The sequence below is a fragment of the Rosa rugosa genome, chromosome 4 (genome assembly GCF_958449725.1).
Source record: "Rosa rugosa chromosome 4, drRosRugo1.1, whole genome shotgun sequence".
In the NCBI taxonomy this organism is placed as follows: Eukaryota; Viridiplantae; Streptophyta; class Magnoliopsida; order Rosales; family Rosaceae; genus Rosa; species Rosa rugosa.
The window spans coordinates 16,177,514-16,249,602 of record NC_084823.1 but is presented as its reverse complement, the minus strand read 5'-3'; the positions used below and the strand labels follow the sequence as shown (position 1 = coordinate 16,249,602).

General features: G+C 40.4%; 1 protein-coding gene and 1 long non-coding RNA gene across 2 annotated transcripts; both read right to left on the bottom strand.

Annotated features, from left to right (window-relative positions):
- Nucleotides 1-43,005: 43,005 nt before the first annotated feature.
- LOC133745767 (UDP-glycosyltransferase 88F3-like) lies at nt 43,006-44,641 on the bottom strand. The gene has a single exon (XM_062173886.1). It carries the CDS (start codon nt 44,582-44,584, stop codon nt 43,151-43,153), a length of 1,434 nt encoding a protein of 477 aa, XP_062029870.1. The 5' UTR covers nt 44,585-44,641; the 3' UTR covers nt 43,006-43,150.
- A 10,216-nt stretch (nt 44,642-54,857) lies between these two features.
- LOC133742012 (uncharacterized) lies at nt 54,858-55,724 on the bottom strand. Its single transcript, XR_009862319.1, has 2 exons — nt 55,289-55,724; nt 54,858-55,202 (listed from the first exon to the last, which is right to left on the bottom strand). It is a non-coding gene; the product is annotated as an uncharacterized LOC133742012 (long non-coding RNA).
- Nucleotides 55,725-72,089: the final 16,365 nt, after the last annotated feature.

Below are 72,089 nucleotides of genomic sequence, written 5' to 3'. Positions count from 1 at the left end.
GGTCTGAATACCTTTCTTTTCGCTAGAGAATCAAGTTCTGCCTGGATCGCATCTTTCCACTTTGGCCAATCAGCTCTACGTTGGCATTCATCAATGGAGCGTGGTTCGATGTCATCGGTCTCAATAATCTCACGCGCCACTGAATACGCGAATACATCATCAATGATGATGGAGTTTCTTTCCCACGTCCCATGTACACTAGTGTAATTAACAGAGATCTCTACGTTCTCAGGGATAGGTTCTGACATTGAGGCGTCCCCCAATGATGTCTCTTGGACATAACCATAATCCGGAACATTCTCATGGGACGGATTTTGAGTATCGATGATCAAATGATTTGTTTGTGCCTCATTCGCTCTCTTTCTAGGGCGAGTATCCTTCGAACCAATCGGTCTACCGCGCTTTCTTGCGGGACCTGCGGCCATAGATGCCACATCATTGCCATGTTGGGCAATGGCGCCATCTCCTGGTGTCACAGGAGTGACGTGGTGTCCAGTATTTGGGACATCGATCCTTGCAGGCACGTTTGCAGCAGGTATGTGTGATTTCGTTACTTTGGCAACATCAGAAAACGCATCCGGCAGAGTGTCTGCTACGTTCTGGAGCTCGATTATTCTTCGCACTTCAAGTTCGGACTGTGCGGCACGGGGATCGAGATGAGACATAGTGGGGACAGACCACGACAATTCTTGTCGTTCCTGTTGAACATCTGTGTTCTTATCTCCCCCTAACGATGGGAAGACTGTCTCATCAAAGTGACAATCCGCAAATCTAGCGGTAAAGAGATCGCCTGTCAAGGGTTCAAGGTAGCGGACTATCGTTGGAGATTCATATCCAACATAAATGCCCATTCATCGTTGTGGACCCGTCTTAGTACGCTGTGGCGGCGTAATAGGCACATAAATGGCACACCCAAAAATGCGTAAGTGCGAGATATCAGGCTCGTACCCAGTCACTAGCTGTAACGCAGGGTAAGATTGGGTGGCAGTGGGTCGTAGACGAATTAGCGTCGCTGCATGCAATATTGCATATCCCCAAGCAGAAACAGGGAGATTGGTGCGCATAACCAATGTCCGTGCTATCATCTGTAGTCGTTTGATAGCGGCTTCTGCGAGACCATTTTGGGTATGAACATGGGGAACTGGATGCTCTACATCAATCCCCAGTGACATGCAATAGTCATCGAACGTTTTCGATGTAAAGTCCCCAGCATTATCAAGTCGAATTGACTTAATAGGATGGTCAGGGTAGTGAGCCCGTAGACGGATAATCTGGGCGAGGAGTTTAGCATAAGTAGCATTTCGTGTGGACAATAGCGCGACATGTGACCAGCGTGTCGACGCATCAACCAATACCATAAAGTATTTAAAAGGTCCGCATGATGGTTGAATTGGTCCACAGATATCCCCTTGGATTCTCTGTAAGAACGGAATGAGTATTTTGGGATCCTTTGCGTAGGACGGTCTCGGTCCTAATTTCCCGAATGAACAAGCTTTGCAGAAAGAGCGAGGGGCCTTAGAAGCAACCAAGGAGGATTTTGGTTGGGCCTGAGCGACTGTAGCGCTATTAGAAGCAAAATGTGTGACTACATCTCCCATCATGGCATTCGAGCCATGGGAATTTTTGTTTATGGCGTCATGGTCATTGGGAGGAACAACCATGGCGTCATGCTCATGGTTGGTGCCATTGATGGCGTCATCACATGGGACTTGGGCGGCCCTATGGCGCCCCAAGACGGCTGCAGCGCCAGATGCTGCAATTGTTGCGGTCTTGCTAAGTCCTGGAATCTGTTTGGACCCAAAATAAGCATTTTGGCCTGACAAGGCGTGTCTTGGAGAAATTGAGCCAATGTCAGTGGCTCAAGCTATATATTGTCGACAAGTTCGAAATATATATTTAGAGGCTAAATAAAGCCTACTATGAAAGCATGGAAGCATGGAAACATGAAAAGTCAACTTTAGCACATTTTCCTACTTCGGCTAGGAGAAACCGAGCTAAACAAGGAAGGAGGGGCGGCAGACTGACCAAATGAACTTGAAATGAGCTGAAACTCTGCAGATCCATTCTAGACAGCCCAAGGATCATTTCTTATGAAGAGTGCCAGAGCTTTTTTTGAGTGGAAGGCCTTCAAACAATCAGCCCAATTTTCTACAGAAGCAAAACTGGAAAACTGGACCTGTAAGAGGTCTAGCAGCATTTTCGGCCCAACCACATGGAATAAAAATCTGAAAATTTGTCAGGATGATCTAAACTCATATTGGAACATTTCATATGAAGAAGTCGAAGGCATATAATGAAGTCTTGTTGGAGAAATAATTGAAGGAATAAAGGGGCAGAAACTGACCTAAAACCAGCTCAATATTCACATGTTCATGTTTCCTACCCACATGAAGAAAGCTAGATGCTTTTCTCTTTTTCCTTGGATATATTTTTCTTCTACAATCTCTTTAATAGATCATCACCACTTCCATGTTGCTGCACCTTCATGCTTTGCTTTCATTTCATCTTTTCTCTATCTTTTTCATATTTTACAAGTGAACTTAGATCTACTTTCATTATTTTTCTTCCACTCATCATTTCACTCTTCTTTTTCTTCCCTATATAAACACTTTCTCCTCTCATTCTAACACACCCATTCACATACAACAACAACATCTCTAAGATGATCTAAGTTCTCTCTAGAGCAAACCTCTCTAAGAGCAACTCCTTTCCTTCTCTTTCTCTTAGCGGTGATCACACTCCTAGTCCTAGTATTCTCAGAAGCCGACTTTCAGTGCCACCAAACCCTCTGTCAACGTGCTTCGGTCCTAGTCTCCTCGGGAGCCGACGGTAGTGCCGCGACCAAACCGGTTACAGAACCAGCCAAGCAAGGGTAACGCCCTAGCAACCCAGCCAAGCTAAAGTCACGCTTTAGCAAGATCTCAATACTTCCCGGTGATTTCGCTCTGCTCAATCTGCAATATTGAGTATCGATCGTGTGAACAAGAAGAAACTACAGCAAAGTCCTTACCACAAGGCACAAAGAATCCCGCGACGAGGTTGGTGCTCTCCTCGTCTACAATCGCTTGAAAAGAAGTCAGGTCAAGGGACATCCCCGACGACCGCACCCGAACGGTGCTGGCACGCCCGCGCAGAAAAGAGACTGTTGACCAGCTGGAACAAAATTGGAGCCAAACAGAATCAATTTTCGATTCTTGCTTCTTCTCACTCTGAAGAATGGATGTCCGTGTGAAGTCTTTAGTATACGGAGCATCATATCACGACCAGGATGTCCTAGTCGGTCATGCCAAAGCCAATATGTGTCTGAATCTAAGAGATCTTCTCTTATGACATTATTGGATTCAATAGGTCGAATTGTAGTGACATAAAGTCCACTAGATTGACACATAAGCTTCTCTAAGATGCGCTTTCTTCCGCAATCATTAGAGGTAATGCAAAGGAATTCTATTCCGTTCTCACTATGCGTTTCTGCATGGAATCTGTTGGCTCTAATATCTTTAAAGCTCAATAAGGTTCGATTTGCCTTAGGAGCGTAGAGAGCTTCAGTGACTTTAATCAAGGTGCCATTAGGCAAAAGGAATTGGGCCATTCCATGTCCTTGAACTAAACCTGATGGCCCAGCCATCGTAGTCACAGATGAATATGTAGGCAACATCTCCAAGAATAATTGCCTATGTCGTAGAATGGTGTGCGTAGTCGCACTATCCGCAAGACATTGAAGTTCATCCATTCCTAAAAGAAAAGCTCGTAATTAAAAAGGAGTCATAAAGAAAAGAACTCAACTTTTATTAATAAGCCAAACGGAATTACATCATCGTTTCTTTAACCAATATGGCAATTGCCTACATCTCTTGGAAAATAAAAAGACTTAATCAAAATCGCCAGTTTCTGGGTCTTGATCCTTGTAGTCTTCCACCCTTAGATCGAGATCACCATCTTGATCTTCTTGTTCCAGATGATCTTTATATTGGTGGAAAGCCTCAAATGTCTAGTTTCCAGAGCTTTTTATGGCTTATAAATATCATTTTTCTAGAAGAAGTTATGGCCGATTTAGTACAGGAAGGTCAAGCTGCGCGTGAATCGGACTTTTGAAGGGAATTTCTGTTTTGAGGTCTAAATCACATCGGGAAGCCCCTGGCCGAATTTATGCTTCATATTTCAGATAATATTGCACATGTGACGTCCTAGAGGCTTCTAGAAGGGTTTGGCATCATCCTTGGAGAGTTTTAAGGGATTACAACATGCAAAAAAGATGGAAACAAGTCCAGATATGTTGCTTGTTGCTCACACCTCTATTTGGACGAATTTTAGGAGATAAAATTAGAAAATATTCATTTCGGCAAAGAATATCTTCCTAGAATCAAGGTGCAATTTTGAAGGCTTCTCACTAGTAGGATGACACAAGAATGCTGACGTGGATTTATGTGATTGGTTGGAGCTGTGTGGATCAATTAGATAATTCCTAGAAATTAAAAGAAGGATCCAGAAGGCTTGAACATCCCCTATATATAGATGCATCCTTGGGACGTTTTCATTCACCAATTCTTTCATTCTTTTCACACACCAAAAATCAATTCCAGTATCTAGTCTTCATAGTCTGCGTTATCAACCAAGGAGGAGAAGAAGCCATGCAATACATCAAGCCATCCACCCTTGTGTCATCCCTAGAAGATTGCTTGCTTTCAAGGATCTTCAAGTTCTTCGTCTCAAGGCTTTGTCATTCATCTTTCATGATGTATTTCATCTTTTTCTTTTGTTTTCATTGTTTGATTTCGTAAACTATGAATTCTAGTTAACATGATGTTAAGGGCAAAGTTTAAAGCCCGTCTCTATGTTTTGAAATAAAGTTGCAATTTGTTTGTGTTGATTTCTATGTTGCTTATGTGAGATTGCTTGATTGATTTTGGATTACAGAAATTTTTTGCATGTTTATGTTCTTTGGTGGCCAACTTAGGATATATGCATGTAATTGGAGCTAGATTTAGGTAAACAATTCACCTAATAGTTTTGTAAACCTATTTCATAAGTAGTAAAGGCTTTGGACAAAAGTCGAAATCAGTTAAGGAGGATTGCAAATAGATGAACTTTTTCATACTAGGTTGTGCACTTTGGTTGACATCCTTTCTTTATTCTTCATGCATTGAATGTGTTCTTGATTAGCTAGCTTTCTAGACTATGATTGCTTGTTCAATAGGATTAATTTAGGTACTTTCACTTAGATTAAATATTCAAGGAAAGTAAAATATGGGAAATCGTTTGCTTATTAACGTTTCACATGGTCAACTTCTTTCTCATGACATAGAAGATCAACTATAGGATTTATGATTGGATTTCATTCATATGATTGTGGTTTTGATCTTTTTTCCTTGCATTCCACCCCTTGTATATGTATTTTACATTTTTATTTTTGTTTCTTTTATTTTTTTATTACAAAATCCTAAAATCCCTCCTCTTTATGTTAACTTGTATATATCTTCATTCTTTGTTTTATTTTTGTAAATAATATTTTATACTTATATTAATTCTTTAGTTGTTTATGCAATTATAGGTGCACTCTCAATCCCCGGCTAGAACGATCCCTACTTATTCTATATTGATAACTACATTTTGCAGGGTTAAATTACGCGCTTGCTTTTAGCGTATCAGTTGTGAATTACAATAACTTAGAGATAAGCTTGGTTGGTTTGCATAATTTCTTCATTTCCAAATTTTATGCACTTAGGGTAATGCACTAGATACCTAACCGAATTGAAATGCAAGACTTAAGTCGTTAAGTACTACACCCGAGAGGGGTTGCTTGATATCACAAAAGGAGCATGTCCCTTGTCATACCCGAGAGGGATGTAAGGAGAGAAATTGGTTAATTAATTTAGCATCATTCATATTTAAATACATCAATACTTACAAGGGAGGTTAATTAGTGGTAGACAATCTCAATCCTAACTTTCATCCATTTGATCACTAGTTTAGTTTAGAGTAATTTAGTTTACATTTGAGTATCTAGTTGTTTCCAATTCAAAAATATATTAAAAAAATCAAAATCAAATTACTACTCCATCTTGCACATACTCACCATGAGCTTAGATTTTCTTGTGATTCGAGGTTCGTGATTGTACATTTGCATATTATAGCTCTCCTTAGGTTCACACCCTAGTTAGTGAAAGGAATCCAATCCTCGTGGGTTCGACAACCTTTCTTAAATCCCTATACCATTAATTGTACCCGTTATACTTGAAGGTGGCTATTTGGCTAACAACAGTGGGTCATAGAATCAGAGGCAACCTTATTATCCTAGGAGTCTAAAATTTCTAGGGAATACATAGTAGATTCGAACTAGGTCATGATATTGAGGGTAGAGCCCCGTTGACAAATCCTAGGGTAAAGATTGAGACTGGAAGGGTATGTCTCATGCTCGTCACCGTTGGCAGCTACGCCACCATAGGAAGCATTAATAAGTTTAGGTAGCTAAGTTTGAAGAATAAAGAGGAGGTTTGCTTCAGCCCTAAGCCATCAATAATCCAAGCAAATCTCTTCACCTATTTGATAGGAGCATATTTATGTGACATTATTATTATTTAACCCTATGCTTTTCTTTGTTAGTTTATATTATTTTTAGAAAATTTATTTGTTTTTGTGTTTATTGGGTTTTCGAAGCAAATTAGGGAAAGAAGGCTTAAAGAAGGAAAGTGCTGGAATTCTGATTCAATAAGGATTTTTGATAGATTATGACTTTTCTTTGAAGCAAAGAGTTAGAGGTCTACAAGGGAACAAAGTAGAAGAGTTTTAAGACTGAATAAAAGGCTTTTAGAAGTCACAATCAGGGTCTACAACGCACAAGAGAAGGAAGAAACCATTCAAGCAACTCAAGGAGAAGAAGTAAAGTTTGGAGCCTAGAAACGATCGATCACTGGAATCTGGAGATCAATCGTTTGCTTGTTTTCCATCTTTTTGATTCTTTCTTCTTTCCAAAACTCATGTATTTCTTTCGTGTGTTTTCTAAGATGATGAGTAGCTAATTTTGTTTTAGTTAGGGGCTGCTTTTAGCCCTAGACATGGTGTAACTATGATATTGGTGTTTATTTAATATGTTCTTCGGATTTCGGATATTCATTGGTTTATTGTTTGTTCATTGATCAATTTTGTATGTTTATTGATGGTGTGCAACATTAGTATGCATGCTAGGTTGTAAAGCTATGAGTGTCTTGTATGATCATCATGTCTACTTCCATTCTAGAGTAGCGAGTGAGTGACTTGAGCCCCATTCATATAAACCAACGTCTAGGTAGATTAGGACAACATCAGTACCGAAAGTGTCTAGCGTTATTCAAAATCTTTTAGACCTTAATGACTTCTAGGTGAGAGCTGTGCGAGAACATCACTCTAGGTTTCATTCTAGATGCTAAGTTAAGTTGAAAACACCATTCTCTTAACATACCAAATAAGAAAGGTCGATAGGTTAAGTGCAACACATTATTGACTTAGTTTGAGTAAGGATATCCGAATGAATTGAACATGTTAGTAAATATATCATAGGTGTAATCATTGTCTAGTGGTGAGAAGTAGTTCCTAGCTACTTTTCCCATATTAGATTCGAAAACCAAAATCCCAAAATAAACTTTTATTTTCGTTAGTCTTCTATCTCCTGTTTTTTTAATTTTATTAAGTATAGCAATTCAACTCCGATTACCCCCAAATTTTAATTTGTGTGCTTCTTTTTCTGTGTGTTTGGTTAGTATGCATTTAATTTCATAATTTTTGATTGAGTCTAGATATAGTTGTTAATTTCGTCTTTGTCTAGTGTCTGTTTCGAGTTTTCAGAGTCTGTTTTGCATGAGCCAAAATCCTCTGTGGGAGACACCCCCTTTCCTATACTACCATCAATAACCATTGAGATTGCAGGGATTTATTTATACACCTATTTTAGGTGTATCATTATTCAATACATAACATACCAATGACGTGGAAGAACATTGGTGGAGAGGGAGAAAACAAGGCCCTAGCCGCTGCTAGGGTGTTAACTAGGTCAATTAGTGAGGATCTACCGTGATTCCACCCTTCCCCGTCACGGGCACAACCGAATAGCTTTTAGAAGTATGTTCCTGGTGATGACATTGTGAGTAAACTCCCACGATCTTTTCATAGACAAAAGAAACAGCAACCCCTGTCATCGATGTAAGCTTGAAAGATTTCTTTGACCAAACAATCTCATCAACAGGGAGGACTATATGAACTATAATGATGGGAGAGAGATTTCAAGCTAAATCAATCCATTGTAATAACCGAGCCAAGCATGGCTCTTATGATCCTTGCTACTTTCTCTGACTTCAGAGCAGACAAAAGATTATGTATCTGCACTTAAATAGTTATATTGCTCAAAGAAACAATAGAAGATTTGAAAGACCATGATAAGTTGAAACCTCCACAACTACGGCGTTGTTAAACCACCATAGTTCTCCTCGTAGTACCTCATCTAGATGTACTACACTATCGAACCGAGCAACACACCATCGGGGAGAAACCTCCCTAATCTAAGCGCCACCATGGGATCCCTAGATCTTACGTACTCAACGTACCTTCTGTGATGCCCCGGAAATTCGTATTTATTTTCCGAGGATTTTCCGGAATCTAATTTGTGGTTATTGGATGGTTTCGTGGCTCGTGGACGGAGCGGAAGTGTTTCGGACGAATAAATATTCGAAAAGTGTGGATTTAGGGAGGGGGGGTTTCAAGGTTGACTTTTGATACGTTGAGATTCTCCGAAAACTTCCTTAACGAAAGTTGTAGAACGCGTCGATACGAGTTCGTGGACATGTGGAACGCGAAAATCGGAGTTTGTATGAGGAAATTATGGCTTTCGGAAAAAGTTTCCGTTTTAGTATAAATAGAGGATTTCCGGAAATTATTTCATAATTCCAATTTCCATTTCCGGAAATTTCCTTCTCTCTCTTCTCTCTCGACTGCACCTTCAGAATCAAAGAAACCCGACTGACCCGACCCGGACCCGGCCGATCAGACCCGGCTTTTCTGGCGGCGAAATCTTCCAGATTAGCTCGCCTCCTTGCTCTGGTCGTCCCTTTGGCATCCTCTAGTGGCGATACTCGGTGGTGGCGGCGCTAGAAGGCGGCGAAGTTTGAGGAAATCGGATCCGATCGGTTCTCCAATCTCCGACGACGGCGGGACTTCAAACCAGGCTTGTGGAGTTCGCAGGAGCCTCCTTGATCGATCTGTGGTGGTTGTTTGGATCGATTTACATAGAAGTTGGTTCAACTCGGATTGGACAGTGATTCACGGTTTGTGAGGTAGTTTTCGACCCTTTTTACTTAGATTCTGACTTGAGGCTAGTTATGAAAGTGGTTAGGCATACTGAGATGAACATCTTTGATGTTGGAAGTTTTGTGAAATACTGAGTTTTGGCCGGCGGCGGTGGGCCACTGCATGTGGTGGCGTTCCGGCCATGTAAGGGACTGTTTCTGGTATTATATATCTTCTACTCATCGATACGAGCATTTTGATATATAATACGCAATTTTTGGAGTTTGTATGAATTTGTTATGATTTTCACGGTTTCGGACCGTTCGATTTATTCGATCCGTGAGGATCTGAGCGTCCGATCGACTTGTGGTTTGGACATATCGATCGTGGAAGTATTCCGGAGACATTGGGAGGCCTCGGATGTGGTTTCGCCTCAATTGGCGTCACTTTGGAAATTTTAGTTCGATTTAGGGTTTCTAACGTTATTCCTTGTGTTCCATTGACTGAATCAAGGCTGTACTTCCTTAGGGAAGACAGAGGGCGTTCTGTAAGTAGTCTAGTGGTGTGAAGACGCAGCGGGAGTTTCGAGGAGAGTAATTTCACAAGGTTCATTTATGAACGGAATTACCTTTATCGTTTTCAGAGTTATTGATTTACCTTTAATACGTATTAGTAGGCATTCCTGAGCGGATGACTACGTATATATATATTTACATGAAATATATATGTATTTGTGGGTTTTGTTGATTTATGAAAACAATATGCATGAATGATGCTTTTTATTGTTTTGTGATATGGCTTTTCAGAAAACGAATGATTGTGGAAATGTTGATTTCGATTTGTTTTGAAAAGCGTTAAGATTGTGTAACATTTTGAGTCCAGTGCGACTTCTTTAATGTTTTATTCCAAGGGACTGAAAAGTTCGAGGAATGAAGGTCTATGACCTTGGGCAGAATATCAGGTAATCACGTCTTTGGCCGGACGAGTGGTTACGAATTCAGTTAGAGCTCTAGTCTGTCTGCCACAATTGTGATTCATGGGGTAACGGGAATTGGTTATATCTAACTCATGAGATTACGTGTTTTTAGGAAACAAGGTGTGAGTTGCTTCCTTATTAACGGTTTTTAAGGGGACAAGGTGCAAGTTGTTTTCCTTATTAATGATTTGATAGAAATCAAGGTGTGAGTTGCTTTCTATGGTACGATTGATAGAAATCAAGGTGTGAGTTGCTTTCTATGGTACGATTGATAGAATTCAAGGTGTGAGTTGTTTTCTATGTTATATTTGATAGAAATCAAGGTGTGAGTTGCTTTTCTATGGTACGATTGATAGAATTCAAGGTGTGAGTTGTTTTCTATGTTATATTTGATAGAAATCAAGGTGTGAGTTGTTTTCTATGTTATATTTGATAGAAACCAAGGAGTGTGTTTCTTTCTATGTTTCGTTTTAAAGGAAACCAAGGTGTAAGTTAGCTTTCTTTTATTTTGATTTGAAAGGGAATTAAGGGAGGGTTATTCTCCTTTATTTCGTGTTCTAAGGGATCAAAGCGTGAGTTGTTTTCCTTATTTCTGGTGTGAGTTATGTTGACTGTTTTGAGTTACTCATACGGGCTTGCAAAAGCTTACCGGGTTTGTTGTGTGGCAACCCGGTGCACCATTTAAATTGTGTAGGGGTTAATCCTGCAGGGTAGGATAATCGGGGCTGAAGCTGAGATAGCGCCTGTGCAGCTTTACAGTAGGAAGCCATTTTTGTGACTTTACCGTTATTTTGGACTTCCGTTGTAGTAACCTCTGAGGAGCATTTACGTTTTATTTTTTTGTTGACAATTAATTCGTAAGCTTATGTAATATATGACTCTGTGGGCGGGTCAATATTGACATAGTGGGTTCAAGACATCAATATGTATGTGGTTTAAAGGAAAACGTTTCCAGGTACTTGGTATTGATGGTTGAATGATCACGCGTGTATAATTATGGGACTATATATCGATTTTTATTTGTGTTAAAAATCAGGGGCGTGACACCTTCCATACGAGCTTACCGATCATCAACGCGGAGGTTCATAAACTAGGTAGGCAGTACTGTCCTGAGGATTGTTGTGAGATCCACAGATGTGTAAAGTTGTAACGCAAGCTTAGAGGAAAGCTTGCGACCGTATCTGCAATATTAGACATTGAAGAAGGTGCTTGTAGAAATTCTAGAGAGAAACTCTAGCATAGCTCTTAGAGACTTTTTTATTTACTTCATATTACTTTAGATTGTTCATTTTGAGTATTCAAATATACATATTTTATATCATTTAAAATAAGAGAAGCGAAATCCACATTCTCCATTTTACAATCCACACTCATTCTTTTATTTTTTGGTTGAATTTCTTATAAAAAGATAAAATTTCAGTTACTAAAAAGAAAATTTAAGTTACTAAAAAAAGAAAGGATGAGTGTAGATTGTAAAATGAGGAGTATAGATTTCACTCCGCTAAAATAAAACAAAAAAACAGTAAAATAAAAAAGGCAACACACAATACATATTCTTTTATCAAAAAACAAAATAAAAAATATGTCAAGAAGGTAGTAAGATGATAATGGTGAAGCCTTTTCTCTTCCATCGAACCTTGAATCTTCGGTAACTTCATGACCAAAAGCTTTAACTCCTTCAAATTACAAATATGAATATTTTCCCTTAAAAAAAAACAAATATGTGTTTAAGGAAAATTGAATTGGGAGAGAATTGAGTCGTGCTTTTATTGATAATAGGGGTCTCTTTATATAGAGGATTACAAGACATAGAATCAAAGTTGTACAAGGAAAGATAATCGTACAATTAATCGGATATATGAATATCTCCGGGAATATCTCTAATTCAAAACCCTATTACAACTAGGTCAAGTAACCTAGAGTTTGGGCCAGACACACATTCTGGATTTACTTGAACACTCCCCCTTGTGTTGCCTAAACGTGGTGCTCTTCTCGTTGCCTCATTAAAAACCTTGCCGAGTAACAAAAACCCTGTGGGACAAAAATAACCTCTGCCGAAGGGAAAAAAGAGTACAACACACCCTTCATGTTTCGAGACCATACATGTAGACATCTCCCCCTGATGACTATGGTCATAGGAGTTCGGATAACTTCCGCAAATGATGCTACCAACATGCCTCTCGAATGTGGAATTTAGGCAATGACTTGGTGAGCAAGTCTGCCACATTGTCCTCAAATCGAACCTAGTTCACTTTGATCTTGAGGAGAGTCTGTTGTTGCTGATTATGCTTGGTGTTGTCGCTTTTGATGTAGCCTTGCTTCATTTGTTCAAAACAAGCAGCATTATTCTAAATACTTGTAGGCTCATCTATGGTAGACTTCAAACCACAATTGTTCGAACATGTATAATTATGGATCCAATCCATATACATTCACGAACCACTTCGTGAAGAGCAACAATCCCTGCATTGTTCGAAGATATAGTGATTAGGGTCTGTTCTGTAGACCTCCAAGATATCATGGTCTTTACCCATGATGAACACTTAACCAGTTTGGGAATGACTTTTGTGTGGGTCAGAGAGATACCCAACATCAGCAAAACCTTCCAAAACACTTATGTCGTTTTGGGATGGGGAGAGTGGACGCAGGCCAGTGTTGGCGGCGTTCCTGGTATGTGATGGGTCCGAATTCATCATCTCTCTGTAGGGATAGAACAAGCTCATATCAATCGTACATCTCAAGTACCGAAAGATATCTTTTATACCAATCCAATGGCGTCGCGTTGGCGCAAAGATATATCTAGCTAACAAGTTCATGGCAAATGAGATGTCCGGTCTTGTGCATTGAGCTAAGTACAATTATGCACCTATTGTACTCAAGTAAGGTACTTCTGCCTCTAGCACATCTTCATCATCATCCTTCAGACGAAGAGGATCATTTTCAGGATCAAGACTACGGATGATCATGGGGGTGCTTGAAGGTTTGACCTTGTCAAAATGCCTAAGCATCTATCAACACGATGCTCAAGTTCCAAAATGAGACATAATCGTGTTCTCCCAAAATCCTTCATCTTAAAATCGAATTTCAAGTGTTCAGCGGTTTCCTTTAACTCTTTAAGGACTTCCAATGAAGATCATGTCCAACATGAACAGCAATAGAATCCAAAACTTGTTATGGAAACGCACGGGCATATCCCTTCCCAATCAAGTAGTCACTTTAGTGAGCGTTTCAACCTCTTTGTAAAACGCGCTCCACGGTCTAGAGCCACTTGACTTGGGTAAATAAAGTTCACCATGAGCCTTCATGTATATTCCGTATCTAGATCCCCATAGAGATACGTAGTGACCACATTTGTAAGCTGCATGTTCAGTTATTCGGAAACTACCAAACTGACAGGGTAGTGGAGTGCAATGACATCCATTACGAGAGAATATGTCTCATCATAGTAGATTCCAGGGCGTTTTGTGAGAAGCTTTGCGCCATAAGGCGAGATTTCCATCTCTTTTTCTCATCACGCTTTCTAACGAAGACCCATTAGTCAACATGTTTCATGTCAGGAGGTGTTGGCATCACTGGCTTAAAAACCTTCCTCTTCGTTAGAGAATCAAACTTAACCTGGATCGCATTTTCCATTTAGGCCAAATTTCTCTACGTTGGCATTCATTCATCAACGGAGTATGGTTCGATATCATCATACTCAACAAACTCATGCGCAACGAAATGCGCGAATACATCATCAATCATGATGGAGTTTCTATCCCACGTCTCATGTACACTAGTGTAATTTTCATAGAGCTCTATATTCTCAAGAATAGATTCTGACGTTGAGGTGTCCCTCAACGATAACCATAATCCGGAAGATTTTGAGTGTCGATGATCCAAGGATTGGTTTGTGCCAAAGTATCCTTCGAACCCACGGGCCTTCCACGCATCCTAGCTGGGGCCATGGCCTGTAACGCCAGAGTGCCACTCTCTTTGGCGTTGGTGCCATGCCTACTTCCATGTAGGGTGGCGGTACGTCCTCTCTTAGGGACGTCCATCCTTGCAGGCATATTTGCAGCAGATATGTGTGATCTCGTCACTTTAACAGGGATCGAGATGAGACATGGTGTCCGACCACGACAATTTCTATCGTTCCTGCTGAACATTCGTGTTTTTATCCCCCCCTAACGACGGGAAGACTGTCTCATCAAAGTGACACTCCACAAGACATGCGGTAAAGAGATCGCCTAGCAAGGGCATTAAGTGGCAGACGATTGTTGGAGTCTCAAATCCAATGTAGTTGCCCATTCGTCTGTAAGGACTCATAATAGTGCGCTGTGGCGGCGCAATTGGCACACTCAAATATGCGTAAGTACGATATTGGTACCCAGTCACTAGCTGTAACGCAGAGGTAGATTGAGTGGCAGTGGGTCGTAGACGAATTAGCATAGCTGCATGCGATATTGCATCACCCCAAGCGGATATAAGGAGATTGGTGCGCATTACCAATGTCCCGGCTACCATCGTAGTCGTTTCTGCCAGACCATTTGGGTGTGTTCATGGGAATATGATGTCCAACATCAGTCGTATTGCAATAACCATAAAAAATCTTCGATGTAAACTCTCTGGCATTGTCAAATCTAATTGACTAAATAGGATGATCCGGGGAGTGAGCCCGTTGATCATATGATATGTGCTAGGAGTGTAGTATAAGTAGCATTTATAGGTGGACAATGGCGCAACACGTGACTAGCGTGTTTGCGTGTCAACCAACATCATGAGATGTTTAAATGTCCCCAAGTTTGTTGAATTAGTCCACAGAATCCCCATGGATTCTATGTAAGAACAGAATGAGTATTGTTAACGTTAGAGATCTGAGGGGTCTCTAATTAGCTTTAGAGAGAGAGAGAGAGTAAATGAGACACGAGAAGTATAGTGGTTCATCTCCCGCCTTAGCGGGAGACTACGTCCACTTAAATGTTTAACTATAAGTGTTGGGCCTTGCGGCTCAAGGGTATTACATGAGGATGTAATGGGATGGCTTCTAAGTGTGAGGAGGGGTCCTTTTTATAGGTAAGAGAACCCCTATCCTTTACATTTTCTTCCATGTGGGATGCTAAAACCACTATTCAAGTCTTAGAAAGCATGTTTGTGAAGGTAACTTAGCAAGGCCGGGAAAGTTGCTTCCCGGAGAGGTCTTGGCCGCTTCCGACTACCACGGGGTAGCTAGGTTGTATGCCGGGCTACGACATGTATACCGCAGTTGGGTCCCACCATGGCTTGTGGGCCCACTAAGAGGGTGTTACTTATGATTGGTGATGTAACAAATCCTCTATATTAGTGGAGGTATGTACAAGTCCCCGAAGTCCCCAAGTAAGAGTGACTTCTTGGTTGGGCAGTTATACACATGATGTCATCAAGCATAAGTACGTCCGAGAGGCGCCTAGCCCATACAAGTCCCCGAACTCCGTATGACAGGACCACCCTCGGATTCCACCTTGGAATCCGAAGTGGACCTGTGTAGACCAAATAAGAGAGATTCTATCAAAAATTCGACATAACCTCCCCTAGAAATGAACTATCCAAAAACCTGTAAATCAACAATACACTTCTAATATCATAAATCTCCAATAACTCCCAATATGACCTCTTGTCTCTAACAAAATCAACTTTCACTAACCATCAATGAATAGATGAAAGTGTCTCGTCTAATATTTACATGCAATTTCAATAGACCTCAATTTACTTATGGCATTTCAAAGCTCCTCTAATTAACATAAGAACTACTACTAAGTAAACTATATGACTGATGTCAGAAGATCAAAAAGATCAAGTGGATGCATGCCTTTGATGTGGATATTGATTCGACCTCTGCAACACTAACCTGGGCAAAATAGAAAACCAAAGAGCCCCGAGAAAATCATAGAAAACGTGAGACAAGCTCAGTGAGAGGAAAAAAATAATTGAATATTTAAAACTACTTTCCAAAAATCTTATTTTTCCTCAAAATTTTTTTTCGTAAACCTTTGGTATGCAATTAACCACTTATAGTAAAAAGACAAGTTCAAAAGTTATATGTCACGAATACTTTCAAATACTAATTTATAAGATAAACTTGTAACAAAATAAGCACTTTGCTTTAGTAAGGTCTCAAGAAAACTGAAGGTATTAACTGGGAAGTAAACTCGATACTTGCTTGCAAAGGTAACTTAGTCCAAGGCATCTTGCATAACTTCCAAAACTAAAAAGCATTACCAAACTTGTACCTAAAAGCTGGTCATACACCTATAATGAGCTATATCAAAATAGACAGAGCGTGGCGGACAACTGGTCATACACTCATGCCGAGCGAACTCAACATGAGCAGAGCGGGGGAGGGGGAAGAACTGGTCGTACACCTGTGCGCATCAGGCAGAGCGGGGAAGCTGGTCATACACTTGTGCGTCTGTCGGTACACAAGCAGAGCATGAGGGTATACGTGCACGTAATCGGAAAACTGATGAAGTATCGCTGTATCTTGTTGGGGTTGGGTACTCGTAAGGTAATAAGTTGAAATCCAATTTAATTTGCCAAAATAGAAGGTTCTTTCTTTTCGTACACGTAACAACATTTAAAACTTCATATCTAATAGACCATTTGAAAATGTTATTTCTTTCCCAAAAATAAGCAATTTACTTCAAACATAAATTATAAAATTGCATAATGACTACAACAATAATTTATGAGAAATCACAATAAACTTCTTGAATATTAAATAGATAATTAAAGAAATCAAATATCAAAGAGTTGAAGTAATTGCATGCATTTCTTTAAAACAAAGTCCAACTCACAATGAAGGGTGACTAGGTGAGTTCCATTTCGGAATGTCCTCGGAAGCTTGCTCAACCGGATTACCTTGGGGTTTCTCCAAAATGTCGACGGTTTGGTCGGAATTTGAAAAATAGCCGGAAAATCACTAAATCTTCTCTCCTTCGATTCGTCGCGCACACTTGATGACTATGTCTTGAGACATATATCAATAGAAAGCCCATGACGAGAGGAAGAGAATGGTGTAAGAATTGTGGCCGGATTTGGCCGGAATCGGCGCCGGCGCCGGCGACGGAAAAGGTGGGCGGCAAGGCTATGGCGTTCTCTCTCTCTCTCTCTTTCTCTCTCTCTCGTTTTGTTTTCAACGTAATTAAGGTAGGGTAAGATGAAAAGACCAAAATGCCCCTCACACAAAAATACTCATAACTTTCTCGTTACAACTCCGTTTAACGAACCGTTTGCGCCTACACTCTCGTATTGTCGTGCTCTATTATTCCATGCTAAGAAAATAATTTTCAAAACTCCATAAAAATAATTTCCTATTAGGAAGGCTAATTTAAGGATATGATGACTCGAAATATCTAAATGCAATGCAAATAGGTTAAGGGATAATATTTCTGGGTACGGGGTGTTACACCGTAAGTAAGAAGGGACTCTTTAACCTGCGAAACAAAAATAGGAGCATGAGCACGTAGAATGCTTGTTGTATTGGGCAACATATGTGAGTTGAACTGATATGCATTAGCATATACGAATGTACGAGGTGCATGATACATGTTGATGTATACATGTGAATGGTGCCGAGTATGATTGATTATGCCGTATGGACTTGAGAACGCATATGGTTGTGTGAGCATATTAAGAATGAGCATACGGATTGCATATGATAAATGCGTGATGCGCGCAAGAAAACGAACGAGGTCGAGTTTGAAGAGGTTACGCTCGTGAGATGTAAGTTGCATGAGTGCCATGAAGACAAACGTTTGTAACTCATGAACGATGAATATGCGAACGCTTGTGTTTGTTTGGTTTTCGCTTGTATTAATGGAACGTGAAAGGAATTCGATTTGTTGCAAGCGACAAATGGTAGAAGAATTCAATATTCCATTAATGTGTACTATGTTGAGGAGATGCGAGTGTAAAGTTCAGAATGTCGGGAAGGAGTGAGCGTGAAGCTCGGGGGTGCCGGGAAGGCGTTAGGGTGAAAGCTCGGGGGTGCCGGTAAGGTGTGAGCGTTAAAGCTCGTGAGCGAGAAGCTCGGGGGGTGCCGCGAAGGAGTGAGCGTTAGAGCTCGTGAGAGGGAAGCTCGGAGGTGCCGTGAAGGCGTGAGCGTGAAGCTCGGGGATGCTGCGAAGGCGTGAGCGTTAGAGCTCGTGAACGGGAAGCTCGAAGGTGTCGTGATGGCATGAGCGTGAAGCTCGGGGATGCTGCGAAGGCGTGAGCGTTAGAGCTCGTGAGCGGGAAGCTCGGGGGGTGTTGCGGAGGCGTGAGCGGGAAGCCCGGGGGTGCCGTGAAGGCAAGAGCGCGGAGCTCGAAGGTGTTGCCCTGAGGCATGAGCGTGACCGGTTCTAATTATGCTGAGCTGTATGTACAAGTCCCCGAAGTCCCCAGTCAAGGAGGGTTTTCTTGCGGGGTTGATACCAAAGCGTGGCTTTGTGCCTTATTGTGAGCATAATTAGTGCAAGTGCGTCGTCCCTCTAGAATTGGTCGGAGGGAACGCTTATGCCCTTTCAGGTGGGCCCCTGCTAGGCCCTCCAAGGAGTCCCCCACTCCTGGCTATAGACCTCCTATGGTCGGAAAATTGTTTCATGAGGGGAGCTGCATTAAAGCAGTGGGCGTTAGGTAGCGAACCTAATCTTTGATACCCAAGCGTCGGGGGTTAACTGCCAGATCAATGGCTGCCGTGTGCTGCGTTAACTGGTCCATTTACTCTTTCCGGGAGGAGAAAAAGCTTGACTGCAATGCCGCGTAGCGGTCATCGTCATTATAAGGCGTTGCCTTACCGCTTGGCGGTTGGTCGTGGACCATAGACTCTTGGAGTCTATACCTGTTTCGGTCTCTTTCCCGTGGGGAGAGTTTGACAAAGTATGGTGCCCGGAGGCTAGATCATATGTTTACATATAGAGTATATGTAAAGTTTGTAATTGTATGAACGATAACAAATAAGTATAGCAAGTAATAATATATGGATCTTATGGCCATGTGACATGCATATTAGATAATTGCAAGTGTGATGGGTGTCCATATAAAATTTTGGGGAGTAGCTTCTGATGAAAGTTATGAAGCATTGTGAACCTAGAGCTTAACTAAAGCATGTTGGATATGTTTGAGCGAGTTAGGTTGTGTTCGAGCAAGTTGGGAGTAGTTAAGCGGGTAGGCGATGTGCCAGCATGCGGGGCGTGGCCCAAGCAAGTCGTGGTCATGCTCGATACCCAAGCAAGTCGTTATCCGAGCATGTTTAATTAAGTCATAAGTGTCACAAGCTTCTAGATGTGGCATAGTTTGTTTAAGTTGTCGCATTAAATTGATTTAATTAAGCATGGCATGTGTACAGCATGTACTAGTAGTAAAGTTGCTAATAACAATTTTGCATTGTTGTAAACATGCTTAAGGATCATGGAGACATTTGAAGCATGGCTTTGAGCATAGTAGGTGTACTAGTAAAATTGGTACAAGTGGTAAGCATGCTTAAAGTCATAGAAGCATGTAAATGCATATCAAGTGTGATATATTGTAGGCATGCTTAGAAGTAGTAAAAGCATGTAAAGGCATGGCAATGGCTCTAATTGCAAGTGCGTAAAAGATAAGATATAGTTACTTATCTTATGCCGATTTGGAGTGAGCTAGAGTTGGAATTGATATAAGTACCCAAATCATGTTGGAGTTGTCCAAGCATAACGCTCCATGTGATCGACAAGTGAGGTGTTCCGATAAAGTGCACCAATGGTCATCGAGATATTCTTTGCAAGTAATGCTCGATAGGAATAGTTTAGATCTCCTTGAAACAAAATGAATGATTAATATAAGATTTGTGAAATCAAATACTATAGCTTGCATATGTATTTTGATAAAAATTTCAAGCGAAGTATATAAGCGATGTAGTAGTTGTCAACAATGACATGTTTGATTGTCTCACATAAATTTTAAATTTGGCAATGAAATTTGGAGAAGACTTTTTTATAAAGTTATCATGTATGATTCGTTTGCTAATTAACATGTCAAATGTGTATGTCTAATAGATAATAATATATGTCCATAGGAGCATATATGTGAGATACAGTGGACATGCATGAACTAAACATTTTCAATGTTAATCAATTGGAGCCCATGGATGTATATGTATCATGAATGTCAAATGTTGGCAAGTGGACTAGACAGACCATTTAAGCATGGGAGATAAGCATTTATGAGAATTTTGACTTATTCTTACTGGAAGAATAAGAGGCATGCTTGGATAGTTGGTTTCTAAATGACTTTGCACAAAGTGAAAGACACGAATATGTAGTATATATGTGTGGTCACAGATGACGCCCTATCAATTGCCTATAAGGTTGGTGAGCCAAGTTTTTCATATACTGACATATGTGTTGTTATATGTACAATAGCTATACAATCAAGCTAGTTTCCAGAAGAAGACAAGATAGTGGCCTCGGTGTTTTGTGTCTGATTTGAAAACTATAGCTGTGTGCACACATGAGCTGTCTAGCTGAGAGTTTATGCATGTGGCATGCAATGAACATATATGTGCAGCACAACTATGAAGGTGTGCATGAGTATACATGTGTATCCAAGTCACTTGATCAACAGCGCATGAGGCTACCAAGTTTGAATCATGACTCTGTTTATGCGGTATGTATATGTGTAAACATATGATGAACTCGATGACATACAAGCAGAAAGTATGAGAGACTTAGCTTTTCTTTTGGTGCGGTTGATGAGCAACAGTAAGCAACCGGATGACAGCTAGCTTGAAGGAGGTGGCTGTTGTTTAGATAAGAACCAACAAGTGGATAGAGTGTACGCTCAGCAATTGAACTTTAGGAAGGCGTGAGAAGGCCGAGCTGCTGTTTGACGGACTTGCCGCTGAATGAGCGAAGCAGAAGTTGCTGGGTGCCTACAGCATGTTTCTGGGTGTCCAGAGCTTGGTGGAGGATCCCAGCGGCGGCTGTTTGGCGGTGAGTTGCCTAGCGGGTTCCGTGCAGTGGAAGTTGCCTTGCGGAGGCTTGTTGACGTTGACAGCTAACGGTGGTGTCTAGCGGAGATTTACCCAGCGGAGGATGGCTAGCGGTGATGCTGCCCCAGCGGAGGATGCTCAGCGGTGATGCTGCCCAGCAGAGGCTGCCTAGCGGTTGCCGGTTGGGGGAGCGTGGCTGTGGCCAGTGGTAGCGGAGTTTTTGTGCTCAGTAGGGACTTGGAGCTGGGCGGAGCTTGGCCAGCGGTTTGGCGGAGAAGGTAGAGGGGCCATGGATGATTGTGTTGCTCGGAGCAATAGGGTCGAGAGCCGGCAAACGGGGTCTAGTGTGGTTTGTGATGGTTTGACCGCTGCAATTGCAGATTGTAAGTGAGCGATGCCATTGAATTTGAGGAATTGGTGAGGCTCTGCTTCGCGGCTAGACAAGCTCTGGCGCTTGACGCTGATGATGCCGCTAACGCCATGATGATGATGAAGGCATTTTGATGCAGTTCTGCGGTGTGTTGACGAGAGAGGGCAATTGAGTAGGGGAAGCTTGGCGGTGCTGGGTGTCCAGAGCAAATGGGCACCAAATTGTTGTTGTTTCTTTTTTGATTAATTTCAGTTTACCTCCTGAGGTTTGGGTGTGTCATCATTTCACCCCTCAAACTCTCAATTTCACTTTTTTACCTCCTGAACTTTTCAATTTTTGTCATCCGTGCCCAATGTCTCCTATTCCGTCTAAATTAGATGTTAAGTCCGATAATGGGGCCCACCTTGAGGGCTAAAATGTTCATTTCAAGATAAAAAAATAAAAATAAAAAAATAAAAAATTCCCTCTTTTTTTTTATATATTTTTTTGTTTTTATTTTTATTTATTTATTTTTTAAATTTTGTCTTCAACCTATACACCACAAGTTATAATAGGTTTATAAAAACAAAAAAAAACTCTAGGTGGTTGAAAGCCGCTCGCTGGTCTACGATATTTGTGATATATCTCCGATAAAGTGAATAATTTTAGGATATATCTCCAATAAAGTGAAGAAATATCTGTAAAAAATAATTTTACACTTTATCTGTAAATAAATATCTGTAAAAAATGATTTTACACACTCGCTGGTCTACAATATTTGTGATATATCTCCAATAAAGTGAAGAATTTTAGGATATATCCCCAATAAAGTGAAGAAATATCTGTAAAAAATAATTTTACACTTTATCTGTAAATAAATATCTGTAAAAAATGATTTTACACAGATATTTCTTCACTTTATTGGGGATATCCTAAAATTGTTCACTTTATTGGAGATATATCACAAATATCATAGACCAAAAATTATTTTACACAGATATTTCTTCACTTTATTGGGGATATACAGATATTTATTTACAGATAAAGTGTAAAATTATTTTTTACATATATTTCTTCACTTTATTGGGAATTTATCCTAAAATTCTTCACTTTATCGGAGATATATCACAAATATCGTAGACCAGCGAGCGGCTTTCAACCACCTAGAGTATTTTTTTTTTTTGTTTTTATAAACCTATTATAACTTGTGGTGTATAGGTTGAAGACAAAATAAAAAAAAAAAAACAAAAAAAACAGAAAAAAAAAATTTATTATTTTTTTATCTTGAATTGACCATTTTAGCCCTCAAAGTGGGCCCCATTATCGGACTTAACGTCCAATTTGGACGGAATAGGAGACATTGGGCACGGAAGACAAAAATTGGAAAGTTCAGGGGGTAAAAAAGTGAAATTGAGAGTTTGGGGGGTGAAATGATGACACCCCCAAACCTCAGGGGGGTAAACTGAAATTAATCATTTGTTTTTTGTTACCGCTAAGTGAATTGCCGCCAAGGATGGATTGGGCAAATTGTTTTTTTTTTTTTTTTTGTTACTGCTAAGGATTGGGCAAATATATTTTTGTGTTACCGCCAAGGATGGGATTACATTGCTTGACGTAACCAAAAAATAAAAAATAAAAGCCACTGGAAGCGGATGATAATCCAAGAGAAGAGAAGAGTGATGATCAAAAGAAGACGATGCCCAGTGAGCAACTTTCATAATTCAAAGGAAGAGAAGACAAAATTCTTTGAGCTCGTTAAGCTGACTTAACGCATGGTAAGTGACGAAGCCATTATATCGGCTTCCCACAGACGGCGCCAATGTTAACGTTAGAGATCCGAGGGGTCTCTAGTTAGCTTTAGAGAGAGAGCATCCATCTTGATTTGGTTGTAGCTGGAAAAAGCATCCATCATGCTGAGCAATTCGTGTCTCACTGTGGCATCGACCAGTTGATTGATATGCGGTAGCGGAAAACTGTCCTTGGGGCATGCCTTGTTCAAACCCTTGAAGTCTACGCGCATACGCCATTTGCCACTGGGCTTTTTTACAATTACCAGGTTCGAGATCTACTGCGGATAATTAACTTGGCGGATAAATCCAATGCCCTGTAGCTTGACCACCTCCTCCTTGATTGCACGATATCTCTCTTTGTCAAAGGCTCTTCTTTTTTGTTTGACTAGATAGAAGGATGGTTTGATGCTTAGTTTGTGAGTGATGATGTCACGGGAGATGCCAGACATGTCCACGTAAGACTAGGCAAAAACAGTGGCGTTCTCCCGTAAGAACTGTGTGAGCTCCGCTACCATCTCAGGGGAGAGTTGGGCGCCAATGCTCACCGTTCGCTCTGGGTGCTCGTCAGAGATGCTAATGACCTGTAGCGAAGTCTCCGGGTTAACAGGTTCCTTTTGAACATACTTTTCTTTATCATCTCTAGGGTAGTCAATTTTATCCGTTAGTGGTGGCTAACTTCCTACTGTTAGGATTTCATAGCGGCGCTTCGAGCGTGTCACTATTGTTGAATAACACTCTCGTGCCAGCTGTTGGCTTCCTCTTACACAACCTGTGCCGTTTGGGGTGGGGAACTTCATGAGAAGCATGTACCCGACGATGTTGCATTTCAACTTGTTGAGGGTTGGTACCCCAATGATGGTGTTCTAAGAGCTGAAGTAGTTGACGACGATAAACTCTATGTGTACTTCCGCTGTGCAAGGGCTAGTACCGATGGATAATCGCATATAGTCAGAACCTAGTGGTTGTGTGACGTCGCCGGAGAAGCTAAGTAGTGGTTCATGGTCATGTGTATATATAAAAAAAACATAGTAGCTAGACTTATATTTCAAACATACCGGTCGGTTCGGGTTCCGCGGTTTAAGTACAAGAGAAACCAAACCAACTTAGTTCATAAATGGTTTGGTTCAGTATTGAACCAATTTTCAATTTTTAAAGTTAACCAAACCATATTTATCTGTCGGTTTTGGCCGGTTTGTACCATGTTATGCACACCCCTAATCTTGGAAAATTAAAAGACTTAAACAAAATCGGCGGTTTCTTCATCCTTTCCAAAGTTGAAGTCTTCAACTCTTAACTCAAGATCTTCATCTTGATCTTCTTGTTCCATGTAGTGAGATTCCCTTGCTTCACGATACAGCTTATATGCATTAGCAACTTTTTGGGATGCTTTACATACTTTTGCCCAATGTTCGAATGCTCAACATCAAAGAAAAACATCTATGTGTTCAAACTCCTTTGATTGAGGCGTGTTTGATCTTGATTTGGACGGCCATTATTGGCGTCGGTGCCACTAACATTGCCAGCGGCAGCGCCACCTTCCACTACACCAATTTCGGAATCAGACAACACATATCAGACGACAGCAAACATTTTAACTGTCGTATGAAATAATCAGACGACAGCAAGAAATATTCTGTCGTCTAAGTTTTCGAATCCAACAATAGTTTTTTCTTGGCTCTTGTGCAAAATCATTTCAGACAATGGTTCATTTTTTTGATGTTGCCTGAATGAGTCAATTCAGACAACAGTTATTATGTGATGTTGTCCAAGGTTCATTTATACAATGGTTTATTTTTGCTGTTGTCTGATTATTTTCAGTCACACAACTGTTTTATTTTATTTTAGGTGTCTGTTGTCTGATATCTTTTCAGTCAATGGCTGCTGAAAGATGTTGTCTGATTTAAGTGGTTCAAACAATGGTTTTTAATTTGTCTGTTGTTACATGAGTTTCAGACAATGCACCTTATTTGATGTCGTTTGAGTTTTAGGTTTTTTTTTTTTCGATACAACAAACTGACTTAAGTTATTAGGGTTTGACTTATACTCACACTTCCGACTCTTTCCCTCTCCATTCCATCGAGCAGAACATACACCGCCGCTGAAAATCTCTCTCTCTCTCTCTCTCATCCTTCAGTCCCGCCCTCAGCCCTCCCTCAGTCCCGCTCTCAGCCCCGCCCTCAGCCCGCTCTAAGACCACGAACCCGTCTCTACTAACCAACTCTTTCCCTCTCCATTCCATCGAGCAGAACACACCGCCTCCAGTTGAAAATCACTCTCTCTCTCTCATCCCTCAGTCCCGCCCTCAGCCCTCCCTCAGTCCCGCCCTCAGCCCTCCCTCAGTCCCGCTCTCAGATTGCTTTAGAACTGATCTATAGTCTTACGGTAATGCTGTTTTGCTTGAAATTGAATTGATTTTTGTCGGAAACGGAGTTATTTGTTGGTTTTCTGTTAAGTGGAAGAGATTGAGATAATCATGTCTATTTTTCTTTTAATCTCTTCGATTTGATTGTTTCGTGCTTGGGTTGTTTTGTTTTCCCCAACAATGAGTTTTTAACAGTTTGGTTTTTTCCTTGACATTGACAGTGAAATTCTATGGGGCTCAAAAAGCAGCGAACGTAGCCAGATAAAACTGAAGCATTCAGAAGCCTGAAAATTGGGCCATGGTGAGCTCAGAGTCATATCAATTAAAAGAGGTAGATGTCCTTTCATTTCTTTTAGAATCTGAAAGAAATTAAGCAATATCTTTGTTTCTGTGTTGGTGTACGTACGTGTAAGTATATCTATATATCATGAGGGACTTTCCTTCTTGTTTTGGTGAAAATGGTGTTCAAGTTGCTGATTTTTCATCGTCCTCATCATCAAAAACTGCTCATCAAAACTTGGTCTCATGTGTTTATCAGTGTAAGTTGCGAGGCCGTTTGTGTTTGATTACAGTTACATGGACCAAGAATTTGATGGGTTAGGGCCTAAGCGTGAAATTGACACAATATTTGCTTCTCTAATTGGCGATATAAGTCAAATGGGGTATAGCATAAGGAAATAATACGTGTGGAACATGGCCTTCATATATGATTTCTTTGGAACTGCTAACAAGAAATTTCTTAGGTTTTCTGAAATTTTGCCACATTACATGTTTTCTTTTGTTGTCTATACAAAATCGGTTCATAATTATCAAACTAGGCAACAGCAAGGCAATCTTCATCTTAATGGCATTTTGAAATCCCCTTTTGAGAGTTGGGTATATATATGCTGCACAAGCATTTCTGTTTTGTACTCTTCTTTATCTCTATCTGATATGAATCTAAGGTCTTGCACATTAAAGGTCTTCCTTTGTTTCTTTATTTCTATCTGTTTTTTTTTTTTTTTCAGATTTTGCATATTTATTACGGACCATTTAGTTGTAGCATTTGGTTGGGCTTAATTGTTTACAGTTGAGATTAGTTGGGAGTTTATGGATCCCTAAGTAGTAGTAACTGTTTTTAAAAAGGCTTTATTTGGCTTTATCAAATTGAAGGAACTTTTGTGGTTTCTCTTCATGTGCATAGTGGCCTATACTACTTGCTTGTCATGATCGTTGTGCTATCATTACCAGTTGTTCGAAATCTGGATGGCTGGATGAGGTTTTTCAGCACCTTAATCTAACCTTTGTATGTATTGTAAATTTGTCATAGGTATATTTGGTGATTGAAAAGGAATCTCGGCGGATGAACTAAGGAGGCTGGTGGAGGTAGATAAGCTTATTGCTGTGGCAAACTAGCTTAGATAAGCACTTTTGGTGAGTATTGCTAAGCTCTCTCTTATTTTGTACTATTGCTAATTCTGTTCATCTGAAATGATTCAACCTTTACTGTCAGACAATCTTGGAAATGCATGTCTTACAAGTTTTTTTGTGACCGGAGCCTGGGACCACGCCAAACTTCTGCAGTCTCTAAAGGCATACCAAAATGCTGTAAGTGCACAAACAGTTCCTAAAGATCAGTTTATTGTGGATAAACAATTTATGGTTATTGGTCTTTCCTTGTATGTCAGGGAAACTATATACTTACTAATAAGTTCTAATTTTTGATAATTTCAGGAAAAAGATGAAAGGATGAAATCTAATCCAGACCTGTACTTTAACTGTGCTACTGTAAGTTAGTTTTCTTTTAGACATAAACTACTCATTGGTTTCTCAATCTTTTTTAACTAGATTATATTTGATGATTCCTTAAACTTTAGTTTCTGGTATTTGGCTCTTGTTTGACATTCTGCTAATAGAGGTGGACAGAAATAAGGAAACATTAATGATGCACCACTTTTTTTTAAAGCCATTGTCTAGCAAAACAACAGACAACAGTTTTTCGGAGAAACCTATAATATCAATAATGGATAGACAATGAGAATTTCAGCTATATGTTGTCTGACCCAACCTTCAGACAACAGCAAGCATATAAGCCCCTGTTGTCTGGCACAGCCTTCAGACAACAGCAAGCATATAAGCCCCTGTTGTCTGGGGCACAGAATTCAGACAACAGCAAGCATATAAGCCTCTGTTGTCTGGCACAGAATTCAGACAACACTAAGTATATAAGCCGCTGTTGTTCTTTGTGGTATTCAGACAAAAGACTGGGTAGTAACTGCTGTTGTACTAAATTTTATCAGACGACAGTTTTCTGATATTGTCTGATCCATGTATCAGACGGCATTGAGATAGACAACAGCAAAGACAATACTCAGACGACAGTGAAAAACTGTCGTCTGATTGAAAAATTGGTGTAGTGTTCTCTCTTTGCACGGTTGCCTCCTCGGCTCCGTGTCCGCTTATTTTTGTTGTTTCCTTCCTCAGCAGAGCTATTATATGGACCAAACATCCGGATTGATCCCTAGACTTAGGGTTTCGCTTGCAGCGTCCTTCCTTAGGGGCGCCATTATAATTGGACTCCGGAATTGCCCTAGTTCACACGGGTCTCGAATTATAATTCTTTACAAGGATGTTGTCGTGCTTCTCAACAGCAGTCATAGCTCCAATGAGCTCATGAAACCTTGTGATCCATATTACATTAACTTCAATTCGATAGTTCTTAGCAATCATTAGTGCAGAAACGGGGAAGGTGGAGAGGGTCTTCTCAATCAACATAGCATCTGTGATGTGTTTACCACAGAATTCCATCAAAGATTTAATACGAAAGGCTTTTGAATTGTATTTAAATACGGATTTGAAATCATAGAAGAGGAGATTATGCCATCTCACTTCTAAATCCGGAAGTAGAGAGTCACAAACATTCTCAAAGCGTTGTTCGAGTGAGACCCACAGCCTTATGAGATCTTCTTCATTCAGGTACTCGAATTAAAGAGACTCGTACATGTGATGTGTTATCAGGATGATGGCTTTGGTAGAATTTGCTTCCAAAATATCAACAACAGCTTGGGTAAGCACATCAGTGGTGTGTTCTTAGATTGTAGATAGGATCCCTTGGGCCTTGAGGTGTTCTCGAATATCACGAACCCTCTTATGATATCCGGTGCCCGTTGTCCCCAATGGAGCATAATCCAATTTCTTCAGGTTGTTCGAATGTGACATCTTGAAATAGAACAAGAAAGGGTTTAATTTCGGAGCTATAATGCTAACCACGAAAACAATAGGAATTTCTAAGCATATTCGCTCCCAAGAAATTCGATTCCAAGAGATATTGAATTAGACCGACAGTAAAAAAATTACTACCGAATAAACAAAAAACTACTGTCAATGAACCAGAAAGCTATTGTTATTCTTCATGAAATCTAATGTCATCATTGGAAACGTCACTACCATCTTTCGAAAAATTAATTTTGGAAGCACACGATTATTCAGAAGCCCAAGTGAGAGAAATTGCAAATGGGCTGGAGAGAAGTGGTCAAAGGTTCTCGTGGGTGGTGAAAAAGCCACCTGTTGACAACACCAAGCAGAGTCATGGCGTAGAAGACTTCTATTTGGATGCTCTTTTGCTGGAAGACTTCTTGGAGAGTACTAAAGAGTAAAGAGAAGGGCCTGGTGATGAAGTCGTGGATGCCGTAGGTGCTAGTACTGAGGAAAGAAGCCATGGGTGGGATTGTAGGTGGAACTTGGTGCTAGAATCTGTGGTCCCTGGGGTGCCTATGGTTGCATGGCCGCTCTATTTTTGGTTACTCAACAGTGTTTTTTTGTTCTTTGGTAATAGCTTGAATTCCTGTAGAATAGAGTAGCTTAACGAGGATCCTAAAACTATAAGATAGGATGGACGGATTGTTTTTGGGATTCTGTCTCAGCTAAGCTGAATTATGTTGGCTTTCACTTGTTTAGGCTTCTGGGGTGAGCCTTAAACATGGTTTAGGCATTGTTGGCAAACATATAAGTCAAATAGAACAAGATTGAGAATAAATTTTAGGGAAAATCTCACAAACAGTACCTGACCTATCGGCCACTAATAACTTTCGTACCTCAAGTTCAAAAAATATCAGATTGGTACCCGAACTTCTGACCCCGACCCAATATCAGTACCTGGGAACAGTAAAATCGTTAACGGAGTTAATTTTTGAAGGGTAAATCTGTCATTTCACTGTTCATCATCTCCTAAACTCTCCCCTCTCTCTACAATACCAGATTTCTTCTTCATACCTCCTCACCACTATCAACCAACCTTTCACTTCTTCAATAGCCACCGTCTCATCCACCACCAACTCCTCTCACCTCTCACCTCTCACCTCTCCTTTGGTCGATTTGGGTTTGTGTGTGTGAGGTATGAAGAAGATAATGAAAAATCTGGGTTTCCAGAGAGAGGGGAGAGTTTTGGAGATGATGAACAGTGAAATGACAGATTTACACTTCAAAAATTAACTCCGTTAACGATTTTACTGTTCCCAGATACTGATATTGGGTCGGGGTCAGAAGTTCAGGTACCAATCTGATATTTTTTGAACTTGAGGTACAAAAGTTATTAGTGGCTTGAAGTTCAGGTACTGTTTGTGAGTTTTTCCCTAAATTTTCTGATATCTTATTACACCCATTCTGTGGTGTATATAAACAGATTACAATCGTACTACAACTATTGTGTACTACTGTACTACACAACATATACAAGGTAAGTAGTTACAACAATATATTCCCTTGTAGTCTATTCCAAATAGGGAATGATGACTCACACTAACACTCCCCCTCAAGTTGGCGCATATACATCAACCGTGCCCAACTTGCTTAGTGAGTCATAAAACGCCTTCCTGGAAACTCCTTTAGTAAGTACATCTGCAAGTTGCTCTTCAGTTGGAACAAAAGGAAAGCTAATAATTTTGGCATCTAGCTTCTCCTTTATAAAGTGACGATCAACCTCCACATGCTTAGTGCGATCATGCTGTACTGGATTATGTGATATGTCAATAGCTGCCTTGTTGTCACAATACAACTGCATAGAATTTTTGAGTTTGAAACCCAGATCACGTAACAGATTTCTCAGCCACAACAATTCACACACTCCATGAGCCATACCTCTATACTCGGCCTCAGCACTAGAACGTGCCACAACTTTCTGTTTCTTACTCTTCCATGTAACTAAATTACCTCCCACAAAGGTAAAGTAACCTGATGTTGACCTCCTGTCTGTGATATTTCCAGCCCAATCTGCATCTGTGAAACCACAAACCTCAAGAATGTTGTTGTGTTTAGAAAACAATACTCCCCTTCCTGGAGCTGACTTCAAGTACTTCAGAATTCGCATAACAGCATCCATGTGACTCTCACTCGGATTATGCATGAATTGACTCACCACACTCACTGCATATGCAACGTCTGGTCTAGTATGAGCCAAATAAATCAAGCGCCCAACTAACCTCTGATAGCGAGCTCGATCAGTAGGTACCTGATCTGGATACTCAGCTAAACAATGGTTCTGCTCAATAGGAGTATCAAAAGGTCTGCAATCCAACAAACCTGTCTCTGTCAGCAAGTCAAGAACATACTTCCTCTGGCACAGATAGTGTCACGCCCCTGATTTTTAACACAATTAAAAATCGATATATAACCCCATAATTATACATGCGTGAACGTTCAGCCATCAATACCAAATACCTGGAAAACTTTTTCCCTTTATACAACATACATATTGATGCCCTGAACCCACTATATCAATATTGACCCGCCCACAGAGTCATATATTACATAAGCTTACGAATTAAATTGTCCACAACAAGATAAAACGCAAAAGCTCCTCAGAGTATACTACATAGCGGAAGTCATAACAATGGCAAGGCCAATCAATTCTGCTTCCTACCTGTTCTGTTGCCAACAAGCTACCTCGGCTTCAGCCCCGATTATCCTACCCTGCAGGATTAACCCCTACACCGTTGGAATGGTGCACCGGGTTGTCACACAACAAACCCGGTAAGCTTTTGCAAGCCCGTATGAGTAACTCGAAACAACTCACACCAAATCACAACCACAACCACACTTAAAAAATCAAATTAAGTAAAATCAATAATCCTTGCATTGAAACTTAGTTCAGGAGATCACATCAGAACAACAATCCAAAAAGCAGTAATCCCTGCATATCACTTAGTTCAGGAGATTACATTAAAGCAATCGATTCAAAAAGAAATAATCCCTGCATATAACTTAGTTCAGGAGATTACATTAAAACAATCGATAAAATCATAGTAATCCCTGCATAGAAATTTAGTTCAGGAGATTACATTAAAACAAACAATCTCAGTTTAAACATTATTCTCAAAACAACTCACACTTGAATTCTATCAAAATAACATAGAAAGCAACTCACACCTTGATTTCTATAAATCGTACCATAACGTACCATAGAAAACAACTCACACTTGAATTCTATCAAAATAACATAGAAAGCAACTCACACCTTGATTTCTATCAATCGTACCATAACGTACCATAGAAAACAACTCACACTTGAATTCTATCAAAATAACATAGAAAGCAACTCACACCTTGATTTCTATCAATCGTACCAAAACGTACCAAAACGTACCAATTCGTACCAAGTCGTTAATAAGGAAAACAACTTACACCTTGTCCCCTTAAAAACCGTTAATAAGGAAGCAACTCACACTTTATTCCCTAAAAACACGTAATGTCATGAGTTATCAATAACCAATTCCCGTTACCCCATGAATTACCTAGATGGCAGACAGACTAGAGCTCTAACTGAACGTAACCACTCGTCCGGCCAAAGACGTGATTACCTGATATTCTGCCCAAGGTCATAGACCTTCGTTCCTCGGGCCGCACAGTCCCTTGGAGCAAATCATTAAAACAGTCGCACAGGACTCAAAAACATTACACAAATCTCACGCTTTTCAAAACAATCGAAATCGACATTTCCATAATCATTGTTTTCCGAAAAGCCACAAAACAATAAAAAGCATCATTTCATGCATATTGTTTTCATACACAAATCTCAACGCTTTTCAAAACAAATCGAATCAACAATTCCAAGTCATTTGTTTTCCAAAAGCCACAACCCAAAACAATAAAACGCATCATTCATGCCTATTGTTTTCATAAATCCACAACCCACTAAAACATATAATTTGCAGTTAAATCAATAACTCACAAAACGATAAGGTGTTCCGTTCCAAAATGAACCTTGTGAGATTACTCACCTCGAAACTCCCGCTGCGTCTTCAATATAGAACAAAGCAGCCAATCCACAAAATAACCGTCCAAATACTTCGCCAAGTACCTAAGGAAGTACAGCTCTGATTCAGTCAACGAATCACAAGGAATAACGTTCGAAACCCTAAATCGAACCAAAATTCCCAAAGTGACGCCAATCGAGGCGAAAACGCATCCGAGACCTCCCAAAGTCTCTGGAATACATCTACGATCGATACGTCCAAATCACAAGTCGATCGGACGCTCAGATCCTCACGGATCGAATAAATCCACCGGTATGAAACCGTATCGAAGCATTCAGTCCCCACTGAAACTTCATGGCTAAGCTCTCAGCATCCATTTACCTCACAAAGCGATACAACCTTGAGAACTCAGCCTCATAATCCCTCACACTCTTAGTCCCTTGGACTAACGAGACAAATTCCCTTTCCAACTGCTCCCTCACTGAAGGCGGAAAGTACTTCTTCCTGAACAGTTCCACAAACTCATTCCAGGTCATGGTGGACACATCCATAACCCTCTGTGTGCCGCTCCACCATACCCGTGCATCGCCTTGGAGCATAAATGTGGCAATCTTCCTCTTCTCAACGTCGTCACAGACGACCATTTCGAAGTAGGTCCTCATGTTCTCGATCCATTGATCTGCCAACATGTGATCTGTTCCTCCCTGGAATGGAACTCCTCCCAGCCTCGAAATCTCCTTTGCCAACTTCGACAAACGAGTGGGATCTACAACATTTGCCGCCTCCACAACAGGTGGAATAGGCAGCTCAACATTCGATGCCTCGACCTCATTCTCGAATATCTCCTCAACAGGTGGAGGAATCCTGCCCCTACCTCGAGCTCCACCCCTGCCTCTGGGTCTACCTCGACCCCTAGCTCGGCCTCCTCGTGAATCCATCACCTAAGGAGCATAACAACCTGTGATTAATACTTGTACAACTTCCAACTACAAGTATAAGTCAAAGTTATGACTAAATCAACCACACACTACGTCAGAAGATACAATTCTATCCCCAACGTAAACAAGAGTCAAATCTAAAGGTCCTCATTCCTCAAAAGATTATAACTCCTAGAAGCTACCTTAAACTCCTACACTTTGTTCACTGAGCCAACACTACCCTGAAGACTCACATTCCAACGCCAACTGCATACCCAATGACTATATCAATACCGAAGAGCATCGGATGGGGATCCGCTGCAGACGGGCCATCACTCGAGAAGTATTGATTGTCACCAAATATGCACCTTACGCTCTGATACCAATCTGTCACGCCCCTGATTTCTTTATACAACATACATATTGATGCCCTGAACCCACTATGTCAATATTGACCCTCCCACAGAGCCATATATTACATAAGCTTACGAATTAAATTGTCCACAGCAAGATAAAACGCAAAAGCTCCTCAGAGTATACTACATAGCGGAAGTCATAACATTGGCAAGGCCAATCAATTTTGCTTCCTACCTGTTCTGTTGCCAACAAGCTACCTCGGCTTCAGCCCCGATTATCCTACCCTGCAGGATTAACCCCTACACCGTTGGAATGGTGCACCGGGTTGTCACACAACAAACCCGGTAAGCTTTTGCGAGCCCGTATGAGTAACTCGAAACAACTCACACCAAATCACAACCACAACCACACTTAAAAAATCAAATTAAGTAAAATCAATAATCCCTGCATTGAAACTTAGTTCAGGAGATCACATCAGAACAACAATCCAAAAAGCAGTAATCCCTGCATATCACTTAGTTCAGGAGATTACATTAAAGCAATCGATTCAAAAAGCAATAATCCCTGCATATAACTTAGTTCAGGAGATTACATTAAAACAATCGATAAAATCATAGTAATCCCTGCATAGAAATTTAGTTCAGGAGATTACATTAAAACAAACAATCTCAGTTTAAACATTATTCTCAAAACAACTCACACTTGAATTCTATCAAAATAACATAGAAAGCAACTCACACCTTGATTTCTATAAATCGTACCATAACGTACCATAGAAAACAACTCACACTTGAATTCTATCAAAATAACATAGAAAGCAACTCACACCTTGATTTCTATCAATCGTACCATAGAAAACAACTCACACTTGAATTCTATCAAAATAACATAGAAAGCAACTCACACCTTGATTTCTATCAATCGTACCATAACGTACCATAGAAAACAACTCACACTTGAATTCTATCAAAATAACATAGAAAGCAACTCACACCTTGATTTCTATCAATCGTACCAAAACGTACCAATTCGTACCAAGTAGTTAATAAGGAAAACAACTTACACCTTGTCCCCTTAAAAACCGTTAATAAGGAAGCAACTCACACTTTATTCCCTAAAAACACGTAATGTCATGAGTTATCAATAACCAATTCCCGTTACCCCATGAATTACCTAGATGGCAGACAGACTAGAGCTCTAACTGAACGTAACCACTCGTCCGGCCAAAGACGTGATTACCTGATATTCTGCCCAAGGTCATAGACCTTCGTTCCTCGGGCCGCACAGTCCCTTGGAGCAAATCATTAAAACAGTCGCACAGGACTCAAAAACATTACACAAATCTCACGCTTTTCAAAACAATCGAAATCGACATTTCCATAATCATTGTTTTCCGAAAAGCCACAAAACAATAAAAAGCATCATTTCATGCATATTGTTTTCATACACAAATCTCAACGCTTTTCAAAACAAATCGAATCAACAATTCCAAGTCATTTGTTTTCCAAAAGCCACAACTCAAAACAATAAAACGCATCATTCATGCCTATTGTTTTCATAAATCCACAACCCACTAAAACATATAATTTGCAGTTAAATCAATAACTCACAAAACGATAAGGTGTTCCGTTCCAAAATGAACCTTGTGAGATTACTCACCTCGAAACTCCCGCTGCGTCTTCAATATAGAACAAAGCAGCCAATCCACAAAATAACCGTCCAAATACTTCGCCAAGTACCTAAGGAAGTACAGCTCTGATTCAGTCAACGAATCACAAGGAATAACGTTCGGAACCCTAAATCGAACCAAAATTCCCAAAGTGACGCCAATCGAGGCGAAAACGCATCCGAGACCTCCCAAAGTCTCTGGAATACATCTACTATCGATACGTCCAAACCACAAGTCGATCGGACGCTCAGATCCTCACGGATCGAATAAATCCACCGGTATGAAACCGTAAAAATCATAACAATTTCATACGAACTCCAAAATATGCGCATTATATATCAAAAAGCTCGTATCGACGAGTAGAAGACATATAATACCAGAAACAGTCTCATACATGGCCGGAACACCGCCGGAACGCCGCCACAGACGGAGGCGCACCGCCGCCGGCCAAAACTCATTATTTCACAAAACTCCCAACATCAAAAAGCTTCATCTAAGCATGCTTGTGGATTTTCATAACTAGCTCAAAGTCAGAAAACAAGCTTAAGGGATCGAAAACTACCTCACAAGCCGTGAACAGTAATCCCAACTGAGTTGAACCGATTTCCACGTAAACCGATCGAAACAAACACCATAGATCGATCAAGGAGCCTCCCACGAACCCAAAGATGGAAGCTTGAAGCCTTGACGTCGCCGGAACTGTGTTTTCCGGTCGGGTCCGAAAACACTAGGCTGCACCACCTTTCTCCGTCGCACACAGTAAGAATCGACGTTAGAGAGTACCACCGGGACGACCAGACGGAGGAGGCGATCCCATCTGGAAAGTTTCGTCGCCGGAGACCGCCGCAGTTGGCCGGAAAATCCGGGTCGGGTCGGCCGGGTTCGGGTCGGGTCAGACGGAAATCTTCGTTTCTGAAGGTGTCGACCGAGAGAGAAAAGAGAGAGAAAAGGGAGGTTTCCGGAAAAGGAAGGAAATGAAAATAGTAAGTTTCCAACTTGGGAAACTTCTATTTATACCAAAATGGAAATTCCTTCCAATGGCCATAACTTCCTCATACGAACTCCGATTGACGCGTTCCACATGTCCACGAACTCGTATCGACGCGCTCTACAACTTTCGTGAAGGAAGTTTTCGGAGAATCTCAACGCTTCAAAAGTCAACCTTTGCAACCCCCCTAAAGTCATACTTCCCGAATAAAAATTCGTCCGAAACACTTCCGCTCCATCCACGAGTCACGAAACTGTCCAATAACCACAATTTAAATTCCGGAAAAATCCTCGGAAAATAAATACGAATTTCCGGGGCATCACATATAGATTCCTTCTCTCCCCCTGGCTACCTCAATTCCTAAGAAGTACTTAAGCTCACCCAAGTCCTTCATCTCAAACTCAGAGGCTAGCTGTCTCTACAGTATATCCATCTCAACAGTATCATTACCAGTGATTACCATATCATCCACATAAATAATTAGAGCTGTTACCTTCCCTTGTTGATGCTTGAGAAACAAGGTATGGTCTGAGTTGCTCTGCCTGTAACCAACCTTCCGCATGAACTGTGAAAATCTTCCAAACCAAGCACGAGGTGACTGTTTGAGACCATACAAAGATTTTGTCAATCTACAGATAAAATCACCAGGAGAAGCAACTACATACCCAGGTAGAAGGCTCATGTACACTTCCTCAGCTAACTCTCCATGAAGAAATGCATTCTTGACATCAAACTATCGGAGTGGCCAGTTTAAACTAGCAGCAAATGAGAGCAGAACCCGAATAGTGTTCATCTTGGCAACAGGGGCAAATGTTTCATCATAGTCTATGCCATACGTTTGAGTAAACCCCTTTGCTACAAGGCGTGCTTTGTAACGATTCACTGATCCATCTGCATTATGCTTCACAGTAAACACCCAACGACAACCTACAGCCTTCTTGCCTTGTGGTGGAGGCACAAGTTGCCAAGTATTGTTCTTCTGCAACGCCTCCATTTCTTCCTCCATTGCCTTCCTCCACTTTGGATCCTCCAACGCATCCTGCACTTTGTTAGGTACTGATATAGCAGATATTTGATTCACAAATGATTCATATGACTTAGACAACCTCCTAGTGGACATATAATTGGCTACTGGGTATTTTGATTTGGCAGTAAGAGTAGGTTCATATCTTTTGGCTGATTGACCCCGAGTGGTCCTATTTGGTAACACATATTGCTCAACATTAGACTCACTACTAGTACTAGTGGGTGGACTTACCTTAAATGAGTGATCTTCAGTACCAGGAAGCTGTGGGTCAGGGGTAGAAGCGATGGCAGGAGGGGCAGTTGTGTCTTCAACTTCATTTTCAGCCATAGAAACTGGTGCCTGGATGTTTGGAGCTACTGCTTCAAAAGGTGGCGAGCTGATGCTCTCAACTGGATCCGTCAAAATACCTCCTGCCTGTGTAACTTCTTCTTCTCCTCCTTCTGATTCCTCCCCCTCTCCATGATACAGTTCTTCAAAATATGAATTCTCCCCCTGAAGAGTTGTATCTGAAGAGGAAAAATAACTCATGTCCTTAAAGAAGGTAACCTCCATAGTGACATAGTACTTCCTCGTAGGCGGATGATAGCACTTGTACCCCTTCTGATACCCTCCATAGCAAACAAACACACACTTAAGTGCTCGTGCATCCAACTTAGACCTCTGGTTTTTAGGAACATGGACAAAGGCAACACAACCAAAGACACGAGCTGGAAGATTATGAAATGAAGGTAAGGAGACATGAGATGCAAGAACCTCAAATGGAATTTTTCCCTGAAGGACGCTAGATGGAAGACGATTGATAAGATGGGAGGAAGCATGTACAGCATCGCCCCAAAGATACTTAGGCATATGAGCACTAAAGAGAAGGGCACGAGCCATATCAAGTAAATGAAGGTTTTTCCTTTCAGACACTCCATTTTGTTCTGGTGTTTGTGGACATGTAGTTTGGTGAACAATCCCATGGGTTGTAAAAAACTCTTGGAAAACATGATTAACATATTCCCCCCCATTGTCAGAACACAGGACTTTAATGGTGCTATGGTATTGTGTTTGAACGAGAGTACGAAAAGTTTGAAAAGCTGGAAAGACTTCATCTTTGGTTTTTAGAAGAGCAACCCATGACAATCTCGTACAATCATCAATAAACAACACAAAGTATCTCATACCCGACACAGTGGGCTCTCTAGATGGCCCCCAAACATCAGAATGAATCAACTCAAAAGGAGCAACACTTTTATTAGAAATACTAGGAGAATAAGTAGCACGATGACTCTTGGCCAAAACGCACGTTTCACAATGTAAAGTAGACTCATCCACACCAATAAACAAAGTAGGCATGGTTTTTCTCATAAGACTAAAAGAGGGATGCCCTAAACGGCGATGCCACAACCAGATTTCACTTAGCTTATCAGAACTCGAAGTCAAAGCGGCGCGGGACTGTGCTCCTGGTTTCTCTCCTGCATATGTCTGATCCAGATGGAACAACCTGCCCCTCAGATACCCCCGACCAATTATCTCCCTAGTGAGAAGATCCTGAAAAATTACATACATAGGATAAAAGGTTACGGAGCATTTAGACTCAGTATTCCACTGGGGAACAGATATCAAATGGTGAAACAAGTCAGGCACATATAACACATTATGAAGTTCTAAGGTGGGAGTAATACGAACTGACCCTGACCCTAACACAGGAAAGGCCTCACCATTGGCATTGGTTACATATGACACTGGAGGGGAAGACAATTCAGTAAAATATGATTTGTCATAAGTCATATGATCGGAGGCACCAGAATCAATAATCCATGTATCAGAACCAACAAAGTTAGAAACCTTTAAAGCCATACCAATTTTACCTCAACCAGCTATAGAGGCTGTAGGAGTAGCTCCACCTGTGGTATGATGATCTTGGCCAACCACTCCATAGAAATTCAGTTCTTGGACCAATTGAACAGCAGCTGCTCTCGCCTTAGGACGATAACCTTGCTTTTTTGGTTTAAGGTGTGGGTTCAACTTCCAACAAGTCTCCCGAACATGCCCAAGGTCGTTGCAATAAGAACATTGAGGACGAGGACGGTTGGTGAAGCCTTGTGGGGAACCTTGCTGATGAAGTGAGGCTGAACTCTGCTGCTGAAGGAAAGGTGCCGGTGACTTGGCCTGAATGCCGAGGCTAGATACTTCAACCTGTGCATGTTTGACACTCTCCTGCTGAGACTCATCCTTACGGATGTATGTAAAAGCTGTGGTCAAACTAGGAGGGTCTGTCATTCTGAGCAATTCTCCCTTGGCACTGTTATGCTTCTCATCAAGCCCTCTCAGGAATACATGGACCCTTTCTAGTTCCTTCTCCTTCTGGTACCACACAAGATCTTCCTGATTCTTGATCTTGCAAGGACGCTTCTGATCAATTTCAGCCCATACATTCTTCAGCTTGGTGAAATACACAGCTACTGGTTGCCCATTCTGTTGCATACTAGCAGCTTTACACATCAATTCATGAACCTGTATAAAATCAGACTCGTTGGTATACAAATCCCCCAAAGTCTTCCATATTGTTTCAGCAGTCTCACACTCTTCCACCAACTGTAACACATCTTCAGTCATGGCTTTGAACAAGAGAGCCATCACAGATCCATCATCATCCTCCCATTTAGCATAGGCAGCCACATCTTCCTCACCAGGAGCTTTGGTTGCTCCATTTACATGCCCCATCTTATGTATGCCACGAAGATGGACAGACATGATCTTCTTCCATGTTCGAAAATTGGTGCCATTGAGTTTTGGACCACCAAAGGAACCACCATCTGAACTTCGAACAGAAACCTCAATCTTTTGGACCTCATTGATCTTAGAACTCTGTCCTTCACTATCATCACCACCCATTGCAACAATATAGTAGTAAAATTACACAAAATATGCAGCGGAAAACAGACAGAAGATTTAAAAAGAATAATAATAATAGAATGTGCAGTTTTTTTTTTTTTTTTTTTTTTAACCTGTTGCACGGGTCGGGTCGACTTGTTGCACGGGTTGACCCGGGTTCGACTTGATTGCAGACGCTTTGATTGCAAACGCCGATCTGGACAGAGGAAGATGACGCCGGTCGGACAGAGAGAACCGATGCCGGTCTGGTACTTGATCAATGGATGACGCCAGAAACAAGAAACGATGCCGGAGATTGAAAGGAACGATCGGATTGGGTGCAGAAGACTGGGCAACGACGCTGCAGGTCGTTCTCGGATGCGCGCCAAACAGAAACAGGTACGGCGTCGATCTGGGCAAGCGACGGCGGCTCTGGACAGAAATAGACACGAAGTCGATCTGGGTAGAGAAGAGCGACGGCGGTCTGAACGATCTGGTTTGACGCGGTGGACCCGGTCTGACTTGATCTGGAACTGACAAAGGTCGGTCTCTAAGAGACGAAGACCAGTCTTGGATAAAAGACGACAAAAACAACCCTAACAAAGGGGTTTGATTCTGTATTAATTCCTCGGATTGAGGAAAAAATTGGACAACTAAGGAGACAAAGTCCTTTCGGATCTTTGCTTTGATACCAAGTCGAATAGAACAAGATTGAGAATAAATTTTCTGATATCTTATTACACCCATTCTGTGGTGTATATAAACAGATTACAATCGTACTACAACTATTGTGTACTACTGTACTACACAACATATACAATGTAAGTAGTTACAACAATATATTCCCTTGTAGTCTATTCCTAATAGGGAATGATGACTCACACTAACAATATATACCACTAAACCATGGCATGTATTAGGTACTGAAACATTAAATAAAAATGGTAGATCAGCATTGTTTGTGGTTGAAAATTCATGGAAGCAAATGAAAAACGGGGACGTAAAAGTTGTCCCAGAATGGTGATAGTCAAACACTCTTCCACGCAAAATTGATGCTTCAGTTTTTCATTGATCGACTGAATGAGTTCATGTTTTTTTTTTTTTTTTTAAATTAACCTTTTACTTGGTGAAAGCCGACACTGTTCCTAAAAGAAAAGGGAGAAGAAAATAGTGGCCGGGAATCCGGGATTACATTTGTAGCACTGTGGTTTGAGGCCAAGGAGTAAATTTTGTTAGCATTTGTTCAGTTTCTTGTATCCTCGCTCTAACTATAAACTTTCCTTAGAAATCTTCAGTGTTTGATTCTACTTTGTTTATCTGAAAGTAAATCAATCCCTATCACTCTCCAGACCTGGCCCTCACCTTAGCTAGATTATATTGGGGCTTGTTTCCCTTGTTTAGGCTACTCTCTTGATTGAGTTCTAAAATCTTAGATTAGGATTTGGCGGAACAAAACTAACTTTTCTTAGAATTTTTTATTTTGATTATGTTGGTTTCAGTCATCAATGTGTCAGTTTGTCAAACTTAAAATTTCAATTAGTCTTCGATCGGTTCCTTAATCATCAAAATTAGATGGTCGCTCTATCATTAAATATTAACATATAGTAAGTTGTAATTATGGTTGAAAACACGACATATAAAGAAATTAGATGGCTTATTTTTATTGAGTAATGCCAAGTCCAACTTCTTTTGAGAGTTTGAATTGTTGGTGAGCCATTAGTGCTAGTACTGGGGGTTCTCTCAAGAGAACAGATGTTCCCCAATTGATGTATTATTATTTGAATTAATAAAGTTCAGTTTCAATAATAAAAAAAAACTTCTTTTGAGAGTTTGAATTGTTGGTGAGGTTCCTCTCTAGTGTTGGAAAGTTGTTGATGGAAAATAGTGGCAAACTGTGAAGGCTCTGTTTTGCTCTTGAATTGAAACTAGCTGTGTTTGTGCCTTACATGATAGCTCTACTTGATGCATCCCTTTCACTGCTGATGGAAGCTTATACCCATCATCAGAATCATCACTGCCACTGAAATTCTCATCCGATGGCGTCGCCCAGTTCCAACTAAACTTAATTTTCCCAGCAATCTATTTGGTTTCAATGTCTTTTTTTCATCTAAAATTGGAACCAGACTCCGGATTGCTCCAACCAATATGTAAACCAACTCTGGGGTTCACAAAGTCACCATGTATCCAATCACTATTACCACCTTTATGTAGTAACAGCCAGTTTTGGCACAATGACTAATCCTAAATTCGACCATTTGCAACGGAACTTGCAACCTAAAATGTTATGTATTGCACAACCAATTCATATTCTTTCTATTCATGCTCATCATCTAGAATTACATATTCAAAAACAGAAAATCTAAAATCACATTGACATTCCTTTTCATACACACAATTAGAGAGAGAGACAAATCATTCAATGGCGTTAACAAAGTTGGCCAGAGCTCTTCTGGAGGAACCAAGCTCTCCCAGAGCACCCAAAGCCATCTCTCCAATTTTCAAACTCCTCTCTCTGAGCTCTCTTCCCTTTTCCGACTCCATCAACTCCCTAACTCTTCTCTCCACTTCATCCCCAGTCACGAACCCATCTTCCTCTCTCTGCTCCACATCAATAGCCATTTTCATGTCATTCGCCAGAACACTCCTGTTCAGATGCTGCTCTGCATAGAGCGGCCACGCCACCATTGGCACCCCGGCTATCACCGATTCTAGCACCGAGTTCCACCCACAGTGAGTCACGAACCCTCCCACAGCTTCCTTCTTCAGCACCAGCACCTGCGGCGCCCACGACTTCACCACCAGGCCCCTGTCTTTAGTCCTCTCCAAGAAGCCTTGCGGCAAAAGAGCTTCCAAATTGAACTCATCCACGCCATGACTCAGTTTGGTGTTGTCAACAGGTGGCTTTTTCACCACCCATAAGAACCTCTGACCGCTCCTCTCCAACCCACTGGCAATTTCTCTCACTTGGGCTTCCGAGAATGATCCCATGCTTCCGAAAGAGAGATACACCACGCTCCTACTCGGCTGCTTATCGAGCCATAACAGACATTCCTCCTCCGAATGTGCAGAGCCGGATGCCTTTTCTTCATCGATCAAAGGTCCGATATAATAGACAGGAGGAGTGGGCGCATCAGGAACACATCGACCTTCAGAAATGGCCTTAATCGCCGCTGGAGTCTCGAGCTCTTCGAAAGTGTTGGCTATGATTCCATCTGATAGAGCAAGATGAGAGCAGAAGTAGACCATGTCCAAATAAGCCGGATCATTCCGATCGAGCATCGGCTCAGGCATGTGGACAGCACGCAACGGAGCCCCCAATCCCGGAAACTCAAACACAGTGTCGGTCATATCCTTGAAACTTTCGTTCACTCGTCCATGGATCGTCGGGAAATACAAGAAAGCCCCGAGAGCCGCCGCACCCGAAGTGAAAAAATAGAAAGTGGGGATGTTGAGCTCCTTGGTTATGGCCATCGCGGAGGCGCAGAACAGGTCGATGATAAACGCCCGAACTCGAAACGTTTTGGAGAGTTCTTGTAGCGCACGGCGGACGTTGGGGTCGTTCTGACGTATGAAATCGAACAACACGGCGGGCAGGCTCCAAGTTTGGCCACGGTGGTTAGCTGCAGCGGCGCGTGGGAAGCGGAGGAAGGAAATGGAGGGATGGGACTGGGTGATGCGGTCGATGTAGGCGGGGATGCTGGGTGTGTCGATAATGCTTCCGGTGGTGTAGAGCACGGTGACGGAGAATTTGTGGGAGTAGTGCTTGAGGATCAGCTTGCCTAGCTCCACCATGGAGATGAGGTGCCCCATTCCTGGAGCTGCATAGAGGACTATGGTGTCTGCCATTTTACTATGTCTCAACTCTGAAGGTTCGAGGATGGAGGACTTTGGTATCGCTTTGTTTAGTTATAGTCTTATCTTATATGTCAGAATTTCAGAATTTGCGTCAGGTACGTAAGTTACGTGGGACAAGTTGGGCCCACCATGATAATGGAATTTATGGAGCACTTTTTAGCTCATACTAGATTTCATTATCTTCTGAAAATGGAGGAAAGAGACGGGGGAGATCATTAAAGATAATCACCGATTAATAATAAGGAAACAGAATTTATTACAAGTGACTTGGCTAATATGAAATTATTACGATTTTTTAGTGTAGTTTTTGACATTTTGTTTTTGTTAAACAGTGATTAGCGTTGAGCTCATAGCGCACTATTATATCGATATTGTCCTAACTTATCCACTCGTATGTGTTAGATTTTAACACAAAATACTTCGGTACAATTGAGTGTAAGTCACCCACTTATAAGTTATATTATCTGTTTTTACTTTTCTAATGTAGGATCTTTCTTCACGTGTAACCTAGCTCTAGGTCTGCACTTGCAATCAATTAATAATGCAATTCCCATATTGATGACTTGGTCAATCACGTAACAATTAATTAATAGTCCAATTTCCACATTGGAGATTTTTTTTTTTTTTATCAAGAAGAAACTTCATTTATAATGAGTTTTGGCATCATCTCATACACAGAAATGGTCACTGGACTTCACACTGGAACTCCAAAATGACTGACTAAAGGAGCCAAACAAACCCCGACTCAACTATAGATTTAACTTGCACTACAATTAAAAAGCAAAGACAATATGCGCAGGCACAGTGAATCCTTGACACACAACTTTGTCAACACTAACTCGCCACCCAGAGTCCTCCTGACTTGCCTTTGATCGACCAAGTCTACACTAATTGTGACTTCGAACCCGACCAAAAAGAAATGCTGGACTGTCAGACCTGAGACTAAATTAAACCCAAGACCATTGCCACCTTAATGTTAACACTGTCAATCCACAAATGCTCCAAATCGCCATCACCTCCAACTCGAGATCAGATAGGAACAATCCCACTAGAAGGTCAAGGATGATTGTCTATGCCAGTATGCCACCGCCAGACATTTTCTCCACCGCTGCTGACCTAACTCCAGAACAGGAACGACCTCTAGACTGCTGAATAGAAGATTTTCTATGCCAAAATTGCAGTGCACTTGACCCAACAGCTAAAACTTAAAACAAAACCTTGATAGTAACTTATTGCTAAAAAACAAAACAAAACAAAACAAACTAAACCCTAATTTAACATGCAATATGATAGCTAAATTTATAAGCTATTGATTTTCCTTATTCACACTTAAGATTGTCAATTGTAGCAAGGGTAAACAAGGTTCTTTCCCGCAGAGGACTAAGGTTATAACTACTCAAAACAATGTCACAAAAGTGACCACTGTTCCTAGCGAACAGCAGTCGAAAACCTAATTAAAAACCTAATCTAAACTACTCAGAAAATTACGAAAATTTACAGAGATATACTAGAGACACAGGGCGTCTTGCACACAAAATTTGGTATTATTCGGATTCGATTTACTATTCTAAACAAATACGAAAATATAGAGTACAGAATCTGAAAATAACAAAAACTGGTTTTAAGATGGTTTGAAAACAATATGATGAAGATAGTTAGGGAAGATGCATCCACCCCGGACAATCACACACAAGATAATTTGTTCAATCCTAATTCAATTATCTAGATGAAGATGCTCAGGTTGGCTCGGTACGCTTGAACACAACCTATTACCCTTTCTTACTTCGTACGCTAGGCAGGAAGTGCTCTACACCTAGACTATTCCCAAGCAATGCAACCTAAAGGTACGCTTATTAGATTAAACATGCAGAGATCATTAAGGTCTAAAAGAGTTTGAGACATCACTAGGCATCGCAATAAACTTAGCGCCTTGCTAAACCTAGGACTTAGTTTACTTGATAGTGAAAACTAACAATTGCTTCTCTAGAAGGTTTGAGGAATCCAACTATTGACACAGGCATCAAACAATCAAAGCGGTAGAACCCTAACATTCATACTAAGCGTGCACTCAAAGCATACAAGCAAGCATTCATCAATGGAAAAGTAGTAAACAAAAGTCTCATCTTGGATTAAAAGAAAATAACATCAAAAGTCAAATCATCTTGTAGTTCATGTCTAGGGACTTCAAGCAGCCCCCTAACTAATAAAAACTAGTTAAACATAAAAGAAACAAAACAAACTAAAGAAGGGGAGAAAGAGAGAGAGAGAGCTACTGCAGATTGATCTCCTTTTATATGCTTAGAGGTTATTAGGAAATCCAAAACCTAAAAGAATTAGGGTTCACGTGCTTCGGTGGAGTTTTCCTATTGGCTCTTGAACTTGATGACTCATTCCAACCATTCACGTCATGCCATTTGTCTATATTAAGCTGAAATATGAAGCACAAACTCGTCCTCGGGCTTCTCGGTGTGATTTGGGCCTCGAAACATAAATTCTCGTCCAACCTCAGATTCACGCGCAGCCTGACCTTCTTATACTAAATCGACCATAACTTCTTCTAGAAAAATGATATTGATGAGCCGTAAAAAGATTCGGAAACTAGACATCCGAGGCTATCCATGAATATAAAGATCATCCTCTGGATCGTTCTGAGATGGTCTCAGTGCTCTGTCGAAGTTAACTGATCTGCACAGGAAGATTTCCTGATTTTGCTTTTCAATCCCTCTTTTACTTCTTTTCTCCTTCTTTGCTCCCAAATACCTATAAAACAAATAAACAACGTAAATAACGAGAAAATACACTAAACTAACAAAGAAAGTATAGAGATTAACGCTATTAATATCGCATAATTATGCTCCTATCACAATAAAACATAAAATTAAAACATTTTGGGACTTGAGCCCAAACACAGGCCCAGACCCAAACTCCATCTAGCCCAAGCAACAAAGCCCGAGGCCAGAGAACAAATGCAGTTGGCCTCCATTTTTCACGCCCAGCCCAAGATCTCGCCTGCACCACCACGCCCACCACTATGCCATCGACGTCGGGTCTCCACCACCGCCGCTCTGTCACCGCCGTCGGACCACCACAGGAAGATACCATCCAACTCCACGATCCCATCCCCACGCAACCATAATCCAGATCGGGGATCCATACCCGAGAGGAAACCTGCCCAAACACCGCCCCTCTCCATCCCTCCACCTACTTGTGGTAGCACCGCCGCCTGTCCCATCGCCGCATCGTGGATCCACCCAACGTCGATCCCATCCCCAACGACAGATCATACCCTGGTGCAGCCAGATGGAAGAATAAATGGGGAAAGAAACCTCCACACCACACCTAAACCCTTGGAGACTTGGTCAATCGCGTAACAATCCAAGACCCACATAGAATCCAATCAGAATCTTTCCGATGATCAATTTAAGAAACGCAAATTGGGCCCATGACAATTGGAGACGTGATTGAAGAGGGACCCGCTCTTATACCATGTTAAACTGTGACAAGCGTGGCCCGTGACTCACCATTGTACTGATACCAACCCAATTTAACCACCCAATAGATGTTTGGTTTTAACACAAAAGGCCTTTGTACAACTTGGTGTGAGTCACCCACTTATAAATTATATTATTTTTTGTCACTTTTTTAATGTGGGATCTTTCCTTTCTAACATTTTTGGGTCATGGGAGGAAATCTTCTGTCTCCGATTTTCTATCTTCTTTGATGTCTCTCATATAACTGAATCCAAACACAACCAAAATCACCAATATAGAACAAAATAGAAAATCGACTCACCTCATAAATAGTTGAATCCAAAAGAAGGTCAAAACTATAACAATGAGCAGATTGAATCGAATCCAAAGCCATAATCGTCCTAATTTTGTTTTCTCAACGAGTATGGCTCTGTGTTTTTGAGCTGGGAAGAAGTCTTTCATCATGCTTCTTCTTCTTTTTATTTTTTTATTAGATTTTTATTGTTGAAATTATAGATTTATGTAGAGTTAACAAAGTTAGAGGGTTGTCAGCTTAGTTGGAACAGAATGACAGATGTCAGCATATTAATGGAGTGATAGGGAAGAAGATAGGATATTGAGGACAGAGGATTTGAAAGCCTTAGGTCATTGAGCCTATTTTTAGAAATTATAGATTTATGTAGAATTAACAAAGTTAAAGGGTTGTTAGCTTAGTTGGAGCAGAATGACAGATGTAAGCATAGTAATGGAGGGATAGGGAAGGAGATAAGATATTGAGGACAGAGGATTTGAAAGCCTTGGGCCATTGACCATCTTTTGTTAAAAAAAAGAAAAAGAAAAAAAAAAGGGGTTTACCAACTAATAGAACGCTTGATATAACATGCAAACAAAAAAATAGTGGATTAGAGTATCAATAGATCAAGTAAACTTACTTCGATACAGAGGTAGACTAATTCGTTACAGAGGTAAAGTACAATCTCAAATAACCCTACGAATGCATGGAACATGTCTACCTGTGAATCAAATAATTATACTTGATGTATCGATACAGTAATGTACCGTGGACAAATCCAAATAGAGATATACTAGTTTGATACAAAGGTACATTGATGCAAAAACTACTTTCAACGTTTAATACCCTTTGTTTCTAGTGGGAATATTGGCCCATAAAAATTAGCGGTTTGTACTTCCACTTACTCACTTTGGTATACTAATACAAAAAAAAAAAAAAACCAACATCTATCTATTCGGTATCGATCGATTATTTATGTTTCTTGTTTTATTAAAATTAATCATTCTATCATCGAGCGATGATGCATTTTTTCTTCCATCCGATTGTATTGCAACATTATTATTGGAGCATGTGCCAAGAGTTCACAAAAGAGAAATTATATACACACCACCCCTATATACTTAATACACACCTCTTAAATTTTTTTGTCCAAATTTTTTCCTCAAACTTCCTCTTATGCCATCTTTATTTTACTTAATACACACTCCTTAAATCCATCATCTTCTTCCTTCTACCAAATCGAACCCAAGCAAGCTGCTCCTCAATCTTGCACCCTATTTCTCACGGTCTCACCTCTATGACCCATACATCATCCTCCAAGTGAAATCAAATCGAATGAAATTGGCAAGCAAATGAAACTTAGCAAACAATCAATGGAGACAAAGTGAGAGAAGATTTTATTATTATTATTATTTTTTTATATTAATTTCGCATTCAATTAACCTCCAAGATTTTCAATTGTACCATAGAAAGTTGAAATCACCCGAAAGTTTGCAGACCGTAGACCACTTGGAGTTCTAAATATTTAGAGAAAATCAAAAGCTTAATATTCATATTTGAATTTGTTACTTCAACCAATCAAATCCATGAAAAAAACTTGAATAGAGTATGAGAAGTTTGTTGAGTGCATGGATAAATTATTAGTTGTCTTCTTATTGAATGTAGGATCTTGGTTGTCCTAATCATCTCCAGTTCATTAGTTGTCTTCTTATTGAATGTAGGATCTTGGTTGTCCTAATCATCTCCAGTTCTAAGTCAAAGTTTTCATTTTTCTTCATTTTGTTTTTGGTTTTTTATAGTTTTCGTTTTGTTCATCTTTATCAAAAGGGGTAAAAATGTATTAAATTTTTTTTTTTAAAATGGGGGTGTGCATAAAGTAATTTGGTATGTGTGAATAAAATTTCTCTCCACAAAAACCTTGTAATTATTTATTCGGAGTAATTTGATGGATCTATGTGTAGTTTATATATCTTTTGTGTTTTTTTTTCCTTACAATTTTTATTATTATTAATTTTTAGGGAAAATCATGAAAACAAAATTTGGGGTGGTCTGAATAGGTTATTTTTTTGCCCTTTCTTTTCTAGGTAATTGAAAGGACCCATCCCGATATTCACCTAGAAATCGGAGGTGATCTTATGGGCCGCTCACCTTTAGGAGAAATGCTACCAAAAATTTAACAAAATAAGGCAGACTACACAAAACCTGTAAAAGTAAAAAGTACCAACATTTCCAAAATACTGAAATGCAACATCAAGAGTTTTCACAAAATAACAATTCCCACATCAAATAGTACAATAGAATCTCAGTCTCCCAAAATTAAGAGGTAACAAATATCCTGCAGAAATGACCAAATGGTAATCAAAGCATTCTAGACAAGTAACTGAAATAGACAAGCTGGAATAACAAGTAACCTACTGACAAACTTTGGAGTAGTGAACACTATGCCTCGAACTTTTGGTACATCTGACCTCAACTAATCTGCAGACTGGGGAAAGTAAAACAAAAAGACCCAAGAAAGAATATTTGTAAAATTTAGCATGAGTGGACAAAATAAAATAATTTAATGATTTCCAAAATTTCTCTATTTCTAAAAACATGAATCAAACCAAAGATGGCATTGAAATGAAATAAACGAGTTGATACCAAAACATATAAACTAGAGAATAAATGTGAGCCCTGGAAAAATTTATCGAGCTTAGGTGAGATCGTTCGGAATAACTTTTACGATCTCGGTAATAAATAAAGGTGCTCGAGATTATTTTTCAGAATTTTTTTTTCATAAGGCGAAATCCTTGATTTAAGAGTGTGATAAAAGTACAAGACACGACGAGTTCGTTGTAATTTTCGGGGAAATTTCGGACACCTGAACTCTATATTATGAACTTCCGAAGTTTGGGAAATATGGAAATTCATTTAAATAAAATGAAATTGTCCTAATGAGATCTAGGCCATTGGATTAACCACCGCTTGATCTGGGCCGTTGGATTAAAATCAAATTGGGTTATAAATAGAGGCATATCGTATCCGACGACCTAGAATTCTCGAGAAGGTTTCAGAACGCACGATCCTCTTTGACGACCCGACTACCCGCGACGACGACCCTGTTGTTTCTCCTCTTTCCGGCGAAGGCACGGCGGCGCACCGGTCACGTTCGACGCTTCTCCTCGTCGTGGTTGCGCCTCTGATCCCGGATTGTCCATGCATGGATCGGGGAGAGAGAATGGAAGCTCGAAAAATTTGGGTCTTTGACGGATTCCGACTTTTTCCGGCGACTCCGGCTATTACTGGCAACATTTGAGGTGAGGAAATCCTTCTCCTATTCATTCTCTACACACTGGTATAACTTGTTTTTGGACTCGATTGAGTTTTGATTGAGTTGCTCATTTGGGTGTTATCGGCCTTCACCGAGGTTACTGTTCACGGCGACATTATTGGGCTTCCTCGTTCAATTTCGACGGTGGTTCTCATCCTAGAGTAGGCCTGGCAACGTGCGGGTATAGTGCGGGTACCGTGTTAGTTTTTAACGAGTCGGGTTCTTAACGGGCCGACACGGTAAGAACCCGTTAGCTTAACGGGTTTCACGGTCTAAACCCGGTGGGTTTGCGGATTACCCGTTGGAACCCATTATGACCCGTGAATAGAATTTTTTTTCTTTTCAAACCCATTGGAACCCGCAGACCCGTAAGCAGATTTCTTTTCGTTCACATTAAAGTGTCAGCCTTTACTCCACTACACCCAAAAAGACAACGTAAACATGGAAACATCAAACTGTGATGAACATCCACATTGAGATTAATAGAAAGCATGAGAATTTGTGAGATTAAGACCCAGAAGGAAAAAAATGGAGGGAGAAAGCGAAGACCTTTGGAGAGAGGAAGCAAAACCTCTCTGTGAGAGAGAGAGAGAGAATTGGGTTTTGGGTGAGGGAAAAGAAAAGGGCGGAGGCTGCTGTAGGTTTTGTTTTTTTTTTTTTTTTGGAGTTAACGGGTTTAGCATGCACGGCCCATTAATTTGCGGATTTTTGGAGTGCGGGCTTTTCTCAGCACGGATTAATAAACAGGCGGGTTCATGCGGGCTTTTTGCGTGCGGGTTTACGGGTTACGAGTTTAAATGCCAGGTATATCCTAGAGCGTGAATTGGTTCCTGGTTGAGCTTAATCCGCCCTGCTGGTCAACCTTGGGCTTTATGTTGTCAGAATTGCTCTGTGACTCGTGCAGACTCCGGAGCTCTATTACTGTGTGGGTTTTAGGCACGCTGTCATTACTCGGCTGAGGTAATTGTGGAACTAAACTTGAAACTCAATCAATGTGGGATGTTATTTTTGGCAGTAAAGCAAGAATTAAGTTTGGCTTTGAAAGGGTGATTGGACTTGTTAAGGTTGGATTTCGATTAGAATTTGATTCTTGTTGTGGAAGGTTGTTGAAATTAGAACTGGTTATATAGTTGCAGGGATTTGATCTCCTGGTTATGTGTTTGATTTTATCAAATTGTCTTTGTATTGAAAAAGGAAGAAATTGTGGATCAGTTGGTGAATCTGTTGTCAATATTCAAAGTGTGAATCGTAGGGATGCTAAGAAATGATTTAAGTTGTAATATGGGTGTCCATAGTAATTTGACGGAATTACTATGCGATGCGATTATTAAGTAAATTGGAAGTTATACATTAACGAAATTGGGAGGTGAAAGAAAAGTCATAAATATTGCATGATATTCAAATTGCAAGTGAATATTCGGTGATTTGGAACAATTATTGAACTAGTTGTGATTGGTCAAATGTTGGTCAAAGTTGGTCAAATCCTGGTCAAACTAGGAAAACTGGTTGGACAGTATATCGACGAAATTGAGTCTTTATTTCTTAAGGAAAGTTATTAATATTACTTATGTTGGAAATTAGGACTCCAGATACCTGAGGAACGGAAAGTTCGTGACTCTTGAAGTACGTGAAGAAGAACATCGGAATTCAGGGGATTCGAGACTCTCCTCGATTTAAGGTTTTATTATACTATGCTTTTTATAAAATGATGCATGTTAAGTTTATGTGGTTTGGTTATGTTAAAATGCAATGTGTACTAACCAAACCGTGGAGATGTGATGGCTTGAGAGCGAAAGGTGGCACAGACTTCCTTGGGTTCGATCCCCTTAACCTCCGGAGGGTTAGCTGCACTAGTCGGACGGTGCGCAATCGCATTGACGACCCGATTCCATATGTGTAGCTAGGTAGTGGACGTTCTCGCTACGCTTACTTGGTTATAAATTAATTTGAGATAAGGTCGTGTAGTGGGTCTATGGGACCGACCATCAGGTAATACTTAGATTTGGCGCTGTATTTATTTAAGCATCATGCATCAGTTTTCAAGTTAAAAAGTATTAGAAAGTTTGTCATTCTTTAAATGAAATATATAGTTTAAGTGTGTTTTTATACTGTGGCCATAAAGCAATACTCTATTGTTTTCAAACCTAGTCGAGATGATATCCCAATGAGCAACGAGGAAAAAAGCTCACCCCTACAGCAGTGTGGATGCAGGTATTGTGCACTAGTGACGGGATTGACAGATGGAGCAGGGTGTGCGGAAATAGCTTTGGTAAATGGTCTCTGCAGAAGAAAGTTCTAAAGGTCAATTCAATCTCTCAATTATTGAATGATATCTCGAAACTTGTTGGTCAGTCATTCTTTCTAATTTGATAGTTGGATTAAGTCGATTATTTCTCGACTTATTTTGGACTCGAGTTTTACACGAACAAAAATTTGAAGTGAATGATTTAAAGAGTTTTCACCTCAAAAGTATTTCGACATTTCCGCTACGCATTTTACGGATTGTTATTTAATAAAAATGCCTTGCGGGTTTTTGGGATGTAAATTGAACATTCGGTTTATGTCTAAGAGACACACGGCACTGTGACCTGCTCAAATTGATGAGTTGCAGTTTGGGGCGTTACAATAAATCACACCAAGACTAGTCACCTCATGACATCTGAAGAGTACTGTCGACTAGATGATGCATCGGAGGGTATTGTTGATGGTAAGAGCTTGTAAGCATGGTAACTGTATCGGAGGCTGGGACCGACACTCCATGTAGAAATATATTTTGGTAGGTACTACCAACCAGTCATCTTATGTCATATGGACTTCTATAGGGTACTGCTGATTGAAAATGTTACTCGAAGGGTATTGCCGACCAAGTGACATATCCATGCTCTAAACATCATAACCTCCAAATAAAATATCCATAACTCTGAATTTTCTTAGTAAATCTCAACAATGATCAAATTCTTGAAACGCTCAACTTCAACTAAAAATATAGCAAGAACAAAAATCCCAACAATAAATCAAAAACCATAATTCTCACAACATCAAAATTAAAAGATATTCTGACATTAAAAGAGAGGATTTTAAATCATGCTCATCGAAAACGAAACTCATATTTAAAGTATGAGAACTATAATTATGTTCGAAAAATAGAATTTGCATGCATAACAAATCTAAAAACAAAATTCCACTCACTGTGAAACGGCTAGGCACCGTTTGTCAAAAACCTCCTTGAGCGAGGGCTCTACTCGTCATCCTCGACCAAAATGACAATTCGTAACCATTTACAAAAGGACCAAAAATCAAATTTGAATAATGAAATAAACCTGAAAACTCGAAACTACAGAATTTCATTTGATCCCCAAACGATCGGATTTTGACGAACAATTTACACTAACATATTCAAATCACTGAGCTTTGTTGAACGAGTCATATATCACTGAGCTTTGTTGAACGAGTCAAAAATCACAACGAGATAAGGCGGAACGCGACCCTACTCGGCTACTCGCTACTCTCTCAACCCCAAATCAAGGTCGAGACCTATGCCAAAACATTCAAAACAACAAGCACATCAACATTGCTAACTACACTAAAGCCCAATTGTAAGTGAGAGAGCCGGAAATTACCTCCATAGTCTCGGCAGTCCGAAGATTCCAAGCTTGATTCTGACGGTGTTCGTCTGAATTGGAGAGCAAAACTGATGGCATTGAGACCGCGAAGTGGAGGGCTTCTAAACCCAAGTGGTGGCGCAGTCAAAATGGTCAAAATCCATACGGCACCACGAACACAAAATCGACCAAAACCACCACCAAGGATCTCAAGAGGAAATAGAGGCGGTTTAAATGGCACCAACGGTGTGGTGATTAGTGGCCGAACGGCGGATAACCCGTTGGGTCACAGGGTCGGGTCGAAGGGAAAACATGTCAGTTGTTGGGAGAATTTCTGAATTTCCCCAGTAATTTTTCTTTCTTTTCTAGCATTTACCAACTAATCCACCTATTTACTAGTCGCTTTCCCTAAACAGTAACCAGTCATTTTTAGACCATAACCTGCTCATATGAACTCCGATTTAAGCATTCTACGTGTCTACGTACTCGATTTAATGTTTTCTACAAATTACAGGGAAAAAATTTCATAACTGCAATGATGAAGAAACATGTTGCCCTAGAAATAGAGCCCCCTCTTCGGGTCCAGTACGTACTCCTATTGGAAACTTGGTCTTAAATCCATGGAAATCCTTCTCTTTTAAGCCCTATCTGCTTTTGCTGATGAATCTTCTAAATTTTATCGTAAAGTATGGCGAATCCTAAAGTGCACGCAAGTTGTTTTATCGAAATGCCAAAGTGAAGTGTGAGTCCTTGATTTCTGGATATATAGAGGTTGATTTGATTAATAAGGCTATATGTGTTTGATAAGTAAGAATGGCTGGTCTTCCTTATAACTATTGTACTGTATTTTTCAGCTTTCACGAGAATTCAAGCCCTGGAGATACCATGATCATGAACCCAAACCATCAGGAACTAACGCCCTCTCAATTAAGTCATATTATTGGTTTGATATTCAGGTTGTTTAAGTCCAAATATGCTACACTCTACTTTCAGTGTCTTTACATTTACCAAATAAAGGGCCTTCTTGATCTCATTCTTAGGAAACCACATCTGCAATTCTATTCAGGCATTTAAGCACATAATTTAATGACGAATACAGAAGGAAGATTGTCTTCCACTCCACCTCACATATTTAAATTTTCGAGTATTTGGAGATGATAAAAATGCCCCAAGTATAGTTAGGCACACCAATATCAAATTCTAGTTCCACCTCCTAAGTTGGTTCCAACTTGATTTATATTTATATTTATATTAGAAGGAAAACACCAACTACACAGACCCTTGATAAATGCATCCATCTGTCAACTATTCCATGGATAAGTTCAATCCTTTCATTGAACTTCTCCCTTGATGAAATATTTGTCAGTATCAATAATATTGTGTTTGATCAGTGAAACAGAACAAAGAGATTGGGAATTTTCTGATACTCATATATTTCTCATCTCCCAAATTGGAGTATATATACAGAAGTTACAGAGTTCTACTAGGAAACTAATTACAATAATTACAACGTGATATTTTCTCCTTAATTACATAAATATTCTCTCCTTGATTACACAATCTTAATCAATCCACAGTTACCACGATAAATGGGATAGCAATCCCATGACTCACGCTAACACTCCCCCTCAAGTTGGAGCATACAGATCACGGATGCCCAACTTGTCAAGTGAGTCATAAAATGTCTTGCTAGATATTGCCTTTGTAAGAATGTCTGCCAACTGCTCTTCAGTAGGTACAAAAGGAAATGAAATAATTTGACCATCCAACTTTTCCTTAATGAAATGTCTATCAACCTCCACATGCTTCGTTCTGTCATGCTGAATCGGATTATGAGCAATTTCAACAGCAGCTTTATTATCACAATATAGAGGCATCGCCTTCTTCTGTTTGAACCCCAAATCTCTCATCAAGTTCCTCAACCACAACATCTCACAAACTCCACGAGCCATTCCTCTATACTCAGCTTCAGCACTGGAACAGGCTACCACCTTTTGCTTCTTGCTTTTCTAAGTAACCAAATTACCACCCACAAACGTAAAGTAGCCTGAAGTAGACCTTCGATCAGTAATACAACCTGCTCAGTCTGCATCTGTATACCCACAAACATCCAAGTGTCTATGCTTGGAGAACACCAACCCTCTACCTGGAGCAGACTTTAAGTAGCTCAAGATTCGAATTACAGCATTCATATGAGCTTCACTAGGATTATGCATAAATTGACTCACAACACTAACTGCATAAGCCAAATCTGGTTTAGTGCGTGACAAATAAATCAATCTCCCAACTAACCTTTGATACCTTGCCTTATTTGTGGGTACCTGATCCGGATATTCTGCTAACCAATGATTCTGCTCAATAAGAGTATCAGCTGGCTTACAATCAAGCATGCCAGTCTCTGCTAACAAATCGAGGACATACTTTCTCTGACTCAACATAATACAATCCTTCCCTCGAGCAACTTCAATCCCTAAGAAATACTTCAAATTTCCCAAGTCTTTCATCTCAAATTCTGTGGACAACTGACTCTGCAACTTCTTAATCTCCTCTGAATTATTACCTGTCACCATCATGTCATCAACATAAATAATCAAGGCTGTAACCTTACCCTTCTGATGCTTAAGGAATAAGGTGTGATCTGAGTTACTCTGCCTATATCCAATTCTCCTCATAAATGTTGTGAACCGACCAAACCAAGCTCTTGGAGACTGCTTCAAACCATATAGCGACTTCCTTAGTCTACACACCACCTTATCTCCTGTGGAAGTACCATATCCCGGAGGCAAGTCCATGTATACTTCTTCATTCAAATCTCCATGTAAGAAAGCATTCTTCACATCAAACTGTTGTAGAGGCCAATCAAGATTAGCTGCTAGAGACAGAAGTACCTGGATTGTATTGATCTTTGCCACTGGCGCGAAAGTCTCATCATAGTCCACTCCATACTTTTGAGTATAACCCTTTGCCACTAACCTTGCCTTATATCTATCCACCGACCCATCTGAATTGTGCTTCACAGTATACACCCATCTGCACCCAACAGTCTATTTTCCTGGAGGCAATGGTACCAACTCCCATGTACAGTTCTTCTCAAGTGCATCCATCTCCACGACCATCGCCTTTACCCACTTCTCATCCTTCATTGCATCCTGCACTTTACTAGGAAGAGACACAGAAGATAATTGCTTCACAAAGGCTACATATGGTTTAGACAACCTATGGGTCGACACATAATTGGCTACAAGATACTTAACCTTAGCACTCAAAATCGGTTCATACTTCTTTGGGGGCTAACCACGGGCTGATCGATCTGGCAAGACTTTAATTTGAACCTGTGTAGTTCCATCTAAAGGAACAACACTACTAGACAAAGGAGGATTATTAGACAAATTACTAGACAAAGGAAGATTATTAGACAAACTGCTAGACAAAGGAGGATTATTGGACAAAAGGGAACCACTACATACCTCAGGCGAAGACTGAACAGGAGAGACCAATGATGGAGAGGGAGAGACTGGAGTAGCTGAAGTAGCATGCACATTCTTCAAACTAATGTCTTCAGTCACTTCAGGCAATGTATTGTTGACGGGTTGATGCTCCCCCTTCGACGGATCGAAGTCTTTTTCTACCTGTCGAACAGACCCAGTCGACGGATCAAACAAAGCTTCTGAAGGAACTGGAGGTGTCGGACACGAAGGGTCGAGAGCTGCATCAAGAGCTTCTGGACTTGGCTGCTGCAGTGGTTCAACGGAATGGCCCTCAGACAAATTTGTGATTTCAAGGCTTGTGTCGGTCACTTCCTTGTACTGCTCTTCGAAGAAAACACTTTTCTCCCCCTGACTAGGAGCCGCAGTAGGCGAGAAATAACATGTGTCCTCACTGAAAGTAACATCCATGGTGACATAAAACCGTTGGGAAGGAGGATGATAACACTTGTACCCTTTCTGATGAGACCCATACCTGACAAAGACACTCTTAAGGGCCCGAGCATCTAACTTGGAACATTGGTTCTTATAATGATGGACATAAGCTACACAACCAAAGACACGGGCATGAAGGGTATTGAGAGATGGAATGGAGACATGACTAGACAAAACCTCAAATGGAATACGACCTTGAAGAGAAGAAGATGGGAGACGGTTAATAAGATGGGAAGCACATAGCACCGCCTCCCCCCAGAGATATTTAGGCATATTGGCACTAAGAAGAAGGGCACGACCCATATCCAAAATATGACGATTTTTCCGCTCAGAAACCCCATTTTGTTCTAGTGTTTGAGGACAAGTGGTTTGGTGAACGATCCCATGAGATTGGAAATAATCATGAAACGAATGGTTAACAAATTCCCCCCCATTATCAGATCGGAAAATTTTAATGTTAGCATCATATTGGGTACGAACAAGATTATGGAATGCTGTGAAGGCGAAGAAAACCGCATCTTTTGACTTAAGCAGAACAACCCAAGTTAATCTCGTAAAATCATCAATAAACAAAACAAAGTAATGCATTCCTGAAAGGGTTGGATGTTTGGAAGGTCCCCACAAGTCTGAATGAATTAACTCAAAAGGCATAGTACTAGAATGAAAACTCGGAGAATAACTAGACCGATGACTCTTAGCTAAGGTACAAGTCTCACAATGTAAGCTACAATTACTTACTCCCAAAAACAAAGAGGGCATGAACTTCTTCATGACACCAAAAGACGGATGACCCAAACGCCGATGCCACAACCATAACTCATCAAACCGATCAGAACTCAATGTCAAGGCAACTGGACCTTGCAGTGCTTGTGTCTGTCCTGCGTACATGCAATCCAAGTGAAACAGTCTCCCCCTCAGGTCTCCCTTGCCAATTGTCGCCCGAGTGCACAGATCCTGAAAGACAACATACATTGGATAGAAGGTTACAGAACACTTGTTTTGTGAGTTTAACTCAGACACAGATAAGAGGTGATGAGATAGAGAGGGTAAATAGAGGACATTATAGAGAATAATAGAAGCGTAACTTGGACTGACCCAACACCTAAAACTGGAAAGGACTTACCATTTGTATTTGAGACATGTGTTATAGATGGGGAAGACAAAGCGGTAAACAAAGACTTATCATAGGTCATATGGTCAGACGCACCAGAATCAATTATCCATGTATCACTACCAGTAAAGTCAGAAATATTCAAAGAAATACCAATTTTACCTCGATATTCCTCAATTAGAGGAACATTACCCTTAGTATGGTCCTAACCATCCACACCATAGAAATCAGGTTCTTGCACCAACTAAATTTCCGCCTTGCTTCTTTGATTATTGTTGCCACCTTTCGACCCAGAGTTGTTGGAGTTGATTCTCAGCAATTTGGGGCATTGACTCGATCCACCAGACTTGGCCTGAACTGTCAAACTAGAGATTTCGGTGTGAAGGTTCTTCATGGCTGCCTTGTTGGTCAAATCTCCCAGTCTTCTTCTTCAAACAGCAACCAAAGCTTCAAGAACAAACAGATTTTGATGGATCAAAATAGGACGGCAGAGCTGCTACAGATGACAAAGACAAACTTTTTCAAAGAGTACAAACTTGACGGCAAGGTGTTGCAAACTTTTAGGGTTTTTAGGGCAGAAGGAACAGAGGACGAAGACAAAGGACAAACTCTTAAAGAGTATACAAAGACAAATTTGCAGCGGAAACAAACGAACAAAGTCCAGTCGGATCTCTGCTCTGATACCAAGTCAAACAGAACAAAGAGATTGGGAATTTTCTGATACTCATATATTTCTCATCTCCCGAATTGGAGTATATATACAGAAGTTACAGAGTTCTACTAGGAAACTAATTACAATAATTACAACGTGATATTTTCTCCTTAATTACATAAATATTCTCTCCTTGATTACACAATCTTAATCAATCCACAGTTACCACGATAAATGGGATACCAATCCCATGACTCACGCTAACATGTTCTAGATTATGGGCAATATTGATAGCAACCATGTTATTATTGGATTGGATCATTTGTTTTTCTCTAACAATTACCAAGTCGATCATTTCATTAACAGTTGAAGACTTGAGCAAAAAGCTTATGAATTCCATGTCTAGGCCAGTAGCTCTCCATTCAACTTCTGTATTGGATCCAGAAACTCCGGTTGTTTTAGCTTCTAGAAGATGCCAAATTTCCCCTTTGAATATATCCGGTATCTTGAGGTAGACCATCTGAGAAGTCTTCCAACTCTAAGTGAGTACGGCTAGAAAAAATTAGTATTGCTGTGCCTGAGAAAAATACGCAAGTTACTCTGATATGATAACATAAAGCAACCTCTAGGTGTAGGTCACATGGCTTATGCATGAATTGAATAACAATTACCACCACATAAACTTTGGTTATATGTGTGAGGTATATCATATCCCAACAAGTCTTTTCTGTCTCTTCTTATGCAATTCATAATTTCAAATAGACAATTTGGCCTGAACAAGAGGAACTTTTCTATAGATATCGTGATTAATTCTAAGAGATGAAAAATTCTTTTGCGGATGTGGTTACTGGAATCCCAAGAGATTTCAAATTGCAGGATAGAAGAAGGTTGGTTAGTCATGTTAGGGAAATTAATCCCCCGTTGTTGGGAAATTAATCCCCCGCCATGCAAGTACTAGTAGTAGAGATGGAAAGAAGAAACAACCAAGCAAAGAAGACAACAAGTTTTAACGAGGTTCGGCCAAAATCCATGCCTACATCCTCGGAGAGTTTTCATCTTCACTATGAGAGAATTACACAAGTACAAGATACACCACTCAAGTTTATGCACAACTCGAGCACTCAAGTTTATATCCAACCCGAGCCCTTGTATCCAAAAGGATACCCCTTGTACACCCTCTCTCAACCTAGAAGATCACTCTACCCCAAGAACTATACACGCCCTTGAACACAACTCCCCCTATCTTCTACATCTTGAAGACCCTTGGAGTTGCTCCTTAACCTCTCCCTACTTGCCTCCACACAAGCTTCATCTATTTATACCATTGATAGAAGTCTCTAGACTCACTTCATCAATGCTCATTCATGAATCAACCACTCATCTCCCACATTAACTCCCTAGGAAGACTAAAAGGTCAATACATGAATTTAACCATGCATTTATTCCCAATGCATCAACTTGACCATGCATTTATACCCAATGCATGCACTTGGCCATGCACCAATTTTCCATGCATAAGTTGTCACCTTGAATGCACAAACAATTAATACCATGCATTCATGCCATGCAAAATATCTCCACCAAGGAGGGATAGGCACCAAACCCAACAATCTCCCCCTCCCGACTTTGGTGGAGAGCTCCGCACCACTACTTCAATCCCTGAAGTCATCTCGATCCGAGACACAACTTGTTATACCTACAAGCACACTATCACTTCAACCCTCTGAAGCCCATCTCAATCCGAGACACTGCTTGTTATACCCACAAGCAATCCATTGGCCTTATTCTTCCACTAATTACACATCACCCGGATCAGTTGCACGTGGTTCTAACTCCCCCTGATTCAATCGACCAATATCATGTGTAATTGCACCGAGACAACAATCACTAGTTGGCTCCGAAGAGGGACCTCGACTTCACCCCTTCCCCAGTAGGATTTACCTTCTCACCATCGTCTGAAACCTGGAAACTTGTAACTGGAGTCTCTGCTATACTCACAAACGAGACCCGTTTCAGGTACCTGCATCCTTGTGCACACCGTTTCCCTTCAACCTTCGAGGTCTGAGTTTTTCCTATCAGACGGAACATACTTCCACACTTTTCTCCCTACATCAGAACCATTCAGCCACGTAAACACAACTCCCCCTGCTGTTGACACCTACAGCCCTTGGAGTGTAACTGGCTCAACTTTGAGAAAAAGTGTCATAACCTTTGGGGTGTGAGAAATTCTCCAAGATTACTAAGACATTTTGCTGCACCAGCCTTGGAGCAACATGAGCCCTTATCATCCTTCTGTTTTGACCTCAGACAATCCGGCTTTATGTGTCCTTGCTCCTTGAAATTGCAGCACTACTTGCCCATTCCTCTGCCCCGGGATTTAGACCTGCTGCGTCTAATAAAATCCTCTGGCAGTTTAAATCTTCCTTTGCTTTACATCCTTTCCCATCAACGATTTAGTAAGGCCTTGTTGAATAGGATGTCGTCCACTCTTCTTACCCAAGAGTGCAATTTCTCTTCCATCAATCTACACCACCTTGAATTGTGAAGCACTAGAACTTGCCATGGCATACAACCTCACCAGCCATCATCCCCTTGAGTCATATCATGGTCCCTTGCAGCTCCACTTTTGAATAGGATTTTTCCCGAGTCCACCTTGCTCCCCCTAGCACGCGAATCACTCCACCTATCGAGTACACCATCGATGAGGATTTCCTTGAGTCTTCGACCCGCTCTACCTGCTAGGAATTTTCCTGAGCTGACTCCACCTATTGCACCTTCGGGCTGCCACCTTGACCATTCACCTGACTCCACCTCGGATGATAAGTCCCAGCCGAACCATCGGCTCTGATACCACTTGTTAGGGGATTAATTTCCCAACAACGGGGGATTAATTTCCCTAACAAGTCATATACAGAAACTGTAGATATAGAATGAGCACAGGCCTGAACTCCTTTTGAATACAAGTTAGATTGCTAGTATTGTGAACTGTAGGAGTATGAATACTACTAGCTAGGGAAAATAAGACTCGTGACATAATGAAGAATGTTGGAGATTATGACTGACAGGGTCTGGTAGCCGAATTGCTTGGCCTAACACCTTGATTGACTCGGAGGCCAGTGGGGTTGGTAGCAAGTGTATCCTCTCTATTCTCTAAGTTGTCTGGTAGGCAAATAAGGATACAATATGATGCCTTAAGATCAAAATTTAGAGTTCGAGATGTTAACTCAATACCATATTTAGACTAGAGGACTTTAGTGGCCTACTAACACATAAGGATAGGTACTACCAAAGAAACACATCCAAACAGTACACTCCCAAAAAGACCTAGAAGTGAGCCAGTAAACATAATTACTATAACAAGATTTAGCCCAAGTAAAACTCTCCTTTATTGTTTTTGGTCTGAAAGTAGAACTCTCCATGAAGTACTCTTTTCTATCATCACTTCTTAATATTGGGATCTAGCATGGAACTGATTGTGCACCATATTGTGAGAGTGTGGAAATAATTTCAAATTTCGCTCTTGGCATCTCATACATCAATGAATTTGGAGTTGTGAGGAAGCTTTTTCCTTTTCTAGTTCAACAATGTCAAAGAAGAAATCTGTTTGTGATGTGTTTAACTAATTTCCCGAACAAAAGCGAAACTCATATCCTAGTAGAAGTAATGATATATACTTCTCCTAGTTTAGCAATTTGTAGAGTGTGGAAACTTTGTAGAGCTGGTTTCTTTATCTAGATATTGTCTGCTCGTCACTCTATTTGATCGCTTCTCTTTGGGTTACAAGGGTTTATTTTTTAAGATGATAAGGGCATTTTAATGCGATGTTTTAATAGTTATTTCCTCATATTTTACTTAGTTATTTCCTTAAATAAATTAGTTTTAATGTAGTTTCTATTTTTAGGTGCACTGGAGAAAATGGAGAAGAAATGAGCTGAAATGAAGACACATGGCGAAAAGAGATGAGTCCTGATGGCACTAGGAGACCTTATGGCTTGAAGATGACACATGGAGGCCCAAGAATCTTCTAGATTAATGTGGATTTCAGCAAAATGGTGAAAGCCCAATCAATTTGGGTTGTTGGACGTAAAAAGAGGGATTTTTGGAAAATAAAATCCCTTATTGCCGTAAAAATCAAGAGAGGATCATAGAAGATGACGTTGGAGATATTTTGGGGGATTAAATCTTGATTTTTCCATGAAAAATGGATGGAAATCATGGAGTTAATGTCAAATATCAAGAGAGGATCAAGGATAATAAAGCCATGGAGAGATTTAAGGGAGAAAAGGTCCAAAACAAATCCAGATTCATTCCTATTTTCACTCAAGAATATTTTGGCCGAAAATTAAGAGAAAAATCAGATAAAATCTTGGGAAAATCAGCAATAATATATTTTAAAAGATTATGGACTTATTTTGGAGCTTCCTGATTGGTTGAGTGACATGGCAGAGCTGACGCGGCATTAATTCATTGGTTGGAGCTGTGCGGTGCAACCAGAAAATTCCTTGGAAATTAAATTCATGAAGCCTTTCCTTCCCCTATATATACCCTCCTCTCTAGACGTTTTACACACACAAAAACACACCTCTCTCCCTCAGAAAATAAACATCAGAAAAATTCTCTCCATTCTCTAGTCTTCAGAAGCTCTGCGTCTCAAGCAAGGAGGAGAAGAAGTCATGCAATACATCAAGATCCTAGCCGCCCTCCACCCTTGTGTCGTCCCTAGAAGATTGCTTGCTTTCAAGGATCTTCAAGTTCTTCGTCTCAAGGCTTGTCATCCATCTTTCACGGTGTATTTCATACTTTCTTTTATTTTCCTTTGTTTGATTTCATAGAGTTATGAATTCTAGTTAACATGACGTTAAGGGCAAAGTTTAAAGCCCGTTTATATGTTTTGAAATAAAGTTGTGATTTCTTTATATGTTGATTTATATGTTGCTTATGTGAGATTGCTTAATTGATTTTGTTTTATAGAAAACTTTTATATGTATGTGTTCTTTGAGTGCACGCTTAGGATATATTCATGTAATTGGAGCTAGATTTAGGTTAACAATTCACCTAATAGTTTTGTGAACCTATATCATAAGTAGTAAAGGCTTTGGACAAAAGTCGAAATCAATTAAGGAGGATTGCAAATAGGTGAACTTATTCATAACTAGGTTGTGCACTTTGGTTGACATCCTTTCTGTGTTCTTCATGCATTGAATGTGTTCTTGAGTAGCTAGCTTTCTAGACTATGATTGCATGTTCAATAGGATTAATTTAGGTGCTTTCACTTAGATTAATTATTCAAGGAAAGTAAAATATGAGAAATTGTTTGATTACTAACGTTTCACATGGTCAACTTCTTTCTAATGACATAGAAAATCAACTATAGGAATTGTGATTGGATTTCATTCATATGGATATGGTTTTGATCTTTGTTCCTTGCGTTCCACCCTTGTATATATGTTTTTATGTTTTCTTTATTTTATTTATTTTAATTTTCAATTTTAGAATCCTAAAACCCCCTTTTTACATTAACTCGTATATATTTCTATTCTTTGTTTTATTTTTGTAAATAATACTTTTTACTTTTATTAATTATTTAATTGTTTTTGCAATTACAGGTGTACCCTCAATCCCCGGCTAGAACGATCCCCACTTATTCTATACTGACAACTACATTTTGCAGGGTTAAATTGCGCGCTTCCTTTTAGCTGCGTCATAAGACGCAACACTTGTACATAAAACAACTATTGTAATGCCTTAGAAAATCATAGTCAAAAAATTTACACTAGAACTGCTCGCTCTCTATACTTCCAAAGTTGGTCTTTTTTCGTGCCATCTATTATTCTGACCCGAAACCCTCGTATGTATGATGTGTTGTGAAACTACATATATGGACCGTTGGTCCAAAATGCCAATTCTGTTACAAATTCGGTCAAAAATGCTCCCATGGCAAGCACGTGTGCAGCTTTTCAGGGGAAATTCGGTATCAATTATATACCATCTATGAAAAGTTATTTATGGTATTATATCTACGAAAATGCAGCGATTATGAGGCAGCACTATGGTCAATTTCTTGCTCCCTTTGATTTCTTTTTTGTATCCTTCTCTAACTTTCTTATATAAATATCCATTATTTATATTTATTGTCAACAAGGTGGAACAAAACAAAAACAAAAAAATACATCAAATGGGGATGGAAGTTGGAAAGGAGCTGGTTTTGAGTGAATACCTCAATGGTAAGAGTTTCGATGGCTTGAGTTCACTACAATTGGCAGAGTTACGTCACCTCGTGAGAAAAGAGATGGAAGCCATCGAGAAGAGGATTAAAGCTTGTGAAGAAATGGAGAGGACTAAATCTCTCAAGGCACCTGTGGAGAGTCAAGGTGATGCTAGCTGATAATAATTCAATTGAGACAGTGAATGGTGGTGCTAATGAGGGTGTGTCGGTGACGACAAGAAATAATGATTTAGTAGCTATGTAGACAAGAGTAATAAAATCCCTTGAAAAGAAATGTTGTAATGAAATTGCATTATTGATGATACAGCTATTCTTGTATTGTTGGAATGTACAGCTCTGTTTCTCATTACCTGAATAAAATGCATTTATTTTGAACTATTATAATGATTGCTTTGCAATTGATATTTTTTTCCAACTACAAATTGCATAGTTATCAAAATGGTAGTGTTGACCTTATCGTACGAATGTTTCGACTTCTTCTGCTTTGGATGGGGTTACGAAATGAATGGCTGATTTCTATCTTTCATATAGATGAGGGAAAAAAATGATGGAATTTAATTGAAAGTGAAGATTTCATAATTTCTAAAAGCCAACTCCTTCCTCTGGCATTATCAGATTGAAAATTTTAAATTTCTCTGTGAAAGAAAAAGAAGGAATTCATTATTTAAATTCCCACTTCAATTTCCACCAAAATAAGTGTCATTTGCGAATTCCTTTGTAGTATTCAATTTTCATTTCCAAAACAAGACTTTTTTTTATATTTTATTTTCTAATTTATTTTAAACTTTCTTAATTTATTACACATTTCAAATCTTAAATAGATACAAAAAATGGATCTTTATAGGAGCCATCCACACCTAGTTAGTGTGTATTTAATTTTATAATTTTTGGTTCAGTCTAGGTATAGTTTTTATTTTCGTCTTTGTCTAGTGTTTGTTTCAAGTTTTTCCGAGTCTGTTTTGCAATTGTTGAGCCACAATCCTCTGCGGGAGACACCCTCTTTCCTATACTACCATCGATAACCATTAAGATTGCAGGGATTTATTTATATACCTATTTTAGGTGTATCAAATTTTGGCGCCGTGTCGCCGGGGATTGTTTTCCCTTAATAATTGTAAATCGTACTTGTTTTTCTTTAAGTTTATTTGTCGTTACAAAGCTTTCTTTTGGTTTGTGTTTGCAGGTACTTAGTTGCTGTGTATGCAAACTTGGAGCTTTGGGAGCACTAACCTTGTTCCCTTGGATCGTGAGATTGAACGCACAGCTAGGTCACATCAGAAACGTGCGTCTCAACGCGTGGGAGAGGAGGACACGACGGATCGATTCTTTCGATTTTCCACCAATTCCACCACATTCACCAGTTCCACCATCACCTATTGAGCTACAACAAGCTGTGATCACACATTTCCTTTTGGTTTTGTTCATTCAAACTCTAAGGATTCTTTCAAATCAAGTGAAAGTGAGGAGGAAGAGCAGTTGGTCAACATGGCAGGCAACCGTACTTTGAAGCAATTGACCGCACCTACTGCCATGCAACAACCCTTGTGCATCACTTATCCTGCGGGGGCATAAGGCTTTGAGCTCAAATCAGGCATTCTTCATCATCTGCCTAAGTTTCATGGGTTCTCAACAGAGGATCCTAATCTTCATCTCAAGGAGTTCCATATGATCATTATGGGGATGAAGCCTGAAGCAGTTCTTGAGGAGCAAGCTAAGTTGCGTGCCTTTCCATTTGTACATACCGCCTATATCACATACTGCCAAGCATGCGCAACAACCTCGTAGGTGGCCCCCGCGACATGGTTAGTCCAGCCTACGACATGCATCCGGTAGATTGATGCGGCTAAAATAGCCTGACAATTTAACCCTGCAAAATGTAGTTGTCAGTATAGGATAAGCAGGGATCGTTCAGTCCGGGGATTGTAGGGTACACCTACACAAAAAGGTCAATTAACAAAGTAAAAGAATAAAATGGGGGTTTTGAAATTTGGTTCCTAATCTACTTAAAATAAAAACAAAACAAATAAAACTATATACAATGATCGACTTCCCTAACCTAGACCAATACCACTCAGAAATTACTAAGTGTAAAAACAGAAAATCCATTTCAACATGCTACAAAAACGTGCCCATCTTAAATGCCTAGATAAGAGCCCAAATGAAAAGCCTCAGCGGATCAATCCATTTATCTAATTCATTCTAATGTAGGCTTGGATCGGAAAAGTCCTTACCAAGCCCAATACTACTAATTTCCGAAAACACTCAGCGTAATTCTCTTAACTAGTAGTATTATCTAACCCTCGAATCAACTCACACGTGCAAATTAACCATTACACATAGAATTTAACACGTAATTTCCAGAATCGTTTAACCATTGAACATGGTTTTTACCACTTTTTAGAACTGATTGCTACTTGTTTAACTCAGCGCCTTAACAAATAACAATTACTCTTGGCAAATTAAGCAAACACACAAGAACTCTCACTGTTATTCTAGCATGCAAACTTATTAACCTAACTCTGGAAATTACCTAAACACGTAAAAGGCCACAAGATTGTAACATGCATCATCAAAGAATTCTCAAAATAAACTCAATAATAAACTGAAAATCTCAAAAATATTAATAAAAATATTCTGAAAATTTCATGTCTCCAATTATACAACTCGCAAATCCAAACACACAAAACCAAAACAAAAATTGTAAGTAGAGTCATAGTTACACTTTGAAGCTTTCCTCAGCGGCTTAGCAACAAGGTGATAAACTTGTCTCTGTTATGGTGGTGGAGCGTCCTTGACTCAGCGCCTAAGAACTTCGTAGATTGATGGCTGGATGGTGGTCACGGTCTTGTAGGTGTTGGAGGTTTGAGGAGTGAATTGGGCAGAGTATTGGAATAGTTTTTGGCCAGGAAGTGATGCAAATTCTGTTCTGGACGTTGCCTATTTATAGGGGAGCATTGGTTGGCTTTTGTCGATCATACCCTTCATCATTGGACGGATGGGATTGCATCATAATTCTTTTAATTTCCCAACTGAAACGTCTCCTTTATGTCCTTAACTCCTCTCATAATGGGGCAATTCCTTTAATTTCCAAGCTGAAACGTCTTTCTCTTATTTATTCCCCAACTGAAAACGTCTTTCTCTTTATTTCCCAACTGAAAACATCTTTCTCCTTCATTTATTTTCCAGTTGAAACATCTTTCTCCTTTATTCCCCAACTGAAAATGTCTTTCTCCTTTATTTCCCTTATTCATTGCTTGGTCAAACGTCTTAAATGCTTTATTTTCTAATTCCATCATTGCTGTTTCCAAGAGTTCCACCAGGTAAGGTTTCCTACAACAAGGAGGAGAATATCAGAATTTTTGAGAGAAAATAAAGAGAATTAAAATGTAAAGACCGCAAAAACGTCGACGGTGAGGAATCTTGATCCAGCTAGGATTTTTCATGAATTTTGTGTTTTCCGCCTATTTCACGCCAAACACTCTACAAGACTCTGAAAACGACTTAATGACTCAAAACACGAAACTAAAGGAGAAACAAGGCTAAAATTGGGCATATACTCATTAATATCGTCGCACTTTTTTCTCCTATCATAGATCGACACCCGAGCTACCTTGCTATGGTGGAGGTCAGCCGGTATCTCGTCGTGAGGCCACTCTCCCATGCTCTCCAAAAGTCTTCAAGAGAAGCAAATATGTGTATTATGTCCCACATCGGAACTATAAACTAGATGGAGACTTCCTTTAGCTATAAAGGGAAGTCCTCCCCTTCTTAGATAAGGATGGGATCCATGATCCCCACACTTGTATCACTACAAAGGCTACTTGGCCTCACTCATAGTAAAATATCTAAGTGGACGTAGCCTTGCCTACCGGGCAAGGTGAACCACTATACACCCGGTGTCATCTCTCTCTCTCTCCCTATCATGCTCCTTACTTGGTTCCCGTATTCTCACACAAAAACATTGGCGCTAGAAGGAGGGCCCCTAGGAGTTTGGGTATGAACCTCCGACCTTGAGCAAGAGTCATGTACGGGTACCACGAGTGAGCAGGTACGTTTAAGGCCCCGCACCCTCTACTCCCAAACTCCACTCTTCCATGAGTAACCAAGGTCCACTTTCAGTAGTACCTGACTGGGACTCGTTGAGAAGACCCCGCTCTTGGTCCTCTTCCAACATCCCCATCTCTCCGGCAACACTAATGCAGATAAATTTTCTGGCGGTACCTGCACCAACTCGGTTAGCTCCTGACCGGGCCACGCTCATAAATCAACAGTCTTAGAGACTCACCGGTACCACCTTCAGTTCCCTGTCAACTCGCACTCACCTCTTCCCGGTGATTCATTCCAAAGCCTCTCGGTGACCTGACCCGAGACTTCACCTCTTGGTAATCAAACCAGGCAGCCTTCACCACCTCTCAGTGACCCAACCCCGAGATAAGCTCTGGAACCTGCTGGCCTCCTTCGCCAACCCATGCTTTCTCAAGCATCAGACACTCGTCCGGGGTTTCGTCCAGGGTTCAAAAAAAAAAAAACTCTGGGCACTTGAGAAGTTGGCTTGGACACCCCTCCTGGTGATGAATTCGAGAGATCTCGGTGACTCAGAACTCTTGCTTGAAGGTGTTGGCAGCGAGTGCTAACTTCCCTTGATCAACGATGTCTCGAACTCCTACCAACATCCCGGTGTCTCATCTCCTTGGTTTCGATGTCTCACCTCATTCGGGCAGCGTTTTCACCTACTAGTGATCATCTTGGCATCATTTCCACCTCTCCGTGATCATCACCAGCAGCTCCCTCACTTCCCAGTCAAGCACTACCTGCCGAGCATGCTCCGGGCACCGGCCAGCTGCATCTTGCCGTGAATTGTCGAACAGTTGACGAACAGCCTCAACTGAGAGAATGGCCACAGCTGACCA

Coding starts and splice junctions, on each gene's coding strand:
- LOC133745767 (XM_062173886.1), bottom strand. CDS start 44,584: ATGGCAGACACCATAGTCCTCTATGCAGCTCCAGGAATGGGGCACCTC.